Source organism: Gossypium arboreum, chromosome 4 (assembly GCF_025698485.1).
Source record: "Gossypium arboreum isolate Shixiya-1 chromosome 4, ASM2569848v2, whole genome shotgun sequence".
Classification (NCBI taxonomy): Eukaryota; Viridiplantae; Streptophyta; class Magnoliopsida; order Malvales; family Malvaceae; genus Gossypium; species Gossypium arboreum.
Window position 1 is genome coordinate 78,981,690 of NC_069073.1, and position 72,089 is coordinate 79,053,778.

Here is a 72,089-nt window from a genome sequence, read left to right on the forward strand (position 1 = left end):
CCATTAACGGGCCTACTCACACAAGCTTTCAGTCAAGACGTAGCTATTTGGTGCTGCTCACACAAGCTGTCAAGTAATCGCAACATATGCTGATACACTCAGCCACCGGTAGGATGTATAGGACCAACACCCAGATTACATAACATAAAACCCTAGTGACATGTAACTTGTATCCTAATCTATTCCTAAGGTTCGATTGGGGTTTCTTGCTTGCCAAAATGTCATCTAACGTATTCGTAGAGTCATTTGCACAAGTCATGAAGCATTAAAGCATTTAAAACACAATTGTAATAAAGCTTATTTGACATACGAACTTACCTCGGTTACAATAACGGTTAAAGAGATCTATTTGTCAATTATTTTAGTTTTCCCTTGATCTAGACCCAAACTTCATTTTTCTTGATATATAATACCACATTTAGCTTATTTAATCATCACATTATTTCAATTCAGCCCCAAAAAAACATTATAGCAAAAATTACATTTTTGCCTTTAGCATTTCAACATTTTACAATTTAGTCCCTAGGTTCGTAAAATGAATTTCATTCAATTTCATTACAACCCAAGCCTACCTGAATGTTTTTTGGACTCTTAACAACCCACATTTTTTATTTATTCACACTTTTCTACACATTTTATAGACTTTTACTAATAAGTCCTTATTTAATGTTTTTATCGAAAATCACTTTACAAAAGTTATTTAACAAACAAAAAACACGTATTTTCTACCATAAAACATCAAAATACAAGCATCTTCAACATGGGTAAAATTTTAGACTTTAACTTTCTTTCAAATTAGTCTTTGAAATAGCTAAATCAAGTTACAACGATCTAAAAAATATGAAAATCATTAAAAATGAGATAAGAACGGACTTACAATCAAGCTTGAAAGCTTAGACAGACCCTAGCTATGTCTCCCTTGCAATTTTCGGCTATGGGGGACTAAATTGAAGAAGATGAACACTTTTTTTTTAATTTTGTCTTTATTTTCCAAATTACTAAAATACCCTTAATGCATAACTTTGAAATTTCACCTAACCATGTTTATTTTTGTCCATCCTAGGGTATAATGGCCTAATTTCCATTGAAGGATCTCTAATTAAAAGTTCATAACAATTAGACACTATTAACTTATAGAATTCAAGTTTTGTACCTATTGCAATTTAGTCATTCTAGTCAAATTGGACACTCAATCAATAAAATTTCTTAACAAAATTTTCACACAATTATTCTATCATGTTGTAGTATAACTATTTCTACTTCAGATTTGTGGTCCCGAAACCAATGTTCTAATTTGACCCAAAATTGGGATGTTACATGAATTGCATCAATACATAAATATATGAGATTGACCACATGCTTGATAATGCCTGAAAGATGCTAAATTCCATTTGGATAAATGGAAAACTTGATGGATATGTGATTTCCCAAAATGAATAAGGTCCTGCATTTGTTACGGACGAGATTTAGCTCGGACTAGTAATCCTATTTATCTCATGATAGAAAGGATTTATCCCGGATGGGTAATCTTCATATAAGTACTCTCGAGCATATGTTATAGATTAGATTTAGCCTGGACGAGTAATCCATATCAAGCTCCTTAGAGCATATGTCATAAAAAGTATTTAGCCTAGACTAGTAATCCTGTTGTATACATGTGTGGCTCGAGAGTGTACTCTCTGATATAGTATCTTATGGGTACCATTGGAAATGAATTGACGGATCCTGATTCGTACACCTAGAGTGTATTACCTGTGTATCCATTGGGTGACAATTCCAGACATGAGGAGATATGAATGATAAAATGAGTTATTACACGTATCCATCTGAAATACAAGAAAATGATGATACATGACAAATGATATATGAAAACATGAGATGATGATATTTGCACATGGACTCTATTTGATGAATAAATGTTCATTCTTGATTTGGACTTGTACACCTTGAGTGTACTAATCGTTACCTTGATATTCTGAGTAATATGGGTGAAGTTCTAATACAAAAAGATTTGAACTCTAAATGACTAGTTAAGAAATTTGATTGTTGAATGAATTATGCATGTTGAATGAATGCATGTTGTGGAAAGCATATGTGCATGGAAACTTGATTGTTGTTGAGCCCATATATGTTTGTGATGTTATTATGGATTATATGACTAACAAGGGAAATGAGGATATGTGTAGGGCTTGAGGGAAAATTGATTGAATATGCCTTACACAGTTACCTCAAAATAGAATGAATGGTAAGTTAAGTACCATATTATATGAACTTACTAAGCATTATATGTTTACTTAGTTTTATTTCACTATTTTATAGTGAATCAGAAGCTCGTTGGATTGGAAGCTTAGCGGAGATCACTCACACTATCCATCAGCCCATGTCGGTACAATATGGTAAATCAATTATGGTTGTAATGGCATGTATAGGATATGTTGGCCAGATTGGCATGAAAATTTAAATGATGCTTGTAATCTAGCCATTAGAATGACTAGTAATGGTTTGTTTAAATATACTTGTAATGTTAAACTATGGTAGCTACATATATGTTAAGTAGTTGACCAAATCATGTTTAATACATGGATTGAACTAAGGTAAGATTGTAGACATGTATGCATGAAATGATATGCCATGATGAATGATGGAATTTACGTGATTTGAATGCTTGAAATGGTTGGTATTTGGATGTGTGATTCAAGTGTAGTATGGGTGTGAATTTGGGTGAGAGATGAAGCTAGGCATGGCTTTATTGTATCCACATGAGCAGACACAGGACCGGGTACATGGGCGTGTAGTTAGGCCGTGTGTCCCTTGCACCTTAAATTTGAGAAATAGAATGCTTAGAACTGAGCACACGGGCAGAGACACAGGCGTGTGTCTTAATCGTGTGTGCTATACGGCTTAGAACACGAGCGTGTGTCTTGGCCTTGTGAAACCTATACCTAATTTCAAATTGAATTAATTAACCACACGGCCTAGCACGCGGGTGTGTGGCATAGCCATGTGCACAAGTCAGAGAGTTACACGAGGTCAAACACAGCCTCCAAAACAAGCGTGTACCATGGTTATACGGGCTTGTGAGCCCTGCACCTTGGAAAAATTTGAAATGTCACAAAAAATTCTTAGAGGTTCCAATTAAGTCCCGAGCCAATTCTGATGCTCGTTTTGGACTTCAAGGGTCCATTTAAAGGACATCATGAATGATTCAAGAATTTGAATAGTAACTTGCATGACTTATTTGTAAATGTTTTTGAAAGTTTCAGTAATGCTCTGAAACCCTGTTCCAACGACGGATACAAGTAAGGGGTGTTACAATGTTATTGGGTAATGAATCAATTTTTAAAATTGAAGCTAGATTTTTTTAGAAGGATTACACATAACTTGGGATAAGGGTTTTAGACGAATAGAACCGGAATGTGACAATGCGTTGTTGGTTGAATCTTTTTTGGCTGGTAGGGCTACTGGAAATACAATGGTAGAATTACGGTTGATTCATGAAGTGATGCACCAAGAATTGGAAATCCAATTACAACATGTGCTGAGATCTCAAAATGAAGTTACGGATTACTTGGCTAAAATAGCCACTCGCCTTGATAGTTTACAATTATTCGTTGCTCCTCCAAATGTAGTGAATGACATTTTGTTAGAGGATCGTAATAAAGCCTTGGTATTGTAATGAAACCACTGGTTGTAATCGTATAAGTTGTTGTTTATTTTCTACCAAAAAAATATATTTATATCTAGGTAACAATTAAAAATTGATAATGTCAAAAGAAATCTTGATAGAATAAATTTTTATTAATTGAATTTTATTGTGAAGGAAGTAATGAATGTAGTAGAGCATAATTGGAAAATTTTATTGTAAGGACTAAATAAAAAATTAGTATGGTATGAATAACTTAAGTGCAAATTTCTATAAAGTACCTAAAGACTGAAATGCAATTAATTCATAAGGTTGCGGCCTAACTAAACGGTGAAAATAATGAAGAGTTGAGAAGCACATAGGTGAAAGGTGGAAAATTGTGATTTAAAGTAAGGTGATTAACCTAGCTTATTCACCTCTTTTCTTGGTGTTAATCGACCACTTTTGGGAGTAAATGAATCGAGCAAAGTTGCCACATTTGGTTACTGAAAAGAGAGAGTGAAGCTAGTAGGTTCAAGGTGTTGAATGGGGATTAAAAGAGTCGTGATTAGTAATGTGCTACCTTAATTCAATGTAACTTTCACTTCTTTGTTTGATAAAAACTGATCCATGAAGAAAGCTAAAGAATGGCTAAAACTAACTTCATTCGGTGGTGAAAGAGAGGAAAAAACAAAGTGGACATATTTTCTAACGCCCCAAATAATTTATTTATACTTCTGTAAAATTTGACACAAATATGTATCTGCTTCAGTGGTTAAGTGTTCTGGGTGTGTGTAAGAGGTCTGGGGTTCAAGTCTCATCTTTGCCAAATTTTTGTTCTTTTGGAATTAAGCCCTATCCTTGTTCTGTGGGCTTATATTTAATTCTCCCCTGTTGCAGGGATCGACTACACTGACCTTCGTGCGTTACGAATTGGATAACTCCCTGTACAGGGCTTCAATACTGATGCCGTTTGTTTCTATAGAAACTAGACTCAAAGAGGAATCTATAAATATATGGCATGACTCCAAATTATCTCTGGATAATTTACAATGAATTTCCAAAGTCGGAACAGGGAATCCAGAAACTGTTCTGGCCCTGTCTCACGAAAACTTAAATATCTCTTAACATACTGTTCATATGATTGTTTCGCTACTTTCCTACGAAAATAGATTCATCAAGGTTCGACTACATAATTTCTTCACTATTTAATTCCCTTTCTACTATTTTTAGTGATTTTTCACATTCACGTCACTGCTGCTACCAGCATCTATTTTTAAGGTAAACTTTACCTATTTCATGATCCTCCATGGATCAACTAGAGTTTGTCATACATATACCAAAAGTGATCATGAATGACCATTCCCATGGCTAACCGTTACCAACATTTCCATACCTCTTGACAAACAACATACAACGATTATAATGCTATGATCAAAGTATATCTAAGCCATTTTCGCATGGCTATCCGAATTTACACAAAACCGAAGGGTACATGACCTACACCAAAAGGGTAGTCCTATACATTAACCAAGATATCCTCTCACTACTAGTCTATTCTATACATGCCATAAGATATTCCAAAACATAGCAGTACCAAGCAAAGGATAGTGATAGTGTGACTAGTTGCTGACGATCCCCGAGCTTGTAGCTTCCAAATGAGATCTATAAAACAGAGGAAACAAAGTACACGGAGTAAGCATTACAATGCTTAGTAAGTTTCAAGCGGTGTCAACAGATAACAATCAAGTTATAACATAGTTGTTCGTATTTTATTTCACTCTTCCTTCGGGCATACCACCCCTTTATCCAAATATGCACATCTCATCATAATCATAGGAATAGTCTCATAGATTGCTCTCGATACATCACATAACTACCTTATGGTTTAGTTTAAATCAAGCTCACATATAAGCTTGGAGTACATACTGTTTAACCTTTCACATTGCGTATTTTTTATAAGCAATTCTTATAAAAGAAGTCTTACCGGACATAATCTCCACACGTAGTCATCGGGTCTTACCGGTCATAATCTCCACACGTAGTCATCGGTCTCACCGGAACATATTCCAAGTTTCATGTACATTTAATCACATGTTACAACATTCACATTAGCCATTCGGCTTTACCACATATGCATATCACACATATATTTTACATTAGCCATTAGGCCTTATCACATATACATACACTTTCACATTCACCACATCGGCCATTAGGCCTTATCACATAAACATACACTTTCACATTCACCACATCGGCCACATCGGCCATTAGGCCTCATCACATATACATACACTTTCACATTCACCACATCGGCCATTAGGCCTCATCACATATACATACACTTTCACATTCATCACATCGGCCTTTAGGCCTTATCACATATACATACACTTTCACATTCATCGCATTGGCCATTCGGCCTTATCACACATATATGTATATCATACATATTTCATATTTTTCTTGTACATCAATTTCAGCAATAGCTTATAAGCAACTCAAATAGTTTCATTAAAGTTTACAACAAAATCACATATTCACTACAAGCAGTTTTTCTGACCAACAGTCACTAAGTTGTTTATAACTGAGCTACAAAACTCAAAATCAATTGCCGTTAATTTTCCCGAATGTAGACTCATGTATCTTCCACCCATAAAATTTTCAGAATTTTAGGTTTGGCCAATCAATACCAGATTTTTCTTAAAGTTTCCCTGTTTCACTGTTTGACTAATCTGACCACTCTTTATTACGAATCAAATTTTTCATTGTACAGAATTCATAATGTGTTCTATTTGACTCCATTTGAAACTAGACTCATTAAGGAGTCTAAGCATATAAATCTTATCTCATAACCATTTTGTACGAATTTTAATGATTTTCCAAAAACAGAACAGGGATTTCGAGTCATTCCGACACTGTCCCTTACAACATTAAATATCTCTTTATAGGAAATTTCTTTGCTTCCACGGTCTCTTTTATAAGAAACTAGACCAACTAAGCTTTGATTACATATTTTATTCAGCCTATAATTCCACACCAACAATTTATAGTGATTTTCTAAAATCACCTTACTGCTGCTGTCCAAGCAATTTATTACAATTTGCTCTTAAATTTCCAAGTCCAAACACTTATGAACTTACCATTTGGGTTTAAGACATATCATGGCCACATCATATCTTATCAAATCAACTCATTATGCCCTATTATGATTGAATTTACTCAATGATTTATCGCTTAAAACTTACCTCGAAAGTGGTCGACGACTAGATATCCACGGCTATTCGTTTACTTCCTCTTTTCCCTTATCCGACTTTGATCCTCTAGGCTCTTGAGCTAAATCAAACAATTTACTTCCCAATCAAACACCATCACACGGCATCCATATACATTTTAGAACCATTCTTAACATATTTACTACTCAAGCATGTAACTTAACAACTTAACCATTAGTTGCCGAACCACAAACAAAACATATTCATACGTCAATATCTCAAACCTTACCATAACAACCAATATGCAAGATATCACATATACATAACTTAGCTTATGAGAACATATGTATTACATCATAAACACATCTTTTACCAATTACCTCACTTAAGCCAAATTTTTTATAATCAATCACAAAGAAAATATACCACAATCACACTTCCAAAATGAGCTACCTCCATGGCCGATTATACTTCATCATTGACATATCTCATTTTCGAATCATATAATCAACATTTGTTCAAGACATCAAACCTCTTTAATTTGGCTATTACTAATATAAACATTCACAAATATATTCTTAGGAAGACCGATTTCTTTCCATAACACATTCATCATCAATACACCATCACATGCACCATTACAAAGCTTCACTTTTAGCATGCAAATGATATCAACACAATCTTACCTTAGCCGAATATCATCTCCATGACATAGTAAGGATTGGAACCATGGCTAGTTAGAACTCAAGCTAACTACTAAAATATACATGAATCTCATGGCAAAACATCAAACTTATCTTAATAGTGACCTAGGATAGCCGAATGCTTCACTCCCTTCTTCCTTTTTCCTTCAAATTTTCGGCCAAAAGATGAATCAAAGGATGAACATTTTTTTTCTTTTTGTTTTCTTTTTCCATTCACGGCAAGGGAGGGGGAGCATGGATGAGACCATTTTTTTTTTCTTTCTTTGCCCATGCTCTTTAATTTATTTTTCCACCCATGATGCACCAACAAAACATGTCTATGACATGTTTTGCCCATCATCCTTTGTCATGGCCAGCCACTAGCAATTAAAAAGGGGGAATTTGACATGCAAGTCCTCCTTTTTGTTTACATGCACTATTAGATCCTTGTAGATTAGCCTATCACATTTCAAAAGTGTCACACAAGTCCTTTTGACTAAATTCACATGCAATTTACTAAATCGAAGCTTAAGATTTTCGCACATTCATATTCACATATTTTATACCATAAATATCACATCCAAATAATTTGGTGACTCGGTTTAGCGGTCCCGAAACCACTTTCCGACTAGGGTCACTTTAGGGCTGTCACAACTCTCCCCCACTTAAGAAATTTTCGTCCCCGAAAATTTCTACCAATGCATAGTTTAGAATAACGTCCTCTTATTGAATTATATTCATATAAACATTAGCTCATCGATAGCAATTGTAATTCATTATTGATTTCACATCGATCTATAAAATCATTTTCTTATCTCAAAATAAATACATAAACATTTCTACAAGTATGCACATATATCTCATTTCCTTGATTTCACAAGCAATAATCACTTAATTTAATTCACAATTGCATTTCAAACACATATCAAGCACATACTAACATGTATAATTCACATCATCAACCCACATATTTGTAACCCACATTTTCATCCATGTATAAGCTGTAACCTGGCCGAAAATACACATATACTCAAACATCCCAATAAATATCCTTTATAACTCCGCCGTATCTCAATATTCAACTTCCACACACCTGAACATTTAATTCATTCAGCACATACGAACATACCTCATTGCTGGAATTTTTGCAAGCGTATTAATTGAAATTTTTACAGCAAGATTGCTCATTTCTGAATCACGTCCCTCCGGGATTTAACCGGATATAGCGACTCGCTCGATTGTCCTCGGGACATAGCCCGGTTATAGTTATTCGCACAATTGCCTTCGGGAATTAGCCCGGATTTAGTAACTTAGCACAAAAGCCTTCGGGACTTAGCCCGGATACCATTCGAATAACCAAGCACATATATCAACAAATCAATACACATTCTTATTACATTCTCATTACCAAAGCTCCAACACAAGACACTCATCATATTTACAATTTCGCTCAATAGCCACACACCAAGAGCGTGATTTCGATTTGCTTAAAACATGATCTAATCAAATCATAATTTAAGCTCTATTCACTCAAGAACTTACTTCACATTACCAACCCTTATGTTCATACACAAAAGATCAATTTAGCCAAAGGCCGGTAGCTCGTTTATCAACTGAGCGAATACTTACTTGTAAGGGCTCAACTAATTCAAGCACATATAGCTCTTACAATGCCATATCCTAGATATGGTCTTACATATTCTCACATCTCGAGCCGATGCCATGTCCTGCATGGTCTTACACATTATCTCAAATCAATGCCTTCGTCCCAGCACGAGGTCTTACATGAGTCTCATTTCACACACTTAGTGCTCTGTTGAAAACTCGCACACACAAGGCCTCAATTCTCGATCTCGCACACATAGTGCCTCGATTCGATCTCGCACACATAGTGCCTCGATTCATCGATCTCGCACACATAGTGCCTCGATTCATGATCTCGCATTACGTAATGCCCATATTCATTCGTTACTACCCATTGAAAGGACTTAACCAAGTCTATAAAACATCATATATGTACACTTTTAAACATATCATCTCATTTAAGTTTGAATTAGTATAGAAATGAACACTTAAACTTTGCTCAAATTACCGCACAAAGCCTACTAGGCACGAAGGCTAATACACGTCACTAGTATGATTGCTCTTCGGAACTTAGTCCGGATACATCACTCTCAATTCTCATGTACATATACACATATAGCAATACACATTTGTATATCATTTACATTACTTGAATACAAACACAACATGCTTATCGACCACTCAACTTCCGGTTCCATAGCCACATACAAAAATCACATTTATAGTCATAAAACTCTTTCAACATTGCATCGCTTATACCCTTAGTTCAATCCAAATCGAAATTCAAATACGAGTACATGATACGTACACTGATCAACTTAATAATTTAGGCGTATCTAAGTGAAGTTATATCACAAATTCTCATAGTCGAAGCTTGCTACTACTCGATCGGGATCAAGATTCATTACAATACAAACAACCACATTTTAATAGTCAAAATCATCACACTATCATTTTATCACTTTATGGCATGTATAAATAGACTCACGCGTGCTAAGTTAGTCCTAGAATCGACTAAACCGTAGCTCGATACGAATAAATTGTAACACCCGCACAGAGTCCGCTGCGGAATCGGACACAAGGGGTTAACGACTTAAACCATTCACTTTCACATCCATTTTAAAATTTTCCAGGCAGTTAGCTAACTGCGTCACTATCACTTTAAAATCATATCTTGAGTTCCAAAACTCGAAAACCAGTTTCGTAATTTTTCCCTGAAACTAGACTCATATATGCATCTAAAAATTTTTTTCTAGAATTATTGGTCAGGCCAATTAGTACAGTTTATTAGTTAAATTCTCCCCTGTTGCAGGGATCGACTACACTGACCTTCGTGCGTTACGAATTGGATAACTCCCTGTACAGGGCTTCAATATTGATGCCGTTTGTTTCTATAGAAACTAGACTCAAAGTGGAATCTATAAATATATGGAATTACTCCTAATTATCTCTGGATAATTTACAATGAATTTCCAAAGTCGGAACAGGGAATCCAGAAACCGTTCTGGCCCTGTCTCACGAAAACTTAAATATCTCTTAACATACTGTTCATATGATTGTTTCATGACTTTCCTAAGAAAATAGATTCATCAAGGTTCAACTACATAATTTCTTCACTATTTAATTCCTTTCTACTATTTTTAGTGATTTTTCATATTCACGTCACTGCTGCTACCAGCATCTATTTTAAGGTAAACTTTACCTATTTCATGATCCTCCATGGATCAACTAGAGTTTGTCATACATATACCAAAAGTGATCATGAATGACCATTCCCATGGCTAACCGTTACCAACATTTCCATACCTCTTGACAAACAACATACAACGATTATAATGCTATGATCAAAGTATATCTAAGCCATTTTCGCATGGCTATCCGAATTTACACAAACTGAAGGGTACATGACCTACACCAAAAGGGTAGTCCTATACATTAACCAAGATATCCTCTCACTACTAGTCTATTCTATACATGCCATAAGATATTCCAAAACATAGCAGTACCAAACAAAGGATAGTGATAGTGTGACTAGTTGCTTGACGATCCCCGAGCACAGTAGCTTCCAAATGAGATCTATAAAACAGAGGAAACAAAGTACACGGAGTAAGCATTACAATGCTTAGTAAGTTTCAAGCAGTGTCAACGAAAACAATCAAGTTATAACATAGTTGTTCAGTATTTTATTTCACTCTTCCTTCGGGCATACCACCCCTTTATCCAAATATGCACATCTCATCATAATCATAGGAATAGTCTCATAGATTGCTCTCGTATACATCACATAAATACCTTATGGTTTAGTTTAAATCAAGCTCACATATAAGCTTGGAGTACATACTGTTTAACCTTTCGCTGCGTATTTTTATAAGCAATTCTTATAAAAGAAGTCTTACCGGACATAATCTCCACACGTAGTCATCGGGTCTTACCGGTCATAATCTCCACACGTAGTCATCGGTCTCACCGGAACATATTCCAAGTTTCATGTACATTTAATCACATGTTACAACATTCACATTAGCCATTCGGCTTTACCACATATGCATATCACACATATATTTTACATTAGCCATTAGGCCTTATCACATATACATACACTTTCACATTCACCACATCGGCCATTAGGCCTTATCACATATACATACACTTTCACATTCACCACATCGGCCATTAGGCCTCATCACATATACATACACTTTCACATTCACCACATCGCCATTAGGCCTCATCACATATACATACACTTTCACATTCATCACATCGGCCTTTAGGCCTTATCACATATACATACACTTTCACATTCATCGCATTGGCCATTCGGCCTTATCACACATATATGTATATCATACATATTTCATATTTTTCTTGTACATCAATTTCAGCAATAGCTTATAAGCAACTCAAATAGTTTCATTAAAGTTTACAACAAAATCACATATTCACTACAAGCAGTTTTTCTGACCAACAGTCACTAAGTTGTTTATAACTGGAGCTACAAAACTCAAAATCAATTGCCGTTAATTTTCCCCGAATGTAGACTCATGTATCTTCCACCCATAAAATTTTCAGAATTTTAGGTTTGGCCAATCAATACCAGATTTTTCTTAAAATTTCCCCTGTTTCACTGTTTGACTAATTTGACCACTCTTTATTACGAATCAAATTTTTCATTGTACAGAATTCATAATGTGTTCTATTTGACTCCATTTGAAACTAGACTCATTAAGGAGTCTAAGCATATAAATCTTATCTCATAACCATTTTTGTACGAATTTTAATGATTTTCCAAAAACAGAACAGGGATTTCGGAGTGATTCCGACACTGTCCCGCACAACATTAAATATCTCTTTATAGGAAATTTCTTTGCTTCCACGGTCTCTTTTATAAGAAACTAGACCAACTAAGCTTTGATTACATATTTTATTCAGCCTATAATTCCACACCAACAATTTATAGTGATTTTCTAAAATCACCTTACTGCTGCTGTCCAAGCAATTTATTACAATTTGCTCTTAAATTTCCAAGTCCAAACACTTATGAACTTACCATTTGGGTTTAAGACATATCATGGCCACATCATATCTTATCAAATCAACTCATTATGCCCTATTATGATTGAATTTACTCAACGATTTATCGCTAAAACTTACCTCGAAAGTGGTCGACGACTAGATATCCACGGCTATTCGTTTACTTTCTCTTTTCCTTATCCGACTTTGATCCTCTAGGCTCTTGAGCTAAATCAAACAATTTACTTCCCAATCAAACACCATCACACGGCATCCATATACATTTTAGAACCATTCTTAACATATTTACTACTCAAGCATGTAACTTAACAACTTAACCATTAGTTGCCGAACCACAAACAAAACATATTCATACGTCAATATCTCAAACCTTACCATAACAACCAATATGCAAGATATCACATATACATAACTTAGCTTATGAGAACATATGTATTACATCATAAACACATCTTTTACCAATTACCTCACTTAAGCCAAATTTTTTATAATCAATCACAAAGAAAATATACCACAATCACACTTCCAAAATGAGCTACCTCCATGGCCGATTATACTTCATCATTGACATATCTCATTTTGAATCATATAATCAACATTTGTTCAAGACATCAAACCTCTTTAATTTCGCTATTACTAATATAAACATTCACAAATATATTCTTAGGAAGACCGATTTCTTTCCATAACACATTCATCATCAATACACCATCACATGCACCATTACAAAGCTTCACTTTTAGCATGCAAATGATATCAACACAATCTTACCTTAGCTGAATATCATCTCCATGACATAGTAAGGATTGGAACCATGGCTAGTTAGAACTCAAGCTAACTACTAAAATATACATGAATCTCATGGCAAAACATCAAACTTACCTTAATAGTGACCTAGGATAGCCGAATGCTTCACTCCCTTCTTCCCTTTTTCCTTCAAATTTTTGGCCAAAAGATGAATCAAAGGATGAACATTTTTTTTTGTTTTGTTTTTTTTCCATTCACGGCAAGGGGAGGGGGGAGCATGGATGAGACCATTTTTTTTTCTTTCTTTGCCCATGCTCTTTAATTTATTTTTCCACCCATGATGCACCAACAAAACATGTCTATGACATGTTTTGCCCATCATCCTTTGTCATGGCCAGCCACTAGCAATTAAAAAGGGGGAATTTGACATGCAAGTCCTCCTTTTGTTTACATGCACTATTAGATCCTTGTAGATTAGCCTATCACATTTCAAAAGTGTCACACAAGTCCTTTTGACTAAATTCACATGCAATTTACTAAATCGAAGCTTAAGATTTTCGCACATTCATATTCACATATTTTATACCATAAATATCACATCCAAATAATTTGGTGACTCGGTTTAGCGGTCCCGAAACCACTTTCCGACTAGGGTCACCATTAGGCCTCATCACATATACATACACTTTCACATTCACCACATCGGCCATTAGGCCTCATCACATATACATACACTTTCACATTCATCACATCGGCCTTTAGGCCTTATCACATATACATACACTTTCACATTCATCGCATTGGCCATTCGGCCTTATCACACATATATGTATATCATACATATTTCATATTTTTCTTGTACATCAATTTCAGCAATAGCTTATAAGCAACTCAAATAGTTTCATTAAAGTTTACAACAAAATCACATATTCACTACAAGCAGTTTTCTGACCAACAGTCACTAAGTTGTTTATAACTGGAGCTACAAAACTCAAAATCAATTGCCGTTAATTTTCCCCGAATGTAGACTCATGTATCTTCCACCCATAAAATTTTCAGAATTTTAGGTTTGGCCAATCAATACCAGATTTTTCTTAAAATTTCCCCTGTTTCACTGTTTGACTAATTTGACCACTCTTTATTACGAATCAAATTTTTCATTGTACAGAATTCATAATGTGTTCTATTTGACTCCATTTGAAACTAGACTCATTAAGGAGTCTAAGCATATAAATCTTATCTCATAACCATTTTTGTACGAATTTTAATGATTTTCCAAAAACAGAACAGGGATTTCGGAGTGATTCCGACACTGTCCCGCACAACATTAAATATCTCTTTATAGGAAATTTCTTTGCTTCCACGGTCTCTTTTATAAGAAACTAGACCAACTAAGCTTTGATTACATATTTTATTCAGCCTATAATTCCACACCAACAATTTATAGTGATTTTCTAAAATCACCTTACTGCTGCTGTCCAAGCAATTTATTACAATTTGCTCTTAAATTTCCAAGTCCAAACACTTATGAACTTACCATTTGGGTTTAAGACATATCATGGCCACATCATATCTTATCAAATCAACTCATTATGCCCTATTATGATTGAATTTACTCAACGATTTATCGCTTAAAACTTACCTCGAAAGTGGTCGACGACTAGATATCCACGGCTATTCGTTTACTTTCTCTTTTCCTTATCCGACTTTGATCCTCTAGGCTCTTGAGCTAAATCAAACAATTTACTTCCCAATCAAACACCATCACACGGCATCCATATACATTTTAGAACCATTCTTAACATATTTACTACTCAAGCATGTAACTTAACAACTTAACCATTAGTTGCCGAACCACAAACAAAACATATTCATACGTCAATATCTCAAACCTTACCATAACAACCAATATGCAAGATATCACATATACATAACTTAGCTTATGAGAACATATGTATTACATCATAAACACATCTTTTACCAATTACCTCACTTAAGCCAAATTTTTTATAATCAATCACAAAGAAAATATACCACAATCACACTTCCAAAATGAGCTACCTCCATGGCGATTATACTTCATCATTGACATATCTCATTTTCGAATCATATAATCAACATTTGTTCAAGACATCAAACCTCTTTAATTTGGCTATTACTAATATAAACATTCACAAATATATTCTTAGGAAGACCGATTTCTTTCCATAACACATTCATCATCAATACACCATCACATGCACCATTACAAAGCTTCACTTTTAGCATGCAAATGATATCAACACAATCTTACCTTAGCGAATATCATCTCCATGACATAGTAAGGATTGGAACCATGGCTAGTTAGAACTCAAGCTAACTACTAAAATATACATGAATCTCATGGCAAAACATCAAACTTATCTTAATAGTGACCTAGGATAGCCGAATGCTTCACTCCCTTCTTCCCTTTTCCTTCAAATTTTCGGCCAAAAGATGAATCAAAGGATGAACATTTTTTTTCTTTTTTTGTTTTCTTTTTCCATTCACGGCAAGGGGAGGGGGGGAGCATGGATGAGACCATTTTTTTTTTCTTTCTTTGCCCATGCTCTTTAATTTATTTTTCCACCCATGATGCACCAACAAAACATGTCTATGACATGTTTTGCCCATCATCCTTTGTCATGGCCAGCCACTAGCAATTAAAAAGGGGGAATTTGACATGCAAGTCCTCCTTTTTGTTTACATGCACTATTAGATCCTTGTAGATTAGCCTATCACATTTCAAAAGTGTCACACAAGTCCTTTTGACTAAATTCACATGCAATTTACTAAATCGAAGCTTAAGATTTTCGCACATTCATATTCACATATTTTATACCATAAATATCACATCCAAATAATTTGGTGACTCGGTTTAGCGGTCCCGAAACCACTTTCCGACTAGGGTCACTTTAGGGCTGTCACAACTCTCCCCACTTAAGAAATTTTCGTCCCAAAATTTCTACCAATCATAGTTTAGAATAACGTCCTCTTATTGAATTATATTCATATAAACATTAGCTCATCGATAGCAATTGTAATTCATTATTGATTTCACATCGATCTATAAAATCATTTTCTTATCTCAAAATAAATACATAAACATTTCTACAAGTATGCACATATATCTCATTTCCTTGATTTCACAAGCAATAATCACTTAATTTAATTCACAATTGCATTTCAAACACATATCAAGCACATACTAACATGTATAATTCACATCATCAACCCACATATTTGTAACCCACATTTTCATCCATGTATAAGCTGTAACCTGGCCGAAAATACACATATACTCAAACATCCCAATAAATATCCTTTATAACTCATGGTATCTCAATATTCAACTTCCACACACTGAACATTTAATTCATTCAAGACATACTGAACATACCTCATTGCTGGAATTTTTGCAAGCGTATTAATTGAAATTTTTACAGCAAGATTGCTCATTTCGAATCACGTCCCTCAAGGATTTAACCGGATATAGCGATTACTCGATTGTCCTCGGGACATAGCCCGGTTATAGTTATTCGCACAATTGCCTTGAGAATTAGCCGGATTTAGTAACTTAGCACAAAAGCCTTGGGACTTAGCCGGATACCATTCGAATAACCAAGCACATATATCAACAAATCAATACACATTCTTATTACATTCTCATTACCAAAGCTCCAACACAAGACACTCATCATATTTACAATTTCGGCTCAATAGCCACACACCAAGAGCGTGATTTCGATTTGCTTAAAACATGATCTAATCAAATCATAATTTAAGCTCTATTCACTCAAGAACTTACTTCACATTACCAACCCTTATGTTCATACACAAAAGATCAATTTAGCCAAAGGCCGGTAGCTCGTTTATCAACTGAGCGAATACTTACTTGTAAGGGCTCAACTAATTCAAGCACATATAGCTCTTACAATGCCATATCCTAGATATGGTCTTACATATTCTCACATCTCGAGCCGATGCCATGTCCCAGGCATGGTCTTACACATTATCTCAAATCAATGCCTTCGTCCCAGACGAGGTCTTACATGAGTCTCATTTCACACACTTAGTGCTCTGTTGAAAAACTCGTACACACAGTGCCTCAATTACTGATCTCGCACACATAGTGCCTCGATTACTGATCTCGCACACATAGTGCCTCGATTACTGATCTCGCACACATAGTGCCTCGATTACTGATCTCGCACACGTAATGCCCATATTCATTCGTTACTACCCATTGAAAGGACTTAACCAAGTCTATAAAACATCATATATGTACACTTTTAAACATATCATCTCATTTAAGTTTGAATTCGTATAGAAATGAACACTTAAACTTTGCTCAAATTACCGGCACAAAGCCTACTAGGCACGAAGGCCCGAATACACGTCACTAGTATGATTGCTCTTCGGAACTTAGTCCGGATACATCACTCTCAATTCTCATGTACATATACACATATAGCAATACACATTTGTATATCATTTACATTACTTGAATACAAACACAACATGCTTATCGACCACTCAACTTCCAGTTCCATAGCCACATACAAAAATCACATTTATAGTCATAAAACTCTTTCAACATTGCATCGCTTATACCCTTAGTTCAATCCAAATCGAAATTCAAATACGAGTACATGATCGTACCTGATCAACTTAATAATTTAGGCGTATCTAAGTGAAGTTATATCACAAATTCTCATAGTCGAAGCTTGCTACATTTCGATCGGGATCAAGATTCATTACAATACAGCAACCACATTTTAATAGTCAAAAATCATCACACTATCATTTTATCACTTTATGGCATGTATAAATAGACTCACGCGTGCTAAGTTAGTCTTAGAATCGACTAAACCGTAGCTCTGATACCAATAAAATTGTAACACCCCGTACCCGAGTCCGCTGCCGGAATCAGACACAAGGGGTTAACAGCTTAAACCATTCACTTTCACAGTCCATTTTAAAAATTTTCCAGGCAGTTAGCTAACTGCGTCACTATCACTTTAAAAATCATATCTTGAGTTCCAAAACTCGAAAACCAGTTTCGTAATTTTTCCCTGAAACTAGACTCATATATGCATCTAAAATTTTTTTTCTAGAATTATTGGTCAGGCCAATTAGTACAGTTTATTAGTTAAATTCTCCCCTGTTGCAGGGATCGACTACACTGACCTTCGTGCGTTACGAATTGGATAACTCCCTGTACAGGGCTTCAATACTGATGCCGTTTGTTTCTATAGAAACTAGACTCAAAGTGGAATCTATAAATATATGGAATTACTCCTAATTATCTCTAGATAATTTACAATGAATTTCCAAAGTCGGAACAGGGAATCCAGAAACCGTTCTGGCCCTGTCTCACGAAAACTTAAATATCTCTTAACATACTGTTCATATGATTGTTTCATGACTTTCCTAAGAAAATAGATTCATCAAGGTTCAACTACATAATTTCTTCACTATTTAATTCCCTTTCTACTATTTTTAGTGATTTTTCATATTCACGTCACTGCTGCTACCAGCATCTATTTTTAAGGTAAACTTTACCTATTTCATGATCCTCCATGGATCAACTAGAGTTTGTCATACATATACCAAAAGTGATCATGAATGACCATTCCCATGGCTAACCGTTACCAACATTTCCATACCTCTTGACAAACAACATACAACGATTATAATGCTATGATCAAAGTATATCTAAGCCATTTTCGCATGGCTATCCGAATTTACACAAAACTGAAGGGTACATGACCTACACCAAAAGGGTAGTCCTATACATTAACCAAGATATCCTCTCACTACTAGTCTATTCTATACATGCCATAAGATATTCCAAAACATAGCAGTACCAAACAGTGGATAGTGATAGTGTGACTAGTTCTTGACGATCCCCGAGCCTGTAGCTTCCAAATGAGATCTATAAAACAGAGGAAACAAAGTACACGGAGTAAGCATTACAATGCTTAGTAAGTTTCAAGCAGTGTCAACAGAAAACAATCAAGTTATAACATAGTTGTTCGTATTTTTATTTCACTCTTCCTTCGGGCATACCACCCCCTTTATCCAAATATGCACATCTCATCATAATCATAGGAATAGTCTCATAGATTGCTCTCGTATACATCACATAAATACCTTATGGTTTAGTTTAAATCAAGCTCACATATAAGCTTGGAGTACATACCTGTTTAACCTTTCGCACTGCGTATTTTTTATAAGCAATTCTTATAAAAGAAGTCTTACCCGGACATAATCTCCACACGTAGTCATCGGGTCTTACCCGGTCATAATCTCCACACGTAGTCATCGGTCTCACCCGGAACATATTCCAAGTTTCATGTACATTTAATCACATGTTACAACATTCACATTAGCCATTCGGCTTTACCACATATGCATATCACACATATATTTTACATTAGCCATTAGGCCTTATCACATATACATACACTTTCACATTCACCACATCGGCCATTAGGCCTTATCACATATACATACACTTTCACATTCACCACATCGGCCATTAGGCCTCATCACATATACATACACTTTCACATTCACCACATCGGCCTTTAGGCCTCATCACATATACATACACTTTCACATTCATCACATCGGCCTTTAGGCCTTATCACATATACATACACTTTCACATTCATCGCATTGGCCATTCGGCCTTATCACACATATATGTATATCATACATATTTCATATTTTCTTGTACATCAATTTCAGCAATAGCTTATAAGCAACTCAAATAGTTTCATTAAAGTTTACAACAAAATCACATATTCACTACAAGCAGTTTTTCTGACCAACAGTCACTAAGTTGTTTATAACTGGAGCTACAAAACTCAAAATCAATTGCCGTTAATTTTCCCCGAATGTAGACTCATGTATCTTCCACCCATAAAATTTTCAGAATTTTAGGTTTGGCCAATCAATACCAGATTTTTCTTAAAGTTTCCCCTGTTTCACTGTTTGACTAATCTGACCACTCTTTATTACGAATCAAATTTTTCATTGTACAGAATTCATAATGTGTTCTATTTGACTCCATTTGAAACTAGACTCATTAAGGAGTCTAAGCATATAAATCTTATCTCATAACCATTTTTGTACGAATTTTAATGATTTTCCAAAAACAGAACAGGGGATTTCGGAGTGATTCCGACACTGTCCCGCACAACATTAAATATCTCTTTATAGGAAATTTCTTTGCTTCCACGGTCTCTTTTATAAGAAACTAGACCAACTAAGCTTTGATTACATATTTTATTCAGCCTATAATTCCACACCAACAATTTATAGTGATTTTCTAAAATCACCTTACTGCTGCTGTCCAAGCAATTTATTACAATTTGCTCTTAAATTTCCAAGTCCAAACACTTATGAACTTACCATTTGGGTTTAAGACATATCATGGCCACATCATATCTTATCAAATCAACTCATTATGCCCTATTATGATTGAATTTACTCAACGATTTATCGCTTAAAACTTACCTCGAAAGTGGTCGACGACTAGATATCCACGGCTATTCGTTTACTTCCTCTTTTCCCTTATCCGACTTTGATCCTCTAGGCTCTTGAGCTAAATCAAACAATTTACTTCCCAATCAAACACCATCACACGGCATCCATATACATTTTAGAACCATTCTTAACATATTTACTACTCAAGCATGTAACTTAACAACTTAACCATTAGTTGCGAACCACAAACAAAACATATTCATCGTCAATATCTCAAACCTTACCATAACAACCAATATGCAAGATATCACATATACATAACTTAGCTTATGAGAACATATGTATTACATCATAAACACATCTTTTACCAATTACCTCACTTAAGCCAAATTTTTTATAATCAATCACAAAGAAAATATACCACAATCACACTTCCAAAATGAGCTACCTCCATGGCCGATTATACTTCATTATTGACATATCTCATTTTCGAATCATATAATCAACATTTGTTCAAGACATCAAACCTCTTTAATTTCGCTATTACTAATATAAACATTCACAAATATATTCTTAGGAAGACCGATTTCTTTCCATAACACATTCATCATCAATACACCATCACATGCACCATTACAAAGCTTCACTTTTAGCATGCAAATGATATCAACACAATCTTACCTTAGCGAATATCATCTCCATGACATAGTAAGGATTGGAACCATGGCTAGTTAGAACTCAAGCTAACTACTAAAATATACATGAATCTCATGGCAAAACATCAAACTTACCTTAATAGTGACCTAGGATAGCCGAATGCTTCACTCCTTCTTCCTTTTTCCTTCAAATTTTCGCCAAAAGATGAATCAAAGGATGAACATTTTTTTTCTTCTTTGTTTTCTTTTTTCCATTCACGGCAAGGGAGGGGGAGCATGGATGAGACCATTTTTTTCTTTCTTTGCCCATGCTCTTTAATTTATTTTTCCACCCATGATGCACCAACAAAACATGTCTATGACATGTTTTGCCCATCATCCTTTGTCATGGCCAGCCACTAGCAATTAAAAGGGGAATTTGACATGCAAGTCCTCCTTTTGTTTACATGCACTATTAGATCCTTGTAGATTAGCCTATCACATTTCAAAAGTGTCACACAAGTCCTTTTGACTAAATTCACATGCAATTTACTAAATCGAAGCTTAAGATTTTCACACATTCATATTCACATATTTTATACCATAAATATCACATCCAAATAATTTGGTGACTCGGTTTAGCGGTCCCGAAACCGCTTTCCGACTAGGGTCACTTTAGGGCTGTCACATCATTATTGTGACCATAATTTTTTTTGTCATTATAAATTGCATTACAAGTAAAGTCCTTAATAATTCGTCATTAATGAAATGCTAAAAACTGATGACAAGTTCTTTTTTCCTAGAAAATGATGTAATAGTGACAACATATTTAGTAGTAACTATTAATAATAATTATTGTGACCATAAAATTTGATAGCATAATATTTTTATAATAATGTCATTGTGATGTTTAATGTGCCAACAAGACAAGGTAGAGTTGAAGACTCCGGTCGGATTATTGTAGCCTTTGTCCCTTTTGGAACACCCATGGGAGAGTGTATCCATGGAGTTTATTATTAGTTTGCCTAAATCTGATAGGTTTGTGAGTATTATTGTTGTGGTTGGTCAGTATGGAACCTTTTATTCCAGTAACCAAGGAGTGCCCTACTGAGGAGGCAACTCGTTTGTTCCTTAGACATTTGGTAAAATATTGGGGAGTGTTGCTAGATCTAATGCCCTAAGTGTAGTATTTTTGTCTATGTACACTTGTAATTTTTCGAACAAATTGGTTAATAAGATCATTTATGAATTACATTACTACCCTTTGTATAATGTCCTCATGTGGCTTTTGCATTCAAAGCAAAATAGAAAAAAAATATTGGCTCACTAGTTGTCTAAAGTTTAAACTAATACTAAGTAGTATTACATGGTCAGATTGAGCTTTTGTTGAGCTAGCAGAGGGACCAATCATACATATAAAATTAGGCTTGAGTAATTGAAATTATGTCCAGAAGTATCATTCTGATAAATCTCAATATACTTAATCATGGAGTCAATCCATAATACGTGTCATGATTGAAAACTCCTTATTGTATACTTTTTATGAAAAATTCATCCAACTTTTTATCTAATGACATTTGTAGCACCCTATACCCGTATCCTACACCAAGAAGGAATACAAGGCGTTACCTAACTTAAACTGGTACTTACGACCAATTTCGAGTCTCCAAGACTTGGACAAGTTTAAATATTTCTCAAACGTATCAATACGTCCTTAATATGGGCCTGTGAGGCCCAAAATGCACATAAAAAATCATTTGGAACCAACTTGGGTTCATTAATCAACTTTAGAAGAATGACTCTTGACACAGGGGCACACGCCCGTGTGGGAAGGGCAACACGCCCGTGTGACCAAACAACATAGTCATGCTGATGGCCTGTGTGTCTCATATGACCTAAGCAATACAGGGACACGCCTGTGTCCTTCGCCGTGTGGAATTAATTCTAAATGACACCAACAGGGATTTTCACATGGACTGGTACACGCCCATGTACCTGGCCTGTGTCTTTCACACGACCATGAGACGCCCGTGTTCTAGCCTGTGTGAAAAAACCTGGACATTCTATTTCTAACGTTAGCATGCTCAAAATGTCACACAGCCAAGGGACACACCCGTGTGCTAGGTCGTTTCCCTCACACGGCTGAGACACACAGCCATGTCTCTGTCTGTGTGTTTACTATCAGGCATACTGACTTAAATTTTTACGCGCAGGGGATACATGACTGGACAACTCGCCCATAAGGCTAGCTGTGTGTCACACACGGCCTAGACACACGTCTATGTGTCTACCCATGTAGACAATATAAGGCTATTTACCAAGCCTCTTTGCCACCCTTACTTACACAACTTACACAATAACCACCAAATTCAATATAATATAATCTCGAGCAACCAAATCATCCACAATAGACAACATTCCATTTACCCATTTTACTCAACCATGAAAATAACTTCATTTGTGTATATCAAAATGAATATTTGTTATCGTTCAGAGCTTAATACAAAATGAAGGGTTTCCAACCCAAGCCAACACATTTGGCCAAATTGGTAATAACACAAAACACAAGTCTAGTTCCCTATACATGCCATATTCAAAAATATAAATCAAACTATATCGAATGCTTCAGTTGATAGTGTGATCAATATCTCTAACTTCCGTTGATCCTTGAGCTAGATAGGCGACACTATAAGAAAAAGGAAATGAGAGGGAGTAAGCATAAGGCTTAGTAAGTTGCATATAAATAAATTTACAATAACAATTTTTCCATTCATTAACATGCTCATAACACAAAAGTAGGCGCAAGCATAACTTACTCATCACTATCCATATAAATCTCATAGTGTATATCGAGCTTATATCTCATACATCTCAAATAGGTACCTGTACCATTCACAACACGGTTATACCATGCTCATTAACTTAAAGTCATAATACTCACAGTTGAACCATTCAAAGAGCTACCTGATATTCATTAAGCCTCAAACGTGGGTAAGGTGCCGATGCCATGCCCCAGGCATGGTCTTACACTAGCACACGTCTCGTGTCAATGCCATGTCCCAGACATGGTCTTACACAGACTATCATCTTGTAGCCGATGCATGTCCCAGACATGTCTTACACTGGCTTACGTCTCGAGACCGATTCATGTCCCAAACATGCCTCACACTAGCCCTCGCCTCGATGCTGATTCCATGTCCCATACATGGTCTTACACTGGCTCTCATAATATGGCTGATGCATGTCCCAAACATGTCTTACACTAGCCCTAATAACCCATATGTCATGGCATGAATATCCGATATATTTCCTAGGTTCGAACTGAAACTCTACTATCTCTAATATCATCATACTTTCTCAATTTCAAAATCAAGCAATTTATGCTATATTAATTTGAATACAATTCAACACATGTACATTTGTGATGTAGTTGTATTATTTACATACAACTTACTGCGAATTTCAAAATGTAGTGACTAGACGGTTTAGTCAATTTACTTGGCTTTCCCCTGGTCTAGGTTTAGACTTGGTAATTCCTGATCTATAATATCAAAATGTACTTATTCAGTCACTAAATAGAATTAAGCAATTGACAATTCACATCTTTTGTAAAATGACCATTTTGCCCCTAGATTTTGACAAAGTAATCATTTTACCCTTAGGGCTGAAAATAATTTTTTATCGAATTTCTTCGCATCTTAAGCCTAGCCAAACCATTTTTACTCTTATAGAAACTCAAAATCCTACTATTTCACACATTTATCATCTATTTTATAACTTATGCAAAATGGTCCCTTTTTAGTGTTTTCATGCAACACCTTTCACAAAAGTTGTTTATATCACACCCAAGACTCATATTCTTCCATAAAATTTTAGAAAAAAACCCTAGATGCTCTCATGGAAAAACCCTAGCTTTCAACCGTTTTGCAAAATAGTACCCTCATTTGAAAGCTCATGCTTCAAGAGGTCCAAAAATGCAAAAATCTTCAAAAAACTCATTAAAATCACTTACTTGTGAGTGCTTCAAGTTGCTGAAAAATTTCAAGCTTTCAAATCCCTAATTTTTCTAAAAATTCAGTGGATAATAAGATGGAAAAAGAAGAGATGATATCTTTTCCCTTTATTTTATTTTTAATCTAGTCAAAATTAGTCATCAACCTACCTAGTTTTAACAAGTTTGTCTCCTCTTTGATTCTATGGCTGGATATGCCTTCTTCCAAGGGTCTATTTGACTTTTAAAGACCCCAAGTTTGGTTCTCTAACTATTTAACACCTTTAGCTATCAATTCAAGACTTTTGCACTTTATGCGATTTAGTCCTTTTTCATAATTGGGCTCATAAACGCTAAAATTTCTCCACCAAAATTTTCATGCACTCTTAAAAATATGCTATAACGTCTAAATAATAATAAAATAATTTATCTGACTTCAGATTCCTGGTCTTGAAATCACTATTTTAACTAGGCCCTAAATCGGGCTGTTATGTTTCACCCTTTAGGGATTTTCATCCCCGAAAGTCTTACTGGTGAATAGTTCCCATGTGGCTTCCTCGACTCCATGTCTATGCCAAAAAACCTTCATAAGTGCTACACTCTTTTTCCTCAACTGTTTGACTTCACGAGCCAATATCTTGACCGGCTCTTCACCATAAGTCATGTCTGGATGAATCTCAACTTCCGTTAACACAATCACATGCGAAGGGTCTAATCTATTCAGCGTAGCATGGACATATGAAACACATCGTGAATCTTTTCCAATTCTGGTAGCAAAGCCAATCTGTAACAGCCCGATTTAGGGCCAAAACAGAACTGTGGTTTCAAAACCACGAATCTGAGAATTTATTATTTTGATTAAGTTTTAGTGTTTATATTATGCTTGCATAATCATGTGAAAATTTCATTGCGAAATTTTATCGATTAGGTGTTTAATTTGACGTTTAGGACTAAATTGAAATAGGTGAAAAATGTGTGTGTTCTAGTTCATAAAGTACATGATAGAAATGGGGGTTTTAATTAGAGGTCCTTAAATGGCAATTAGACCATTATACTTTATATGGGAAAGAATTTGGACATGGATGGAATTTTTAGAAAGTTTAGTAGTGACGGCATTTTGGTCATTTGCATAATAAATGAAATAAAATGGGAAAAATAACACAAAACTGTGTTCATCCTCATTTAACTTGTTCGAAACTTGCATGTTCTCCATAGCTAGGGTTTGTTTCAAGCTTTCAAGCTCAATAGTAAGTGCATTCAAGCCCCATTTTTAATGTTCTTTACATTTTTGAAATCCTCGTAGCTCGGTTTACCTATTTCTACCATTATTTTGAGTTAGGGTTTATGTTTAAAAATTTACTCATGAATGATATGCATGTATTTTGATGTTAGGAGAACGATCTTTTCTAAGTGGTTTTTAGCGAAAACGAGCAAAACGGTATAATCGGTAAAAATACCTAATGCTCATAAGTACATGTTAGAGTGAGAATTTGATGTTGTTATAGAATAGAAAAATGTTCATCATGTCATAAAAAATAAGAATAAGGACTGAAATTAAATTTCCTAGCCTAGAGGTAAAATCATAATTTTGTAAAAGTTAGGGGGCAAAAATGTAATTTTTACATAATGTGATTTTTGGATTGAAATAAATAGTATGAGTGTTAAATGAGCTAAATGTGTTGTTATAGATCAAGAAAGGCGTGGAATCGACCTCGAACGGGGGAAGGAAAAGGTTTTGGACTAAATTGCAAAATTTCCATATTTTGCACCGAGGTAAGTTTGTATGTAAATAATACATTAACTTCATTTACATTTTTGTATTTCAGTCTATTTTATATATTTTAGTTAATTTTGAATCATAAATCGACTATTGGAAGAATAGAAATAAGTAATAGTGAGAGAAATCCCGGTTGAACTTTCGGAAAGATTGAATAATATAGATGAAATGTAGCTAGGTCACATGTATGGTGCTAAGTGCACATCATGTGTACAAGAGAGCTACGAGATACTACGTAGTAGCTAGGTCACATGTGTGATACGGGATGTATCCCATGTAGGCAAGAGAGCTACGGGAGAGGATAAATGTAGCTAGGTCGCATGTGTGATTCCAAGTGAAGGATACCATGTAGACAAGAGAGCTACGAGATAAATTGGCTAGGTCACATGGGTGGTACTAAGTGTTCACCATGTGTACAAGAGAGCCGAATTATATGAAATATGATGGTGGAGTTGTGTGTTGAAACCACTAAGTATTGAGGATCGATCCGAATTGTTCAACGGGATGATTTTATAATGACATTGTAATCATGAACCTACACTTGTGATGTATGAAATGTGGTGAAAGTGAATTGTGATATGTAGGCTAAATGAGGTAAATACAAAGAAAGTGTGAAAGAGTGAATTAGCAATAATACTGTTTTGGACAGTTGCAGTGACGTGAATTTGAAAAATCACCAAAAATAGTATGAATTTAATTAGAGGGTGAATGAGAGATGAATTTAAAGCTTAATGAGTCTATTTTCATGTAAAAGAAACAGAACAAGTAAAGGAACTCTATAATTTGAGATATTTATAATTGTGTGTGACTTGCTCAGAATGACTATGTTATCCCCTGTTCTAAATTTGAAAAATAATTAAACATTGTACACAATTAATTAAGGAATATAGTTTATATGTATAGATTCCTTATTGAGTCTAGTTTTAAATGAAATAGATTTCATGGCTATTTGAATTGTGTACTAGGAGCAATTCAATTCGTAGTAAATAGAGGGCAGATCAGTCAAGCTATATAACAGGGGAAACTTCAACTAATAAAATGTACTAATTGGCTGGACCAAAAATTCTATAAAAAAATTAGTAAAACTTAATATGAATCTATTCTCAGGAAAATTTTACGGATTTGAATTTCGAGTTTTGTAACTCGAGTTATGATTTATTTAGTGAGTATGATGCAGTAGAGACAGCTTGACCAAAGTGGAGTAAATGGTGAAATTAAAAGTAGATACACTTGAGTTATTATGTAAACATATTTGATTCTTTATTCATTATTTACATACTTGCTTACTAAGCTATAAGCTTACCCTCTTTTCTCTCTTTTGTCTTATAGTGTCGTCCAAACTGCACAGAGTCAAGGATCGTTGAAGATCTGCTGCACTATCAATATTTTGGGTATTTGAACTAAACATTTTGAATTATGGCATGTATAGCAGACTTAGTTATTTTGTTACGTGTCATAATTGTCTAGGTTTTAAAATATTAAGTATAGTATTTGACCGATTATTTTGTATGAAGCCTTTGAAATTGGCTAATATTATTAAAGGCATATGTTATAATGATTCATGATCTAATTGTATGCCATATTTTTGTTTTGGTTTTATTTAATGGTATGTACTATGATTCGGTAATACCTCGTACCCTGTTCCGGCAACGGATACGGGTAAGGGGTGTTACATTTAGTGGTATCAGAGCTATGGTTTAGTCGGTTCTCGGACTAATAAAGTGTGTGTAAAAGTCTAGCTATACATACCATAAATATACTGTGATAGTGTGGTGACTCCTGATTATTCTAAACTGTGTTTTATTTTAATATAGTAATGGATCTGGCGAATCTGCGGTGATGATCTTTTAGTAATGCGCCGGCTCCCGCACAAGGGACCGCGCCTATAGAAAGTAGACCTGAGACATTGAGACAGGGAGATGAGGCTTGGGATGCCTTTCTCCAAATGATGAACAATTGGTATACTGAGTTTATTCGAGCAAACCCAAATGCTCAACCTCCTCCACCCCCTCCCATACCTCAGACGGTTCCTGTAGCTGCTCAAGGCATAGATTTGGTAAGAATGAACAAGCCTCAGTTGACAAGATTCGAAAATAAGGGGTTGAAGAGTTTAGAGCAAAGATCGATGATGATCCCGAGAAGGCAGAGTTCTAGCTTGAAAATTCTATCCGTGTATTTGATAAGCTTTCATGTACACCCGAGGAGTGCTTAAAGTGTGTTGTATCACTTTTGAGGGATTCGGCCTACCATTGGTGGAAGACTTTGGTAGCAGTGGTGCCAAAAGAAATGGTTACTGGGGATTTATTCCAGGAAGAATTCAGAAAGAAATACATAAGTCAACGATTTATTGATCAAAAACGGAAGGAGTTCCTTGAATTGAAGCAGGGCAAGATGTCTGTGGTAAAGTATGAACGCGAATTTGTAAGACTCAGCAAGTATGCCCAGGAATGTGTGTCCACCGAAGCTATTATGTGCAAGAGATTTGAGGATGGGCTAAATGAGGACATTAAAGTGCTTGTAGGAATTTTGGAGCTGAAAGAATTTGTAGTATTGGTTGACCGAGCTCTTAAAGCTAAAGAATTGAACAAAGAAAGAAGAAAAGCTACTATTGAGGCTCGAGATGCCAGAAAGAGGCTGATAAGCAAGTCATTTCAATCTCAATCAAAGAGGTCCAAAAAGACAAACCCTCGAATGACAGTTTCAGCTGGGGATTCACACAGAGATCGTGGCAGGGCATATTCGGGGTCTAAAGCTCAAGCTACTTCAGTGGCAAGTGTGGGAAATGTGCGGCCTAGAAAGCCCGAATGTCAACAATGTGGCAGGCAATATTATGGTGAGTGTTGGGGAAACGAGCGAGCTTGTTTCAGATGCGGTTCTCGTGAGCATTTTATTAGAGGCTGTCCGAAGAAAGGTAAAGAAGAAAAATTTTAGAGTGCTAGACAGAGTACTACCGCTAGCAGAGGTAGACCACCGAGAAATACTGGAAGTAGAGCTAGCAGTAAAACTGTAATGAAAGATTCAGTGCCGAGATCAGAAGCTAGAGCGCCTGCTAGAGCTTATGCCATACGTGCCCAAGAGGATGCATCATCTCCCGATGTCATTACTGGTACATTTTCTCTCTATGATACTATTGTTATTGCATTGATTGATCCCAGGTCTACTCATTCCTATATTTGTGTGAATTTAATATCTAATAAGAAGTTTCCTGTTGAATATACTGAGTTTACGATTAAAGTGTTGAACCCCTTAGGCCAATATGTTCTAGTTGATAAGGTTTGTAAGAATTGCCCATTAATGATTCAAGGTCACTGTTTTCCGGCTAATCTGATGTTGTTACCATTTGATGAGTTTGACGTTATCTTGGGAATGGACTGGTTGACATTGTATGATGCCAAGGTAAATTGTAAACAGAAAACACTAGAGTTGAAATGTGAAAATGGTGAAATTCTGTGGGTTGAAACAGATGAATCAAATAAATTGCCTATGGTGATTTCGTGCATGTCTGCTCAGAAATACATGAGGAAAGGGTATGAAGCTTATCTTGCCTATGTAATGAATACTGAGATGTCTGAATTGAAGCTTGAATCTGTCCCGATAGTCTGTGAATTTCTAGATGTATTCCCAGAGGAATTGCCAGGGTTGCCTCCAGACAGAGAGATAGAGTTTGCCATTGATTTATTGCCGGGGACTGTACCGATCTCGATTACTCCATATAGAATGGCTCCGACTGAATTAAAAGAATTGAAGGCTCAATTGCAAGAGTTAACAGATAAGGGATTCGTGAGACCGAGTTTCTCTCCCTGGGGTGCTCCTGTATTGTTTGTAAAGAAGAAGGATGGCTCAATGAGACTTTGCATTGATTACCGTCAGCTCAATAAGGTGACTATAAAGAACAAGTACCTGTTACCGAGGATTGATGATTTATTCGATCAGTTAAAGGGGGAAACAATGTTTTCAAAGATCAATTTGAGGTCTAGTTACTACCAGTTGAGAGTTAAGGAGTCGGATGTGCCGAAAACTGCCTTTAGGACAAGGTATGGACATTATGAGTTTCTTGTGATGCCTTTTGGCTTAACAAATGCTCCAGCTATATTTATGGACTTGATGAATCGAATCTTTCGGCCATATTTGGATAAGTTTGTAGTAGTGTTCATAGATGACATTCTAATTTATTCTCGGGACGAGTCTGAGCATGCCGAACACTTGAGAACCATATTGCAGATCTTGAGAGAAAAGAAACTGTTTGCTAAGTTTAGTAAAAGTGAGTTCTGGCTTCGTGAAGTCGGATTTTTGGGGCATATAGTCTCAATTGATGGTATTCGGGTGGATCCGAGCAAAATTTTCGCGATCGTTGACTGGAAACCGCCAAAGAATGTATCCGAGGTTAGAAGCTTTTTAGGCTTAGGCGGGTATTATAGACGTTTTGTCGAGGGATTTTCAATGATTGCCTCTCTTATGACTAAATTGCTACAAAAGAATGTTAAGCTTGAATGGACTGATAAATGTCAGTAGAGTTTTGAAAAGCTGAAAGCACGATTGACTGAAACACAAATTTTAGTACAGCCCGAGCCAGGGAAAGAGTTCGTAATTTATAGTGATGCATCATTGACAGGCCTTGGATGTGTACTGATGCAAGAGGGTAAAGTGGTAGCTTATGCCTCGAGACAGTTAAAGTCGCATGAGAAGAACTATCCTACACAAGATTTGGAATTAGCTGCTATTGTCTTTGCCTTGAAGATTTGGCGACATTATTTGTATGGTGAAAAATGCCAAATTTTTACTGATCACAAAAGTTTGAAGTATTTGATGAATCAAAAGGATTTGAATCTGTGACAACGAAGATAGCTTGAATTATTGAAGGATTATGAGCTAGTGATTGATTATCATCCGAGAAAAGCAAATGTAGTTGCTAATGCCTTGAGCAGGAAATCTCTTTTTACTTTGAGAGCCATGAATACGGGGTTAGCATTTTCTGATGATGGGTCAATCTTAACAGAGATGAGGGCTAAACCGTTATTTCTCTAGTTGATTTGTGATGCTCAAAAGAACGATAGTGAGTTGTGAACCAAGATAACTCAGTGCGGATCAGGTTACGACTCAGATTTTCGAGTTGGACCAGATGACTGTTTGATGTTTCGAGACAGATATGTGTACCGAAAAATGATGAATTGATTCAGAAAATATTACATGAGGCGCATAGTGGCTGTTTGTCAGTTCACCCTGGTAGTACAAAAATGTATAATGATTTAAAGAAGTTATATTGGTGGCCAGGCATGAAAAGGGACATTTCTGAATTTGTAACTAAGTGTTTGATCTGTCAACAAGTAAAAGCTGAGCATCAAGTGCCTTCAGGATTTCTCCAACCGGTAATGGTGCCTGAGTGGAAATGGGATAGGATTACCATGGATTTTGTAACCGGTTTTCCACTGACTCCTAGAAAGAAGGATGCTGTCTGGGTAGTAGTTGATAGGTTAACAAAGTCGGCTCACTTTATACCGCATGCGTCTGATTACTCACTTGATAAATTAGCTGAATTATATATTGCTGAACTTGTGAGGTTGCACGGGGTACCTATGTCTATAATATCAGATAGTGATCCGAGGTTTACCTCGAGATTCTGGAAAAGTTACAAGAAGCTTTGGGCAAAAAATTAAACTTTAGTACCGCGTTTCATCCACAAACAGATGGTCAGCTGGAAAGAGTAATCCAAGTGCTCGAAGATATGCTTAGATGCTGTGTTTTAGAATTTGAAGGCAGTTGGGAGAAATATCTACCATTGGTTGAATTTGCCTACAATAACAGCCAATCGAGTATCTGAGATGGCACCATCTGAAGCCTTGTATGGTCGCAAGTGTCGGACTCCTTTATATTGGACCGACCTTAGTGAGAAACAGATTCACGGAGTTGATCTAGTTAAAGAAACCGAAGAGAAAGTAAAAGTAATTTGGGATTGCTTGAAAGCTACTTCAAATCGACAAAAGTCATATGCAGATTTAAAAAGGAAAGAGATTGAATTTCAAGTGGGTGATAAAGTGTTCTTGAAGGTGTCACCATGGAAAAAGATTCTGAGATTTGGCCGAAAAGGCAAGTTGAGTTCGCATTTTATTGGGCCGTACGAGATTATTGAGAGGATTGGACCAGTGGCATATCGGTTGGCATTACCGGCAGAATTAGAAAGAATTCATAACGTGTTTCATGTATAAATGTTGCGACGTTATCGTTCTGATCATTCACATGTGATTTCTCCAACAGAAATTGAGATTCGTTCGGACTTGACCTATGATGAGGAACCGAATAAGATTTTGGCTGGAGAAGTAAAACATTTGAGAAAGAAAAGTATAGCTTTAGTGAAAGTGTTATGGAAAAGACATGGAGTAGAAGAAGCTACGTTGGAACCGGAGGAAGCCATGAGAAAATAGTACCCTAACCTTTTTACCGGTAAGATTTTCAGGGACGAAAATCCCTAAAGGGGGAGAATTGTAACAGCCCGATTTAGGGCCAAAATGGAATAGTGGTTTCGAAACCACGAATCTGAGAATTTATTATTTTGATTAAGTTTTAGTGTTTATATTATGATTGCATAATCGTGTTAAAATTTCGTTGCGAAATTTTATTGATTGGGTGTTTAATTTAACGTTTAGGACTAAATTGAAATAGGTGAAAAATGTGTGTGTTCTAGTTCATAAAGTACTTGATTTAAATGGGGGTTTTAATTAGAGGTCCTTAAATGGAAATTAGACCATTATACTTTATATGGACAAAAATTTGGACATGGATGGAATTTTTAGAAAGTTTAGTAGTAAGGGCATTTTGGTCATTTGCATAATAAATGAAATAAAATGGGAAAAATAACACAAAAATGTGTTCATCCTCATTTAACTTGGTCGAAACTTGCATGTTCTCCATAGCTAGGGTTTGTTTCAAGCTTTCAAGATCAATAGTAAGTGCATTCAAGCCCCGTTTTTAATGTTCTTTACATTTTTGAAATCCTCGTAGCTCGGTTTACCTATTTCTACCATTATTTCGAGTTAGGGTTTATGTTTAAAAATTTACCCATGAATTATATGCATGTATTTTGATGTTTTATGGTAGAATATGAATGTTTTAGGTTAGGAGAACGATCTTTTCTAAGCGATTTTTAGCGAAAACGAGCAAAACGGTATAATCGATAAAAATACCTAACGCTCAGAAGTACATGTTAGAGTGAGAATTTGATGTTGTTATAGAAGAGAAAAATGTTCAGCATGTCATAAAACATAAGAATAAGGGCTGAAATTAAATTTCCGAGCCTAGGGGTAAAATCGTAATTTTGTAAAAGTTAGGGGGCAAAAATGTAATTTTTACATAATGTGATTTTTGGATTGAAATAAATAGTATGAGTGTTAAATGAGCTAAATGTGTTGTTATAGATCAAGAAAGGCGTGGAATCGACCTCAAACGGGGGAAGGAAAAGGTTTTGGACTAAATTGCAAAATTTCCATATTTTGCATCGAGGTAAGTTTGTATGTAAATAATACATTAACTTCATTTACATTTTTGTATTTCAACCTATTTTATATATTTTAATTAATTTTGAATCATAAATCGACTATTAGAAGAATGGAAATAAGTAATAGTGAGAGAAATCCCGATTGAACTTTCGGAAAGATTGAATAATATAGATGAAATGTAGCTGGGTCACATGTATGGTGCTAAGTGCACATCATGTGTACAAGAGAGCTACGAGATACTATGTAGTAGTTAGGTCACATGTGTGATACGGGATGTATCCCATGTAGACAAGAGAGCTACGGGAGAGGATAAATGTAGCTAGGTCGCATGTGTGATTCCAAGTGAAGGATACCATGTAGACAAGAGAGCTATGAGATAAATTGGCTAGGTCACATGGGTGGTACTAAGTGTTCACCATGTGTACAAGAGAGCCGAATTATATGAAATATGATGGTGGAGCTATGTACTGAAACCACTAAGTATTGAGGATCGATCCGAATTGTTCAACGGGATGATTTTATAGTGACATTGTAATCATGAACCTACACTTGTGATGTATGAAATGTGGTGAAAGTGAATTGTGATATGTAGGCTAAATGAGGTAAATACAAAGAAAGTGTGAAAGAGTGAATTAGCAATAATACTGTTTTGGACAGTTGCAGTGACGTGAATTTGAAAAATCACAAAAAATAGTAGGAATTTAATTAGAGGCTGAATGAGATATGAATGTAAAGCCTAATGAGTCTATTTTCATGTAAAAGAAATAGAGCAAGTAAAGGAACTCTATAATTTGAGATATTTATAATTGTGTGTGACTTGCTCAGAATGACTATGTGATCCCTTATTCTAACTTTGAAAAATCATTAAAAATTGTATAAAACTAATTAAGAAATATAGTTTATATGTATAGATTTCTTATTGAGTATAGTTTTAAATGAAACAGATTTCATGGCTATTTGAATTGTGTACTAGGAGAAATTAAATTCGAAGTGAACAGAGGTCAGATTAGTCGAGCTGTATAACAGGGGAAACTTTAACTAATAAACTGTCCTAATTGGCTGGACCAAAAATTCTAGAAAAAAATTAGTAAACATTAATTAGAAAAAAAATTAGAAAAAAAAATTTTACGGATTTGAATTTCGAGTTTTTTAACTCGAGTTATGATTTATTTAGTGAGTATGATGCAGTAGAGATAGCTTGACCAAAGTGGAGTAAATGGTGAAATTAAAAGTAGATACACTTGAGTTATTGTGTAAACATATTAGATTCTTTATTCATTATTTACATGTTTGCTTACTAAGCTATAAGCTTACCCTCTTTTCTCTCTTTTGTCTTATAGTGTCGTCCAGCTTGCACAAGAGTCAAGGATCGTTGAAGATCTGCCTGCACTATCAATATTTCTGGGTATTTGAACTAAACATTTTGAATTATGGCATGTATAGCAGACTTAGTTATTTTGTTACGTGTCATAATTGTCTAGGTTTTAAAATATTAAGTATAGTATTTGATTGATTATTTTGTACAAAGCCTTTGAAATTGGCTAATATTATTAAAGGCATATGTTATAATGATTCATGATCTAATTGTATGCCATATTTTTGTTTTGGTTTTATTTAATGGTATGTGCTATGATTCGGTAATACCTCGTACCCTGTTCCGGCAACGGATACGGGTAAGGGGTGTTACACAATTGGTAAGCAACTGGCCCTACTCTCTCAGTAACCTCATAAGGTCCTATGAAACGAGGACTCAACTTGCCTCTTCTACCAAATCTGAGAACTTTCCTCCACGGAGATGCTTTCAAAAATACTCGATCACCGACTTGGAATTCGGTCTCTTTCCAATTTAAATCCGCATAGGATTTCTGCCTATCCGAGGTGAACTTCAAATGTTAGCGAATTACTTTAACTTTCTCTTTAGTCTCTTTGACTAAATTGACCCCATGAATCTGACTCTCACTGAGCTCAGTCCAATATAAGGGCGTTCGACTCTTTCCCCCATACAAAGCCTCATAAGGCGCCATTTTCAAACTTGTTTGATAACTGTTGTTGTAGGCGAATTCAACCAATGGCAAGTACCTTTCCCAATTGCCCTGAAACTCAAGAACACAAAACCATACAAGTCCTCTAAAATCTATATTACTCTTTTTGACTGACCGTTGGTTTACAGTGAAAAGGCGTGCTAAAGCTCAACTTTGTTCCCAATGCCTCTTGTAACTTTTTCCAAAACCTTAAGGTAAATCTTGGATCCCTATCTGAAACAATCGACAAAGGCACCTCGTGTAGTCTCACAATCTCGAAAACATACAAGTCAGCCAATCTCTCAAGGGAGTAGTCAGTAGCACTGGTATAAAATACGCCTACTTTGTTAGTCTATCCACAATGACCCAAACGACATCCTTTTTCTTCGAGGTTAAAGGCAAACCTGTCACGAAATCCATAGTAATCCGATCCGACTTCCACTTGGGGACCATAATAGGCTGAAGTAGACCCAAAGGTATTTGATGTTCACCCTTCACTTGCTGACACACAAGAAACTTGGAAACGAACTCTGAAATGTCTCTTTTCATTCTTGACCACTAGTACATTTTCTTCAGGTCGTTGTACATTTTCACGTTACCCAGGTGGACGGACAAACAACCATTATGCGCTTCTCATAGAATTTTCTGAATAAGCTCATTGTCCTTGGGTACACAAACTCTATCTTTGAACATTAGGCATCCATCGGTGCCAATCCGAAAGTCTGATTCAATTCCCAATTCACATTGAGTTCTCTTGGCTTGCAAATCACTGTTGCTATTCTAAGCTTCTCGAATTTCTTGTAGAAACATCGGTCTAGCTCTCGACTCTGCTAGAATCGAACCATCATAAGACCAAGCCAAATTGGAATTCAATGCTCTCAACGTAAATAACGATTTTCTACTCAATGCATCCGTGACCACGTTCACCTTTCCCGGGTGGTAGTCGATAATCAACTCATAATCCTTTATTAGCTCTAACCATCGTCGTTGCCATAGGTTCAACTCCTTTTGAGTCATCAAGTACTTGTGACTCTTATGATCAGTAAACACTCGACATTTCTCACCATACAGATGGTGTCTCCAACTTTTCAACGTGAACATGATGGCAGCCAGCTCTAAATCATGCGTCAAGTAGTTTTTCTCATGTGGCTTTAATTGTCTTGAGGCGTAGGCTATAACCTTGCCTTCTTGCATAAGCATGCACCCCAAACCATTCAAGGAGGCATCACTATATATCACAAATTCTTTGCCCTACTCTGGTTGCATTAACACTAGGGCTTCGATCAACAAAGCCTTTAATTTCTCGAAACTTTGTTGGCACTTTTCTGACCATTCAAGTTTGACATCTTATTGCAGCAGCCTTGTCATTTGTGTAGTTATCATAGAGAATCCGTTTACAAACCGTCTATAATATCCGGCAAATCCCAAAAAGCTTTGAACCTCAATTACATTCCTCGGTAGTTTCCACTCAATAATAACCGAGATCTTGCTTGGGTCAACTCTGATCCCATCTCCCGACACAATGTGCCCTAGAAATCTGACCTTTTTATGCCAAAATTCACTCTTACTGAACTTGGCGTAAAGCTACTTATCTCTCAAAGTTTGTAGAACTGTTCTCAAATGCTCCGTGTGCTCACCCTCATCACTTGAGTAAATCAGTATGTCGTCAATAAAAACCACTACGAACTTATCCAAATACGGTCGAAAAATGCAGTTTATCAAATCCATAAACACTATCGGGGCATTAGTCAAACCAAAGGGCATGACGAGGAACTCATAATGCTTGTATCTCATCTGAAACGCAGTCTTCGGTACATCTTGCTCCTTAACCCTTAACTGGTAATACCCTGACCTCAGGTCAATCTTGGAGAACACCGTGGCTCCCTTCAACTGATCAAATAAATCATCAATCCTTGGTAAAGGATACTTGTTCTTCATAATTACCTTATTAAGCTGTCTATAGTCGATACATAACCTCATCGATCCATCTTTCTTTTTCACAAACAACACTCGTGTGCCCCACGGTAAATAACTAGGTCTCACAAAACCTTTATCCGTTAACTCTTGTAACTGTACTTTCGACTTTTTGAACTCTGTTGGGGCCATTCTATATGGAGCGATTGAGATAGGTGCCGTACCAGACCAACTCAATACCAAATTCAACTTCTCTAGCTGGTGGTAATTCGGGTAACTCTTTCGGTAATACATCTATAAACTCATAAACCACTGGTACCGATTCAATCTTCGACTCAGGCACTTGGGTATTCAACACAAAAGTGAGATAAGCCTCATATCCTTTTCTCAAATATTTCTCAACAGTCAATGACGACATTATCTCCGAAAAGTTACCCAATTCATTTGGTCCAACCCGAAGGACTTTTCCATCTTCACATTTCAACTTAATAACTTTCCTCCCACAGTCCACTACAACACTATGAGAAGTCAACCAATCCATCCCAAGGATTACATCAAATTCATTAAATGGCAAGAACATCAAGTTAGCCAAAAAATATTGACCCCTAATTTTCAAAGGACAATTTCTACACACTTGGTCTATTAGCACATGCTTACCTAAGGAGTTAGACACTTTTATCAAAAATTATGTGGACTCTACTAACATGTTCATATGAGGTATCAATTCCATACAAATATAAGAGTGGGTAGACCATGGGTCAATTAAAGCAACAACAGATACATCATGAATAGAAAAGGTATCCGTGAGCACGTTGGGAGACTTTGCCTCTTCACGTGCACGAATAGCATAAGTCCTCGCGGCACTTTGCCCTCGGACCTCACTGCAACATCTCTTGGTGCACCCTGCTACTAGCCCCATATCCAGGGTTCTTTTGCTGTCTACCTCTCAATGGAGCACTACTCGCCTTCACTTCTTGCTTTTTCTCCCCTTCTTCTAAATCAGGATAGTCTCGGATGAAATGGTCCAATGAACCACATTTAAAACACCCTCTTTCTTTACCTCGGCACTTGCCGAAATGGCGTCTACCATATTGCAAACATTCTGGCCTATTTGGCCGAACACTACTGACACTCGCGACAGAAATGGTCTGAGATGAAGTATATTGCGTTCTGCCAGTTCTTGTTTCTATTAGAAAACCCCACTGAAGCATTAGATCAAGTAGTGAATTCCTTTGATCTCATAGATGAGGATTGATATGACTTCCTTATCTGTCTCTTATTTGAATCTCGTGACTCAAAAGCCTCATTCCTCCTTTCTTTAATAAGCTCTTCAGTTGTACAGGCTCATTCAACAAGTGCTACAAATTTCCACAGCTCTAAGATGCCAAAAAACACTCAGATATCTTCATTGAGGCCGTCCTCAAACCTTTTACACATTGTGGATTCTGTAAATATGCACTCCCGCGCATACTTGCTAAGCCTCACAAACTCACGTTCACATTCTGCTACTGTCGTACGACTTTGCTTTAACTCTAGAAATTCCTTCCTCTTTTGGTCTATAAACCTCTGACTAATATACTTCTTTCGAAACTCTTCCTGAAAGAATTCCCAAGTTAATCTCTCTCTCAGTATCACAGACACGAGAGTGCTCCACCACTAGTAGGCCAAATCTTGCAAGAGTGATACTGCACACTTCACACACTCCTCAGGCGTGCATAACAGTTCATCAAACACTCTGATGGTATTCTCTAACCAAAACTCTGCTTTCTCTGGGTCGTCATCTATGTTAGCTCGAAATTCCTTAGCCCCTTATTTCCGGATCCTGTCTATCGGAGGCTTCTCTCTCCTAATCATGTTCGCACCTTGCGGAGCTCTGAGGAATCGGAGGAGGTGGGAGAGGTGGAGTGTTTAGATTCAAACGAACGAACTCCGTATACCAAGCGTCCATCATTCAAAGATAGGCTTCCCTAGCCTTTCCGCCTTGGCCCATAGTTACGGGCTCACTCTCAACTGGCGCTGTCCCTTCAGTGGGAGCCAGCGCGTTACTTTCTACATCATCTGCCATGGCTCTATCAGGATCCATTTACTATATGAAAATACAAATTTATAATCGTTAAAAATTATCACACTATCAATATACAGTTATGGCATGTATAACTAGACTCGTACTCATACTAGGTTAGTCCTAGAACTGACTAAACTATAGCTCTGATACCACTAAATGTAGCACCTCATACCTGTATCCTACATTGAGACAGAATACGAGGTGTTTCCTAACTTAAACTCATACTTACGACCAATTTCGAGTCTCCAAGACTTGGCCAATTTTAAAAATTTTTCAAACGTATCAACATGTCCTTAATATGGGATTACGAGGCCCAAAACACATATCGCAAATCATTCAGAACCAACTCGAGTTCTTTAATCAACTTTAGAAGAATGACACTTGACACAAGGGGTACACGCCCGCGTGGGAAGGACAACACGCTTGTGTGACCAATCAACATGGTCGTGCTGATGGCCCATGTGATTCACACGGCCTAAGCAATACAAGCACACACCTGTGTCTTCTGCCCATGTGGAATTAATTCTAAATGCACACCTACAGGGATTTTCACATGGCCTAGTACACGCCTGTGTACCTGGCCCGTGTCATTCCAACAGCCATGACACGCCCATATTCTAGCCCGTGTGAAAAACCCTGGACATTTTGTTTCTGAGGTCAGCATGCTCAAAATGTTAAACGGCCAAGGCACAGGCCAGTATGCTAGGCCGTGTCCCTCACACGGTTGAGACACACGGCCGTGTCTCTGTCCGTGTGTTTACTATCATGTATAATGACTTAAAATATTTACTTGCAGGGGACACACGGCTGGACAACACGCCCGTTGACACACAGCCTAGACACACACCAATGTGTCTATCCATGTGGACAATATAAGGCTATTTACCAAGCCTCTTTGCCACCTTTACTTACACAACCTACACAATAACCACCAAATTCAATATAAGACTATCTCGAGCAACCAAATCATCCACAATGGAAAACATTTCTTTTACCCATTTTACTCAACCATTAAAATAACTTCATTTGCGTATATCAAAATGAATATTTGTTATCATTCAGAGCTTAATACAAAATGAAGGGTTTCCAACCCAAGCCAACACATTTGGCCAAATTGGTAATAACACAAAACACAAGTCTAGTTCCCTATACATGCCATATTCAAAAATATAAATCAAACTATACCGAATTCTTCGATTGATAATGTGATCAATACCTCTAACTTCTGTTGATCCTTGAGCTAGATAGGCGGCACTATAAGAAAAAGGAAAGGAAAGGGAGTAAGTATAAGGCTTAATAAGTTGCATATAAATAAATATACAACAACAATTTTACCATTCATTAACATGCCCATAACACAAAAGTAGGCGCAAGCATAACTTACTCATCACTATCCATAAAAATCTCATAGCATATATCAAGATTATATCTCATACATTTCAATTAGGTACCTGTACCACTCACAACATGGTTATACCATGCTCATTAACTTAAAGTCATAATACTCACAGTTGAACCTTTTAAGACGCTACCTGATATTCATTAAGCCTCAAACGTGGGTAAGGGGCTGATGCCATATCCCAGACAAGGTCTTACACTAGCACTCATCTCGTGTCGATGCCATGTCCCAGACATTGTCTTACATAGACTATCATCTCGTAGCCGATGCATATCCTAGACATGTCTTACACTGGCTTACATTTTGAGGCTAATGCATGTCCCGAGCATGTCTTACACTAGCCCTCGTCTTGATGCCGATGCCATGTCCCAGACATGGTCTTACACTGGCTCTCATAATATAGCTGATGCATGTCCCAGGCATGTATTACACTAGCCCTCAATAACCCATATGTCATGGCATGAATATCCGATATATTTCCTAGGTTCGAACAGAAACTCTACTATCTCTATTATCATCATACTTTCTCAATTTCAAAATCAAGCAATTTATGCTATATTAATTCGAATACAATTCAACACATATACATTTGTGATGTAGTTGTATTATTTACATACAACATACCTCGAATTTCAAAATGTAGCGACTAGACGGTTTAGTCGATTTGCTTGGCTTTCCCCCGGTCTAGGTTTGAACTTGGTAATTATTGATCTATAATAGAAAAATGTGCTTATTTAGTCACTAAATATAATTAAGCAATCGAAAATTCACATCTTTGGTTAAATGACCATTTTACCCCTAAGCCCGAAAATCGATTTTTATCGAATTTCTTCACATCTTAAATCTAGACCAACCACTTTTACTCGTATAGCAACTCCAAAATCCTACTATTTCACACATTTATCATCTATTTTAAAACTTATGCAAAATGGTCCCTTTTTAGTGTTTTCATGCTAACACCTTTTACAAAAGTTGTTTATATCACACCCAAGACTCATATTCTTCCATAAAATTTCAAAAAACACCCTAGATGCTCTCATGGAAAAACCCTAGACTTTCAACCGTTATGCAAAATAGTACCCTCATTTGAAAGCTCATGCTTCAAGGGGTCCAAAAATGTAAAAATCTTCAAGAGACTCATTAAAATCACTTACTTGTGAGTCCTTCAAGTTGATGAAAAATTTTAAGCTTTCAAACCCATAATTTTACTAAAAATTCGATGGAGAAGATGATGGAAAAAAAAGATGATATCTTTTCCCTTTGTTTTATTTTTAATCTAGTTAAAATTGGTCACCAACCCACTTAATTTTGACAAGTTTGTCTCCTCTTTGAATCGATGGTCGGCTATGCCTTCTTCCAAGGGTATATTTTCCTTTTAAAGACCCCTAATTTTGGTTCTCTAACTATTTAACACCTTTAGCTATCAATGCAAGACTTTTGCACTTTATGCGATTAGTCCTTTTTCACAATTGGGCTCATAAACACTAAAATTTCTTCACCAGATTTTTCATGCAGTCTTAAAAACATGCTGTAACATCTAAATAATAATAAAATAATTTCTCTAACTTTAGATTCGTGGTCCTGAAACCACTATTCTGATTAGGACCTAAATCGAGCTGTTACAACATCGTTATGCATGTGTTACCCTCATATGATATCCTTATTCCTTTGAGTTAAATTCATTCACTCAATACAATAATATTTTATGTCATTATCACTATAACATCCTAGGAAAATCCCACATTGGCAAAGTATGGGAGAGACTTAGACTATCTAAAGGGGTAGCAATACTTAATTTGTAAGAGACCTTTTGGGGGTGCATGGGCATTCCAAGAACAAAGCCATGAGGGTCATGTGTGCCCAAAGTGGAAAATAACTTACTGAGCTGGGTGTTGGCTATGACATTTATTGGTATCAGAGCCACTCATTGTGCCTCTTGAACGATGGTGGGGCAAACCTCAGCAAGGACGCTGAGCCCCTAAGGGGGTAAATGGCGAATCCCACATTGACAAAACATGGGAGAGACCTGGGCTGTATAAAGGGAAAGACACTTAAGTGATAAGAGGTGTTCTGAGGGTGTATGGGGGCTTCTAAGAACAAAACCGTGAGGGTCATGCGCACCGAAAACGGACAATATCTTACTGGGCTAGGTGTTGGCTATGAAAATCACTAAATGTAACCCCCCAAACTTGACCCAGTAGTTATGGCCAAATTCGGAAAGCTACATTGGCCACCAGAATGACCCAGAGAAACTTTTCTTGATTTCAAACATACTTTTTTTAAATTGGTTGTGCAGTTCATTTAAAACTAGTAAAATCGAATGTTCAACTTTATTTTCAATATCATTTCAAAAACCATTTGTCCACGAAAATGGCCGAGATAAAATTTTAGAATTTTTAAAAGATATTTTAAAACTATCGGCTTATCAATTCAAAACAAATGAAAAAAGTGTTTATTTTAATTTAATAAAAACTGTGCAAATTTTAGGAACCAAAATAAATAATATCTCAATTGTAAACATTCAATCATTTATTCAAAACTATTTTAGATTTTCAATCATACTTTTAAATCATTTGTCTTTTTATTCAAAATTGGAGAACTTGGTTATTTGTCATTACTTAGGAAATAAAATCATATTAACTTCATAAATCAAATGTCTTTAGAAAACGCATTAGTAAATATTAATAAATTTGAAAATTAAGTCTAATTTTATTAAAAACTCATTTTTCAGAAATGCAGCGAAAAATGTGTTTTTGACAGATTCTATTTTAAAAACTGAGTTTCAAGCGGAATCTTACAAATACTAATATGTGAATTTTTTTTAAAACTTAATGTCATGCAAGCAATTTATGCAAATCAAAATGAAAAATAGCCAAAATAAAGTCCTATGCCACAGTCTATACTTAAACTTATTACAAACCCAAAATATCAAAATATCAAAATAAAATTTAATTATGTTATGAATATCTTATTAAGTGGATGTCCATCAAGATCAAGATAAGTTTTGATGTACTTTAAATTCTACTAGTCATTAGAAGTAGATCTCTACTTCATTTATACTTCTTATGCCTATAAATAGAGACTTTAGAGAAGCTTTGTAGATATTCTCATGGGATCAATAAAATACGTTCTTTCTTTTGCTCTCTTATTTTCTTTGTTCTTTACTTTTTGTCTTTGTAGTTTCTAAGACGTTATCAGCACGATTATCTTTTAATAGTTTTTCTCCATAAGTTTTATTTAACAAGATCACACATATAAAAATATCCCAAAATCACGTAGAGACTTATCCTTAGCTACAGGCCACTTGAATAAGGGTCCTTAACCATTACTTTTCATATTTTTTCCCTTTCACCATACCTTACCCCTTTCAAGCAACAACCAATACAATAGCCAGTCACTCAAATCTACTACTCAAGTTGTTATTGATTACCTTCTCTAGCTATTTCTATTTCAATCTTTAATTGAGGCATGTGCATTATGGGTAATCATTATGGAAAGAAATTTATATAATCCTTACATGGTGTAATAACCTGTTTTTAGTGAAATTGGAACAGTGGTTTCGGGACCAGAAATTTTATGTGAGAATTTATTATTATTATTATTTTAATGTCTACAGAATTTTAGCAAGGTCGTATAAATATTTCGTTAAGAAATTTTATCGTTTGCATGTTTAATTTGGTGAAAAGAACTAAATCGTAAAGGATACAAAATTAGAGTTCTATAAGTTAAAGATACTAAATGGCTATGGAATTAAATGATTAAAGGATTTATCTTGTAATTATACCATTGTTAGTATGAGGGGACAAATATGGACACTAAATAGTTGTTTTTAAAGGTTAAATTATAAGGTTATTTAAGTACAATGATAAATAAGTTATGTTAAAAAAATAAAAGAGAGATGTATCATCTTCTTTAATGAACTACTCCATAGAATTTCAGAAGAAAGAAACTTCCATGGGAGCTTGTTAAGTTCGACTAGACATTCCTCTTACATGTAAGTGAATTTTGATCCCATTTTTAATGATTTTTATGTTTTTGAAGTCGTAGCTTAATCTAGCTAGCCCATGGACTAATTTGCAAAACTATTAAAATGTTAGGGTTTTGTCGTGAATATGTTCATATGATTTTGATGTTTGGTGGAAGAAAATGCATATTTGTTGATTGATAAACAACTTTTATAAAGTGAATTTTGTTGAAAATGTCAAATAGGGATTTATTTGTAAAATGTGTAAAATAGATGGTGAAAATTGTGAAATCATGAATTGTATGAGTTTCTGTGGACCTATATTAAATTCAACTAGCTTGGGTAGGGATGAAATTGCATGAATTTCAATTTACGAGCTTAAGGATTAAATCGTAAAGAAATAAAAACAATAGGGGCAAAAGCATAATTTTGCGAAAATATGAAATTTGGATTGAATTGGATGGAATGGATATTGAATAGATTAAATTTATTTATTTAGATCAAGATAGACCTTGTACGACTTTAGATCAGGGTAAAGATAAAGCTTCAGATTTGTTGACTCCATTTTTACGCCTTTATTTTCGAGGTAAGTTCGTGTAATTTTATAATGTTTTTAATGTTATCATTTGAGCTATACGTAACTTGTGGTTGTCCTGTAAATAATTAAAGCAAATCTAATGATGTTTCGACGACTATCGAGCCCCGTTTGAACCTTAGGAATTTGTAGGATATAAATGACATGTCATTAGGGTTTCCATGCTTCTAGTAGTCTTGAATGTGCTACTGATGGCTGAAGTCTGGCATATGTTACGGATACTCCACAGCTCGTGTAAGCAGCATCGTGTAGCTTACATTCTGACCTACAACTCATGTGAGCAGGCCCATTTCACAGCTCGCGTGAGCAAACTCATTTCATAGCTTGTGTGAGCAACGATGTAAGAGAAAAGAAAGGTTATGATTAAATGTTTAGCACACTTCGTGTGAGCTATCTTGCATATCTGATAATATTCTAAACGGTTCAATGGGCATGAATTTTAAAGGAAATGGTAAGTGTTCGATATGAACCAAGACATGTATGTATGAAATACATTGAAATGGTGAGCTGCATGGAAAACATGTTATGTTATGATGGATGATAAATCCAGTTGAATCATGTTCAAGTATAATGCTTATCCATGTTAAATTCACATGAATTATTTTCAAGTATGCTAACATGTATTTGTGCTAGTGCTTAGGCTTGTGCCAAGCTAAAGGTTGGATTATATCATGTTAAATTTTTAATGTTATGAAATGAAATGGTAAGTTGTGTTTTATGTTATACGAACTTACTAAGCATTATATGCTTACATAGTTTTCTTTCTCATGTTTTATAGATAATCAGAAGCTCGTTTGGTTTGGAAGCTCATCGAAGACTTATCACACTATCCCATAACTATATCGGTAGCTTTTAATGTTTTTGGTTATGGTTATAAATGGGATGTATAGGTGAATTGTTCTTGATGAGATAGTCATTATGTTTGGCTTGTAAATGTGGTATTATGGTTAATGAACTTTTGGCATTTTGATGCTTTGACGGCTAATGTTAAAATGGTCAACTGATGGTATATTTTGAATGAACAATTTGGTATGTTTGAATGTGGTTTGGCATATGGTTCTTGTGGTATGAGTTGCTATAGAAATAGGTAGATATGAATGGTTGATTCATGGATAAGTATGTTTATGTTTAGGTTGATTTGATGATTTGTGATTGAGGTGCCTTTTGGCATATTGGTTGTATTGATTGATACCATATTGAACTAGTCCTATAACGTATGTTTTAGGTATGTTTTAAATCTTGATTTTATGTGCAAATGGCTTGTAGGTGTAAGCTTGATTTGGATGAAAGAAATGGCTTGAAAATGGCCTATTTCTAGTCCATACAGCCTAAGACACAGGCGTGTGTGACACACGGCCATGTTTCCCCTGAGGTTTTAAAGGTTAGTTTTTGAAAGTTACACAGCCTGGCACACGAGCATGTGAGGCCATTTCGAAAGTTACATAGCTGGAAACACAAAAATTTATATACTTTTTCATACCCATTTTTACTTAAATTCATGCAAATCCGGTTAAATTCTTGTCGAAAAATAATTAAATATTATACAATAATTAAAATGTGTTAAAAATATAAACATGATGAATTTAGTTAATTCTATACTTAATTTTGACTATTTTCGACAGATTCACGCAAAGGGCGACAATTGGCTTGGCTGACATTGTTGAAAGCACAAAACTGAGAAGCAATTTGAAGTTTTGAGGCACATTAATTTCCAGCCTAAGACGGTCCAAAAATGTGTATTAATTCATAATTTAATTAATTTCAATTTATTCTCCATTTAATTTGGGTTAAATAAATTATTTTTAATTAATTATGGAGAAAGGGTTTAGTTGAACCGCACTGGTCGAACCATATTGAGTGAACTGAACTAGCCACTAAATGGGTAGCCCAGAACTGTCCATATGCTGACCCAAATCAGCATTTTAGCTGATTAAATATTCTTGCAAAAAGGGTCTTGAAGAACTTTCAAAATGCATTCAAACCCCTCCTTTAATTGTGGCTTTATGAAACGGCTGATTATTTTTTCTATTTTTAGCTTCCATATTCAGCTATAAAATCCACCCCTTGCTGATCATTCAAAGCAGCCCTCATCCATCCCTCATTCCACAACATTCTCTCATTCCCTCTCTCACTTTTCTCTCAATTTTTCTTCTTCTAGGAAAGAGGCTCTCATCAGCCATTTTGGAGCTGCAATTAAATGTTCATAAGCCACCTTGATAGCCGAGGGCAACGAAGAACGAAGAATGGAGTAACTAGTCAAGCCAAGGAGAAACACCGAATTTGCTTCTTGTTCCCTATCTATTTAAGTTTTTTTGTTGTTTTGATGAACATGCTTATGAATATTTATGCTATCGAAATGGTTATTTTAATCAATTTAGCTTAAATTAAGTTTGTGTTGGGTTGATTATATTCTGCCTACTTGAATTGTTAAAATGATGTTTATGCTATTATAAGCCTCGGTAAATTGCTTGGTTAAGTAAAATCATGCCTAAGTTATTCTTGCGTTACGACTGTGAGGTAGCTAATGAATTAATTATTTAAATGGATTGCAATTGTAATTAATTGACACAGTACTTAATCAGTGCATATTTATTCTTCTAAGGTAGCTGAAGGTTAAAATAGCAATGTATTTTGCGATATTATTGCTTTGCATAACTTGCAAGATTTTTGTGATTAAACTATTTCAAGGTAGGGATGCCTTGTTACCTCACATAGTCTTTTATATGCTAATTAGATTTAATTAATTGTTTGAATTGACATAAGGATATGCAAGAGATTAGCTCAGTTTAATGAGTATGTATGTGCAATAACATGTTTGCTTACTAGAATCTGTTTAGTCGGTTGAATTGACATAGGAATATGTCAAGAGATGAATGGATTTTTGTATGTAAGTTTGTTCATAAGTTAGCAAATTACCGGGTTGCTATGAATTTATTAGTAACAGTGTAAACATGAGTTTAATAATTCTGAGTTCAAGAAATATAATTAATCCAACACAAGTATGTTACCTTGATTAAATCTTATTTGAAATCGTGCATTAGAACTCCTTTGTTTTATTTTTAATTATTTACTTAGTTTTTTTTAAACAGTTTTTGACCACCTTTTTAAAACCAAATTATTTTTACCTCACCAAAGTGTTTTACAATTAATTTCATAAATAATTCTTTTTACAGTCCTTGTGGGTATTATAACTCGACATTTACTTGTCACTTTATTACTTGTTGCGATTGTGTACACTTGCACATTTCCGTCGTTCCAACGGCCTGGCACACGGGTGTGCGGCTTGGCCGTGTGACCCAAGTTAGAGAGTTACGCCGGCACGGGCACGGGCACGGGCATGGGTTGGGACATAGCCGCGTGTCTCTATTTCGAATGTCCACACGGCTTCAGACATGGGCATGTGTCTTAGCCGTGTGAGTCACACAGCCTGGCCATACGGCTGTGTGATCCCTGCCATGTGAAATTTTCTATCTTTTTCCATAAAGTTCTAAATGTTTCTGATTTAGTCCTGAGTCATTTCTAAAGTGTTTCTAAGGCCTCAACGGCTCGAATAAGGGATGTTATGCATGATTTTGGATGAATTATACTATGATTTATGAAATGTTTGAAATTGAATGTTTTAAGTTATGATTTTATGTTAATGTTCTATGACCCTATTCCGGCGACGAATACGGGTTAGGGTTGTTATATTGTTAATTGATTTTTGGTAAAATTATTTTATGCAAAATATTATTACTTTAAGGTTATTTTATGCCAAATATTATTACTTTAAGGTTTCTTTTAAACTAAGATTCCTTTATTAAATTATTGTATGTATAATATTTGGATCATTAAAATTTTTGATGATTAATTTATTGTTATTAAATATGCTTAAAATTATTGTATTATACCTTTTAAATTGAATTTATAAATATTTGATTAAAGCATCATAAGATCTTATAACATATATGTGGTATTGAAATTTGGTACAATATGTATCGAATAACCTGTCAAGCATCATACACGAAAATTTTGATTTTTTTCTATTAAATGTTTTTTACTATTAGATTATAAATGTTATTATAAAACAAATTTGTTTTACAACTTTTAATAGTGCTCGTGATAATAACCATGGCGATAATGATGATGTTAAAGAATCTCGGTATATTTTACTATGATTTATTTTTTATATCATGTTTATTATAATTAAAGGCTAACCATGACAACATGAATAGATAGATTTTGATTTAAAATCCACGTATGTTTGCGATGGTGATTATGAAATAAAGAATTTTTTGGGACATTTATAAGTTTGTCTTAGTAAATCTATTATATTCCTGAGGTGAACGCAAAAGAAAATATACACCAATGTTATTTCAACATTTGGTAGTACAAAATTAGTCGAAAGCTCTAGAAGAGCTAGTATATTAATACCTTGTGATGGTTAATCCATTGGTTTTAAAAGATATTCATTATAATGGATATTGTATTGAGATTATGAATGAAGAAAAGATTATATTTCATAAGAATCACTATTGCTATAAATATCTATTTTGAAAGGATGAAAAAGAAAAAGGAGAATTGAGTTATTAATTACTCTTGTTATTAAATTGAATTGTCTATAACTATCTTTGTGATATTCTTTTGTCATCATCCCTATTAAGGGGTTGAAAGTAAAATATTTGACTGTGACACATCTAATTATGAGTAATTGAATATGGTAATTCTATCTAAAGCTTGTTATGGTAGGATGCACCTGAAGTTGTAAGTTTTTTTTTTTTAAAATTACATGGAAAATATTACTGATGAAAACTTTCAAGAGAGAAAACTTATGTATGAAAACTCATTGGTTATATACTTGTTGTACACCTGGAAAATAAGATCCACTCTCAAAGTTTGCTATTAATAGATTTTGATAGGATTTAAAGTTTACTACTGGAGTTCAATAAGAAAATTACTTACTTCTTGATAAAATCGTCGAGACTCAACGTAGAAAAAAAAGTTACATATTTAAATATTAAATCAACTTTATTTATGGTTTAAATTTTTGAGATGATCTTCTTTTAAGTTTTAATTACATGGGTTACATATTGTTTTAAGCATATCATTTGTTCATGAAAATGAATATTAATTGATTTATTTATGTTGCTATAGTAGGTTTTATAATAAAATAATATATTTGATTAAAACATATCTAGTATGCAAATTTGTCTTAATAAACCAATGAATTTTATGGTTATTCGGATTTGATTTAGTTCAAAGAATTGTTAAAGGAGTAGTTCATATGTTTTATATGATTCCATTTTGTTAATTATTTAGAGAAATGACTTGACCAGTATGAATAGTTGGATTTTGAATAAATTTCATGCATATTATGATGATGGTTATGAAAGAAAAAAATTGCTAGTTTTTCATTATGTCATATTTTTATATTTGAGACGTGACTTTTATTTATATATTTAATTTAGGCTTGTTTCTAAACATGACCTAGCCAGGTATTCTTGGTAGTTAATTGATTATGCAAAAATCTTGTTAAAAGGGCTTTAAAATTATTTTGAATTGATCTCATATCTCATTATGGCTAAAACAAAATAACAACTTATTCATTCCACCCGTTTTGCTCCATTTCCTGAAGTGAATGTAGCAATTCATAACAATTATGAAAATTTAACTTATTGTCATTATTGGCAAATAGATAAAAATAAGATGAGTGATTCAAATTGTTACCAAATGTTTATTTTTAGTACAAAATTTTCAAAGATTTATATTAATTTGTCATTCTTTGCCGTAGATGATATGTATAGAATCTTATTGATAAAAAAGATGATATATGCTTACATTATCGTGTGAATTACTTTTTGCACATTTCTTGAAGTGAGTGTGTAACAGCCCATTTCAATGAAATCAGAATACTGGTTTCGAGACCACAAATTCGAGTCGAAAAGAAAATTTATTTTAAAATTATTACATGGTCTGCATCATGATAGGAAAGATGTATGAAAATTTTGATAAGAAAATTTTACCGATTTCATGTTTAATTATGGAAAGGACCAAATTACATAAAATGCAAAAGTTGAGTTCAAGTAGCTATAAGTATCAAATAGCTATGGAATTCAAAATTCGACGTCCTTATATGGTAATTAGACCATTAAGAAAAGTTAGTAGATATTTTTGATGATTCAAATATGGAAATTTAGAAAAAGAAAAGGACTAAATTGGAATTTGGAATAAATAAAGAAGATAGTAGCCTAATATCATCTTAGTTCATCATATTCCCCAAATTTTCTATGGAAACCCTAGGAAAGAGAAAGAAAATCAAGCAAGCTTAACTAGGTAAGTAATCATGTCCTATTTTTAGTAATTTCTATATTTTTGAGATTGGGATAACCTAATCTATCTATTTTGGGAATCAATTTGAAAAGATATGAAAGTATTGAAATTTGTTCATGGATGAATATGCTGAAAATTTGAAATTTATGGTAGAAAATGAAAGGTTGTTGATAGATAAACAACTTTTGTAAAGTGAATTTTCATGAAATTGTGAGTTAGGGATTAAATTATAAAAATGTACAATTCATGGAATTTTTTTTATTTTTTATGAAATATATGTGCTGTAAATGTTATAATTAAAAATTAGTTAGGCTTGGAATAAGGATTAAATTGCATGAATTTCATTTTCCGAGCTAGGGGCGAAATCGTCATTTATGAAAAGTATAGGGGCAAAATGGTAATTTTTCCTAGGATGTGAATTGAATTAAATTGAATATAAAATGGATTAAATTGATGTTAAATTCATTTATATTGATCAGGATAACTCAAATATGAAGTTAGATCGAGGAAAACAAAAAAGTGTTGGATTAGTAGATTTTCGTATACGAACAAGTGACGAGGTAAGTTCATGTAACTAAATTGTGTATTTATATGTTTTAAATTGAATAATATGTATGTGAATTGTATCATTGTCATGAATATTAAATAAATCTTATATCCGATAAAACCCGATACATGATAAGTCCCGTTTGAATAATGGAATTCGATGGATACAGGATCTCCCGATTGGTTGTGGTCTTGCATTTGTTGTGGACACACCATAGCTCTTATGAGCATCCTGTTATAAGCCTTCTCAAGATTACTGATACATGGTTTGTGCGAGCATCCTGATCAGTAGTGATCTTGCATGTGTTATGAACTACCGCAGCTCTTTGTGAGCATCCTGTTATATGATCGGTTGTGATCCTGCATATCTTGTAGATGCAAACGCAGCTCTTTATGAGTGTCCTGATATAGGCTCTTTGTGAGCTTCCTGACATGGCTTGCTTGAACATCCTGTCATATGGTTATCTAGAGCTCCCTGATAATAACTCTTTGGAGTTACCTATTAAGCTCAATGAGCTTCTTGTTCTAAACTCTTATGAGTTTCCTGATTTAGCCCGGATAAGCTTCCTGTTACATGGCTCACATGAGCATCCTGTTATATGGCTCGAGAGAGTGCTTCCTGATTGTATGCCCTAATTAAGTACCTTTGATTATGAGTTGACGGGTTACAGATTTGTACACTTCAAGTGTACTATATGTGTATCCATCGATATTTCAAATAAATTCAACGGGAATACTTTTGACATTGTTGAATTGAACTTTCGGTCATTCAAAACATACCATATAATTGCATATTGGCATCACATATCATATACCATTATCAAACTATAAGCTCAAATACAAATTAGCCATATCACATGACTAAATATATACACCACAAAACATAATCCAACCATTTCTAGCCTATACATGCCATACTTCAATATATATACATTATCAAAAGTACCAAAATAAGGTTCAATAGTGTGGTGACGATCCTCGAGCTCACAATAGCTTCGATATCTAAAAAAATAATGCAAACATACACAGAGTAAGCTTTCAAAAGCTTAGTAAGCCATATACAAATAAACTTGTCAACATAAGCTTATAAACATCAAGAATACATGTACTTTATGACCAAGATACTAACATATATCACATGGTTCACCTATAATTCATATGTTCTCAAAGATACATGTACTTACCTTTCATTCTCAACATAATGTACAATTCAAACGTACCTGAATCGAATATGCATTTCACAAAATCATTCATTTCTCAGAATGCCCGTTTGAACCATTCAGAAATGTAAGGATACACGGAAAGCTCAGAAAGCATATACAATGCCAACGTCCCAGACGTGATCTTATATGTAATCAAACATTGATGCCACTGTCCCAGACAGGGTCTTACACGAAATCAGATACGATGCTGATGTCCCAGACATGGTCTTACACATAAAATAGAAGTCGATGCCAACATCCCAGATGTGGTCTTACACGGTAACACATATCGGAATCCTATGTCATGACATATGTATCCTAACTATTCCTAAGGTTCGTACGGGGCTTTTCGGAAGTTAGAACTTTGTCGATACTTTCTTGGATGGCATATATGTATAATTCGAATATTCATTCATCACAATTCAATATCATATGAATAATAATAATTCAATTCAACCACGTTTATTTGTATATCGACTTCTTTCGTATGGATTAGGATGAATGAAATCAGTTACTTGACAACTTTTGACTTTCCCTGATCTAACTCCGTTTTCTTTAATTCTTGATCTAAATAAATTCAAATATAACTTATTCAATAACAAATTCATTCAAAACAATCCATAAATACATATTTAAGGCAACTTGCAAACTAGTCCTCACATTTTTACATTTTGACACTTTAGTCCCTAATTCACAAAATCACAAAATACACATAATCTGCATATACTCATGCTTGGCTGAATATTCATAGCACTCATACAAGTCTACACATTTCATTTGTTTCACATTTTAGTCCCTCAATTTACAAATTTCACAATTTAGCCCATTTTACTCAAAATCATCAAAAATCCAAAGACAAAACATATAAACCTAACATCAAACTTTCATATTTCATCATTTAACAACTTAAAGCTCATGAATTCATCCATGGAAAATTTCAAAATCATCATCAAAATAAAAAATTGAGGTATGGGCTTGATAGTATACGAAGCAACGTTTACAAAAATGTAGAAATTATCAAAAATCGAATAAAATTCATACCTTAATCAATGAATTCAATGGCCGAACCGTAGGAAGCTTTTCTCTTTTATTTTCATTTTATCTTCGGCAATAATAAGCATGAATGAACTAAATTTCATGCATTTGTTTTATTAATTAAACATAATTTATCAAATACCATTTTTAACCTTAATGAAATAATAATAAAAGCTTATAATGGTTGTACATAAAAGTCTATTAACCATGTTAATGGTCCAATTGCCACATAAGGACCTCTCATAAACAAAGACAAATCAAATAGGAACTTTAACATATAGCAGGCAACTTTTACATTTTACGCAATTAAGTCCTTTTTTAAAATTAAGCACACAAACATTCAAATTTTCATACGAAACTTTCACACATGCTCATTCACATATCATAAACACGGAAAATAATATTTGAACATTTTTCTAACTCGGATATGTGGTCTCAAAACCACTATTCCGACTATGGTCTAAACCAGACTATTACATAGAGAACCTCTTTCCTGTGAGTTAGTTTTGTTATTAACCAAGTATAGGTTAATCGTTTTAATGGTTATTTTGTTAGGAGAATTTTAAGAAAAGTTTAACTTATTGATGAGTGAAGATTTGAGAGCATTGTTAGTTTAAAGGTAAGCAATTCTGTGAATCGGGAACTGTAGTAATTATGTGGTGTGGGTAAGGGTTTTGATTGATATTCTTGTTGGGAAAATTGGGGACTTTATCTTTTAAATTGTTTGATTACATTATTAATTTAGTGTTTCAATCGGTGCTTTTAGGTTTTAGTTATCTCGTAGGAGTGGTCGTATCAAATATTGACTAGGTGTGTAACGAGAAACCTGGAAAATAGCAAACGATGAAAGCAAAAATAGGACTCTATCGATGCCACACAGTCGTGTACAACGGTTGTGTGATAGACCATGTGCTGGGCTGTGTGAGACACACGGTTTAACTATTTTGGGCCGTGTGGACCGTGTGCCAGGCCGTGTATGCTATACGGGTGTGTGGGCCCAAAGTTCAAGATTTTTCCCTAGGGCTGTACACGTCGTCCCGATTGACTGTGGGCCTTCCGTGGGGTCAGTATGTGATTAAATTCACTTTGAAACACGAAATTGGGTCATCTGATTAGTATAAATTCTGATATCTGCAAGTGTGTCTGAGATGTCATATGATAGTTTAAATTGATAGTAATGTTAAATACGTACATGATTTGTGTTTGAAATGTCATGCATGATTTTTGTTCTATTTATATCTGTTTTTGGGTTAGGATATATATTATGTGGAGGAATTTTTCTATAAGAGTCGATATCTAGCCCATTATACTGGTAGCACAACTTCAAATATTCTAAAAAGTGTTATACAGACACTGTAACAGTCCGATTTTGGGGCTAATCATAATAGTGATTTCAGAACCACTAAACCGTTATCAAGGAAATTATTTTAAATATAATTTTATGTATTTTAGCATGATTAGATAAGTACATGAAAATTTTGGTGAATTAATTTTAGCGACTGATTTCCTAATTGTGAAAAATGCTAAATGGCTTAAAGTGCAAAAGTCCTATTTTGTTAGATAAGAGCGTCAATTAGCTAAAGAACCTAGATTGGGGGCCTTAAAGAGAAATTAGACCCTTAGAGAATAGGGTGGCCGGCCATAGGGGACAAATTGATGGGAAAGTCAAAATTAGGTAGTGTTTTGGTCACCAATTTTGACTAGTTTTAAATAAAATAAAACAAAAAAGGCTTCATCTTTTTATTTCTTCTTCTTCAACCGATTTTCATCTTCAAAAGGGGGGATTGAGAGCTTAAAATATCATCCATTAACATCTCTTAAAATTAAGCCATTTATAAGGTTATTCTTGATGATTTTTGTATTTTTGGACTCCTTATAACATAAAGCTTTCTATGAAGGGGATTACTTTGCAAAATGGTTGAGAGATTAGGGTTTTTCCATGAAGGCATATATGTAGTTTTCTGAAATTTTATGGAAGAATATGAGTATTAGATGTGTAATAAACATTTTTTAAGAAGGGATTTTCATGAAAACCCTAATAGGGACTATTTTGCATAAGTTGGAAATTTGTTCCTGAATGTGAGAAATAATGGAAATTTTGGATTGCTTCTAGTATAAAAAGTAATCAGGTAGGCTTATAATATGAAGAAATTTGATAAATCAATTTTTGAGCATAGGGGTAAAATGGTTATTTTGTGAAAGTCTAGGGGCAAAATAGTCATTTTACCCAATTATGAACTTTCGGGCGTCAAAATTAATATGCTGATGAAATAAATGAATTTTATTAATTTAGATCAAGAGAAACATGGTTCGAGTCTTGATAAGGGTAAGAACAAAGTTTACGAGGATTAAGCTAGTCTTCATCATTTTGTATCGAGGTAAGTATGTGACAGCCCAAAATTGACCCTAGTCGGGAAGTGGTTTCGGGACCGCTAAACCGAGTCACCGAAATGTTTGAACGTAATATTTATTGTCTAGAATATGTAATTATGAATGTATGGAAATTTCAAGCTTCGATTTAGTCGATTGCATGTGAATTCAGTTAGTAGGACTTGTGTGACACTTTTGAAAAGTGATAGGCTAATCTATAAGGACCTAATAGTGCATGTAGTCAAAAGGGAGGACTTGCATGTCAAATTTCCCCCCCCCAAGTGCTAGTGGCCGGCCATGACAAAGAGTGATGGGCAAAAACATGTCATAAAACATGTTTTGACAATGGTGTATGTAAGAAAAAAATAAAATAATGAGCATGGGAATTGAATAATGAAAGGGAAGAAAAAAAAAAAGAATGGTGTGAGTGTCCCCCCCTTTACCGTGAGTTGAAGAAAAAGAAAAGAAAATTTTGTTCATCTTTTTTCCTTTCTTTGAGCTGAAAATTCTAAGGAAGAAGAAAGGAGTTCTTGCTCATGGTTGGTTTGGAAGAGGATTAGGAAGAGGTTTGGCCATCCTTGTATCTAGATTAAGGTATGTTTGATGTTGTGCCATGAGATTCATACATGTTTTTAGTTGCTAGCTTTAGTTCTAATTAACCATGGTTCAAATCTTTGCTAAGTCATGGGGATGATATTCGGCCAAGGTGGATTTTGTGTTAATGTCATTGCATGCTAAATGTGAAGCTTGTTAATGATACTTGTGATGGTGGATTGATGACTCTTAAATCTTCTTTTTAGCATTTTTGAGTGAGGCATTAAGTTCCTTGCTAAACCGTGACCAAAATTGAAATGGTATGGGGTTGTAAGGCATTCAGCCATGGTAGGAAGTAAAAGAAAACTATGGTCGTTGTTCATGTTATTTGGATGAGAAATGGTAGAAAGGTGAAGTACAAATGCTAGTGTTTGATTTACTAATGTATATGTGCGTATTAGCCTAGTTTTGAACTTGAAACGAAATGGTGTTTAGTCGATACAAGCGACCATACTTGTGGAATGTATCAAGTGTTGAAATCGGCCTCAACATAGATGTGTATGTTCGGCCACATGAATGAGTACATATGTTGATGTGTATGTTCGGCCTTAGGTAGCCTATTGATGGCTTTAGCTTGACTTAGAAAATTCGGCTCTAGCATATATATATATATATATATATATATATATATATGTTTGCACATGATGTATTGGTATGACATATATACTATCTCAAGGTATATATTTTCATATGATGATGTTTCGGTTATGAAGTAAATGATTGATGCGTATTGATTTACAATATGGAATGTGTTAGTTAGTAAAATGTATGCCGTTTATGTGTGGTATTAAGTGTATAATTGGCCTCAACATGGACATGCATATTCGGCCACATGAGGGGGATTGGTGTGCATGCATTCGGTTAGAGGCAAGCATATTGATGCCTATTCTTGGCTTGGAAAATTTGGCTAAGGAGAGTACTAACTAATGTGTTGAGTTTGATTCATGATTTCCGTACATATGTGACTTTAATATCTAATGAAAATATGTGGGCTAAGTACCTTGAATTCCTCTTCGATGCTCAAATGATTAAATCAATTTATTTGTTAAATTAAGCTCAAGAGAAAGGGAGCTAAATCCGATAAAGGGAAGGAAAAAGTGGTCGAATAGCCATCGGAATCATTCGACAACATCCGAGGTAAGTTCTTGAGTAATGAGCTTAAAGTATGATTTGATTAGATCATGTCTCAAGTAAATCAAATCATGCTCTTTGTGTGTGGATATTGAACCGAAATGTGCAAGAGTGATAAGTGTATTGTATTTGAGTTTTGCTAATGAAAATGAAATACGAATGTGTCATGATTTAGTGTTAAATGTGCATGTTTATTCGAATGGTGCCCGGGCTAAGTCCCGAAGGCTTTTGTGCTAAGTGACTAAATCCGAGTCAACTCCCGAAGGCATTTGTGCGAGTTACCAAAACCGGGTTAAGTCCCAAAGGCATTTGTGCGAGTTACCAAAACTGGGTTAGGTCCCGAAGGCATTCGTGCGAGTTACTAAATTCGGGCTAATTCCCAAAGGCAATTGTGCGAATCACTATAACCGGGCTATGTCCCGAAGACAATCGAGCGAGTCGCTATATCCGGTTAAATTCTGAAGGTACGTGATTCGGGAATGAGCAATCTTGCTGTAAAAATTTCAGTTAATACGCTTGCAAAAATTCCAGCAATGGGGTATGTTCGTATGTGCTTGAATTAGTGGAGCCCTTACAAGTAAGTATTCGCTCAGTTGATAAACGAGCTACCGCCTTTGGCTAAGTTGATCTTTTGTGTATGAACATAAGGGTTGGTAATGTGAAGTAAGTATGATATTGAGAATGTGTGCATATGAAATTATCCGTTTAGCTATATGAATGTTATGCTTTTGTTATGCTGGAATCCCTTGCTCAAAACTTACTAAGCATAAATTGCTTACTCCGTTTCTTTGTTCTCTGTTTTATAGATTTTGGCTCGTCAGCTATCGGACTCGGGATGTTTGGAAGTCGAAGTCTCCCACTATGCTTACTCCGTTTCTTTGTTCTCTGTTTTATAGATTTTGGCTCGTCAGCTATCGGACTCGGGATTTTTGGAAGTCGAAGTCTCCCACACTATCAAAGCCCCCTTTTGGTACAAATTTTGGTTGAGCTTTGAAATGGCATGTATAGGACTACCCTTTGCTGTTTTTTTCGAGTACTTTTTGTGATGTATGTGTGTACAGCCATGCGAAAATGGCGCATAGAAGTGGAGTATGGCATTAGACCATTTGTGTTTATGTATATATATATGGTTTCATGATGTGACTATGGACTGGAATGGAAGTGTTGGGCAATGATCAGCCCTTGGAATGGCTAAATATGATCATATGTGGACCTATGTATGACAAAACTCTAGTTGGTCCATGGAAACCACGAAATAGGTAAAGTTTACCTTGAAAACAGATGCTGACAGCAGCAGTGGTGTGGATGTGAAAAATTACTAAAAATAGCAAGAATGGAATTAAATAGTGAATAAATTATGTAAATGAGCCTTGAGGAATCTACTTTTATATGGAAGAAACGAAACGGTCATATGAGTTGTATGTTAAGAGATATTTAGGTATTCGTGAAACAGGGCCAGAACGGTTTCTGGATTCCCTGTTCCGACTTTGGAAATTAATTGTAAATACACCAGAGATAATTAGGAGTCATTCCATATATGTATAGATTTCTCTTTGAGTTTAGTTTCTATAGAAACAAACGGCATCAGTATTGATGCCCTGTACAGGGAGATATTCAAGTTGTAACGCGCGAAGGTCAGTGTAGTCGACCCCTGTAACATGGAAGACTTTAACTAATAAACTGTACTAATTGGCTCGACCAAAAATTCTATAAAAAAATCTGTAGATGGACATATGAGTCTAGTTTCAGGGAAAAATTATGAAACTGATTTTCGAGTTTTGAAACTCAAGATATGATTTTTAAGGCGACAGTGATGCAGTACCCAGCTTGTTTGGAAATTTTTTTTATGGACTGTGAAAACAATTAAGTCAAGTCTGTGTGCACCTTGTGTTCGACTCGAATGCGGACTCGGCACGGGTGTTACAATTTTATTGGTATCAGAGCTACGGTTTAGTCGATTCTAGGACTACCGTAATGCGTTTGGGTCTAGCTATACATGCCATTTTATGTGATTATTTGATAGTGTGGTGATTTCTGACAATTTCAACTGTGTTTATTTATAGTAATGGATTCCGATCCCGACCGAGCGGTAGCTGATGATCTTGAGAGTGTAGCGCCTGCTCCCGCACAAGGGACAGCGCCGGCGGACTCTCAACCTAATGCTAGAAATCCAAATGATGAAGCTAGACAAGCTTTCTATAGCGTGATGAATGATTGGTTCAACCAATACATTCGAACTAATACGACTGCTCCACAACCTCCATTCCCAACAAACACATTTCAAGACCTACAATGCCTCCGATGAATCGACCAAATAAGGTCGAATAAGCCCCAGTTGATGAATCCAAAAACATGGGGCTACTGAATTTAAAGCTACGGATAGCGACGATGCCGAGCAAGCTGAATTTTGGTTGGACAACACTATCCGCATCGATGAGCTATCTTGTACACCGATGAATGCCTAAAGTGTACTATCTCCTTGCTACGCGATTACGCCTACTATTGGTGGAGTACTCGACTTCACAGTGCCCGAGAGCAAGTGACTTGGGAGTTTTCCAAACCGAGTTTGAAAAAGGTATATCGATCGAGATTTGTTGATAAAAACGGAAGGAATTTCTTGAGCTTAAGCAAGGTTCTATGTCGATTATCGATTCGAGCGAAAATTTGTTAGACTTAGTAGATACGCCAGAATGTATTTCGTCCGAGGCTATCATGTAAACGCTTCGAGGATGGGCTGAATGAAGATATAAAATGTTCGTTGGCATTCTTGAAATACGAGAGTTCGTAGTACTTGTCGAAGCGAGCTTGTAAAGTCAAGAGCTTAGAAAAGAAAAACAAAAAGTTGATGTGGGAACCGGAGAGTTTCGTAAAAGATCCTCGGAAAGTCTCTTCAACAGCATCGAAGAAATTTCGTGATGATGTGGGCGGTCTAGAAGCACTTCGGCCTTTTAGACGAGATCGTGATCGACCCACAATGGTACACAAGGCACTTGATCGCCAGGTTGGGAATGAACGTCGAGACGAATCGAGTGTCGACATTGTGGCAAATGGCATTCGGAAGTTGTAGATTCCATGACCGCTCTGTTGCAAGTGCGGATCAGTTGACCACTTCATTAAAGATTGCCCGAGGTTGCTTGAACAGAATGTAAATCAGAGTGGGAAACTGGGCGCTACCACTGCTCGAGGTAGACCGTCTAGAAACATGGGCAATCCTAGTGGCGGTCAGAGAGGATCTAGAGATGCTACAACCAGATCTGAGGCTCGTGCGCCTGCTAGAGCTTATGCTATACGTGCCCGCGAGGATGCTTCTTCGCCTGATGTTATTACCGGTACTTTTTCTCTCTTTGAGACTAATGTAATTGCTTTGATTGACCCTGGTTCCACTCATTCTTTTATATGCGAAACCTTAGCATCCAGTAAGACTTTACCTATTGAGTCTACTGAGTTCGTAATTCGGGTGTCAAGTCGACAAAGTGTGTAAGAAATGTCCCCTAGTGAATCGAGGTTCCTATTTTTCGGCGGACTTGATATTTTTGCCGTTTGATGAATTTGACGTTATCCTCGGTTTAGATTGGTTGACCGTGCATGATGTGGTTGTGAATTGCAAAAGCAAGACTATTGATCTGAGGTGCGCAAATAACGAGATAATCCGAGTTGAGTCTACGGACTTAAAGGGGTTGCCAGCTGTAATATCAGCAATGTTGGCCCAGAAATATGTAAGGAAGGGGTGCGAAACATACCTTGCGTATGTACTTGATGATAAGGAGTTAGAAATAAAACCCGAGTCATGCTGGGTGGTTTGCGAATACCGGATGTTTTTCCGAAGAATTACGGGTTTGCCACCTGTTCGGGAGATAGAGTTTGGCATTGAGCTTATACCTGGGACTACGCCGATTTCGATAGCTCCGTATCGTATGGCACCAACCGAGTTAAAAGAATTAAAAGCCAAACCATTATTGATTCATCAAATTCGTGAAGCTCAGAAAGTCGATGATGAATTGGTTGCAAAACGGGCTGAGTGTGTTCCGAACAAGGAATCGGAGTTTCAAATTGATGATGATGATTGTTTGAGGTTCAAAAGTCGTTTGTGTGCTCCAAGGAATTCAAAACTCATTTCGATGATTCTGAACGAAGCCCATTGTAGCCGAATGTCAATTCACCCAGGGAGTACGAAGATGTACAACGATTTGAAACGTCGGTTTTGGTGGCATGGTATGAAACAAGACATCTCTGACTTTGTTTCGAGATGTTTAATATGTCAAAAGTGAAAGCGGAACATCAAGTGCCCTCAGGATTACTTCAGCCGATCAAGATACCCGAATGGAAATAGGATCGAGTCACAATGGACTTTGTGGCCGGACTGCCATTGTCCGCAAGTAAGAAGGATGCGATTTGGGTTGTTGTTGATAGACTGACTAAGTCGGCTCACTTTATCCCCGTATGCGCGGATTTTTCAATGGATAAACTAGCTGAATTGTATGTTTCTCAGATTGTGAGATTACACGGGGTACCTATTTCTATCGTGTCGGATAGAGATCCGAGATTCACCTCGCGATTTTGGAAGAAATTGCAAGAAGCTTTGGGTACCAAGCTGCATTTTAGCACCGCTTTTCATCCACAAATCGATGGTCAATCCGAGCGGATAATTCAGATACTTGAGGATATGTTGAGATGTTGCATCCTCGAGTTCGATGGTTCATGGGAGCGGTATTTACCTTTGATTGAATTCGCCACAACAATAGTTTTCAGTCAAGTATTAAGATGGCACCTTACGAGGCTTTATGCGGTCGAAAATGCCGTCGCCATTGTTTTGGACCGAACTCGGTGAAAGTAAAATTTTGAGTGGACTTGATTAAAGATGCTGAACAGAAAGTAAAAGTAATCCGTGAAAGTCTAAAGACAGCCGCAGATCGTCAGAAATCGTACGCGGATTTGAAACGAAAAGACATTGAGTATCAGGTGGGAGATAAAGTGTTTCTTAAAGTTTCGCCTTGGAAAAAGATACTCAGATTTGGCCGTAAAGGCAAATTGAGCCCGAGGTTCATCGGGCCACATGAAGTATCCGAACGAGTTGGATCAGTTGCATATCGATTGATTTTGCCTCCTGAACTTGAGAAGATTCACAACGTCTTTCGTGTTTCGATGCTTCGAGGCTATAGATCTGATCCATCGCACATGATTAGTCCATCAGAGGTCGAAATTCAAGCCGATATGAGTTATGAAGAAGAACCGATTCGTATCCTAGCTCGTGAAGTGAAGGAGTTGCGAAACAAAAGGGTTCCATCAGTAAAGGTGTTATGGCTCAAACACGGGATGGAAGAAGCTCCTTGGGAACCCGAGAACTCTATGAAAGAGCGATACCCAAACCTATTTACCGGTAAGATTTTCGGGGACGAAAATTTCTTAGGTGGGGGAGAATTGTGACAGCCCAAAATTGACCCTAGTCGAGAAGTGGTTTCGGGACTGCTAAACCGAGTCACCGAAATGTTTGAACGTAATATTTATTGTCTAGAATATGTAATTATGAATGTGTGAAAATTTCAAGCTTCGATTTAGTTGATTGCATGTGAATTCAGTTAGTAGGACTTGTGTGACACTTTTGAAAAGTGATAGGCTAATCTATAAGGACCTAATAGTGCATGTAGTCAAAAGGGAGGACTTGCATGTCAAATTTCCCCCCCCCCCAAGTGCTAGTTGCCGGCTATGACAAAGAGTGATGGGCAAAAACATGTCATAAAACATGTTTTGACAATGGTGTATGTAAGAAAAAAATAAAATATTGAGCATGGGAATTGAATAATGAAAGGGAAGAAAAAAAAAAAGAATGGTGTGAGTGTCCCCCCCCCCTTGCCGTGAGTTGAAGAAAAAGAAAAGAAAATTTTGCTCATCCTTTTTCCTTTCTTTGAGCTGAAAATTCTAAGGAAGAAGAAAGGAGTTCTTGCTCATGGTTGGTTTGGAAGAGGATTAGGAAGAGGTTTGGCCATCCTTGTATCTAGATTAAGGTATGTTTGATGTTGTGCCATGAGATTCATGCATGTTTTAGTTGCTAGCTTTAGTTCTAATTAACCATGGTTCAAATCTTTGCTAAGTCATGGGGATGATATTCGCCAAGGTGGATTTTGTGTTAATGTCATTGCATGCTAAATGTGAAGCTTGTTAATGATACTTGTGATGGTGGATTGATGACTCTTAAATCTTCTTTTTAGCATTTTTGAGTGAGGCATTAAGTTCCTTGCTAAACCGTGACCAAAATTGAAATGGTATGGGGTTGTAAGGCATTCGGCCATGGTAGGAAGTAAAAGAAAACTATGGTCGTTGTTCATGTTATTTGGATGAGAAATGGTAGTAAGGTGAAGTACAAATGCTAGTGTTTGATTTACTAGTGTATATGTGCGTATTAGCCTAATTTTGAACTTGAAACGAAATGGTGTTTAGTCGATACAAGCGACCATACTTGTGGAATGTATCAAGTGTTGAAATCGGCCTCAACATAGATGTGTATGTTCGGCCACATGAATGAGTACATATGTTGATGTGTATGTTCGGCCTTAGGTAGCCTATTGATGGCTTTAGCTTGACTTAGAAAATTCGGCTCTAGCATATATATATATATATATATGTTTGCACATAATGTATTGGTATGACATATATACTATCTCAAGGTATATATTTTCATATGATGATGTTTCGGTTATGAAGTAAATGATTGATGCGTATTGATTTACAATATGGAATGTGTTAGTTAGTAAAATGTATGCCGCTTTATGTGTGGTATTAAGTGTATAATTGGCCTCAACATGGACATGCATATTCGGCCACATGAGGGGATTGGTGTGCATGCATTCGGTTAGAGGCAAGCATATTAATGCCTATTCTTGGCTTGGAAAATTGCTAAGGAGAGTACTAACTAATGTGTTGAGTTTGATTCATGATTTCCGTACATATGTGACTTTAATATCTAATGAAAATATGTGGGCTAAGTACCTTGAATTCCTCTTCGATGCTCAAATGATTAAATCAATTTATTTGTTAAATTAAGCTCAAGAGCAAAGGGAGCTAAATCCGATAAAGGGAAGGAAAAAGTGGTCGAATAGCCATCGAAATCATTCGACAACATCCGAGGTAAGTTCTTGAGTAATGAGCTTAAAGTATGATTTGATTAGATCATGTCTCAAGTAAATCAAATCATGCTCTTTGTGTGTGGATATTGAACCGAAATGTGCAAGAGTGATAAGTGTATTGTATTTGAGTTTTGCTAATGAAAATGAAATACGAATGTGTCATGATTTAGTGTTAAATGTGCATGTTTATTCGAATGGTGTCCGGGCTAAGTCCCGAAGGCTTTTGTGCTAAGTGACTAAATCCGGGTCAACTCCCGAAGGCATTTGTGCGAGTTACCAAAACCGGGTTAAGTCCCGAAGGCATTTGTGCGAGTTACCAAAACCGGGTTAAGTCCCGAAGGCATTCGTGCGAGTTACTAAATCCGGGCTAATTCCCGAAGGCAATTGTGCGAATCACTATAACCGGGCTATGTCCCAAAGACAATCGAGCGAGTCGTTATATCCGGTTAAATTCCAAAGGTACGTGATTCGGGAATGAGCAATCTTGCTGTAAAAATTTCAGTTAATACGCTTGCAAAAATTCCAGCAATGAGGTATGTTCGTATGTGCTTGAATTAGTGGAGCCCTTACAAGTAAGTATTCGCTCAGTTGATAAACGAGCTACCGGCCTTTGGCTAAGTTGATCTTTTGTGTATGAACATAAGGGTTAGTAATGTGAAGTAAGTATGATATTGAGAATGTGTGCATATGAAATTATCCGTTTAGCTATATGAATGCTATGCTTTTGTTATGCTGGAATCCCTTGCTCAAAACTTACTAAGCATAAATTGCTTACTCCGTTTCTTTGTTCTCTGTTTTATAGATTTTGGCTCGTTAGCTATCGGACTCGGGATTTTTGGAAGTCGAAGTCTCCCACACTATCAAAGCCCCCTTTTGGTACAAATTTTGGTTGAGCTTTGAAATGGCATGTATAGGACTACCCTTTGTTGTTTTTTTTGAGTACTTTTTGTGATGTATGTGTGTACAGCCATGCGAAAATGGCACATAGAAGTGGAGTATGGCATTAGACCATTTGTGTTTATGTATATATATATATGGTTTCATGATGTGACTATGGACTGGAATGGAAGTGTTGGGCAATGATCAGCCCTTGGAATGGCTAAATATGATCATATGTGGACCTATGTATGACAAAACTCTAGTTGGTCCATGGAAACCATGAAATAGGTAAAGTTTACCTTGAAAACAGATGCTGACAGCAGCAGTGGTGTGGATGTGAAAAATCACGAAAAATAGCAGGAATGGAATTAAATAGTGAATAAATTATATAAATGAGCCTTGATGAATCTACTTTTATATGGAAGAAATGAAACGGTCATATGAGTTGTATGTTAAGAGATATTTAGGTGTTCGTGAAACAGGGCAAGAACGGTTTCTGGATTCCCTGTTCTGACTTTGGAAATTAATTGTAAATTAACCAGAGATAATTAGGAGTCATTCCATATATGTATAGATTCCTATTTGAGTGTAGTTTCTATAGAAACAAACGGCATCAGTATTGAAGCCCTGTACAGTGAGATATTCAAGTTGTAACGCGCGAAGGTCAGTGTAGTCAACCCCTGTAACATGGGAGACTTTAACTAATAAACTGTACTAATTGGCTCGACCAAAAATTCTAGAAAAAAATCTGTAGATGGACATATGAGTCTAGTTTCAGGGAAAAATTATGAAACTGATTTTCGAGTTTTGAAACTCAAGATATGATTTTTAAGGCGACAGTGATGCAGTACCCAGCTTGTCTGGAAATTTTTTTTATGGACTGTGAAAACAATTAAGTTAAGTCTGTGTGCACCTTGTGTTCGACTCCAGTAACGGACTCAGGTACGGGGTGTTACAAAGTACATATGTAAGTAATGTGTTATTGAAGCTTACTTTGGTATATTTTAATAATATACATGTGTAATTAGCTTATTGTTGTTATGTATCTAAATTCTAATTGTTGCCATGAATGTTTAAATGACATGCTATGCGAGTAAATTACAATGTGAGCAAATGCGATGCTATTCAATTAGATATGAAGCCCCGTTGAAGCTTAGACATAGCATAGGATACAAAGGGGCATGTTATGAAAATTATGTGGTCTGAACTCATGAGTTGAGTGAGATAAATGTTATAGGTAACGTGGGTCCGGGTACTGACTTTGTGTATAGACCCGTGAGTGGCTCAATGAGCATATGTTACATGATAGCTATGGGGTCTGGGTCCTGACTTGATGAAAAGGCTTGTGAGTAGCTCAAATGTGAGTGTTTCATAGCACGAGGTAGCCTTGATTTCTTATATGGCATTTAGACGCAAATTCTTCACGTATCCATATGTATTTCGAGAGTTCAACGGGTAAGTCGAAGATTTAGTTGGTGAATACTTTGATGAGGTATGTATACCGAACTCATGGTTAGGACCTGAGTAAAGAACTAGGTGTATTAAGTATACATGAATGAAAAGAAGAGTAAGATAGAGATGTTAAGTGATTTATATCTTTTAAGCATGACAAGCTACCGTTGGATGAATATGAGTTTCTCATTATTACACTTTATTTGCATATATGTACTTACTAAGCTCCCACGGTTACCCTCCTTTCTCTTCTTTCCTTATAATGCTGCTAAGCTAGCATCGGGGATCCAGTGACATCAAAAGCTTTGATCACACTATCACTTAAGACCTTGGTATAGCTAGTTTCATTGTTTTGTTTTCTGGTATGTATAGGGACTCGAGTCTTTGTTTAGTGTTTTGTTAGTTAGCCATAATGTGTTGGCTCATATGATGAATATGATACTCATTTTGAATAAGGCCATGGATGATGGTCAATACTCATTTTGATTTATAAATAGAAGATGATATTTTTATAGATGAGTAAATTGCATAAATGAAATGTTGTCCATCGTGGTTATTTTGGCTATATGATGTGCCCCTATATTAGTATAGAGTGATCTTTGTGCAGGTTACATAAGTAAGGGTGACAAAAAGGCTTGGTAAACAGCCTTATTTTGTCTACATGGGTAGGCACATGAGCTTGTGTCTAGGCCGTGTGTGACATACGGTTCACCATATGAGCGTGTGATTTGGCCGTGTGTCCCCTGCACGTAAGAATTGTATGTCAGTGTGCATGGTAGTAAACACACGGGCAGAGACATGGTCGTGTGTCTCAGTTGTGTAAAGGGCACGGCCTAGCACACGAGCATGTGCCTTAGCCGTGTGGCACTTAAGGATTGCTGACGTCATAAACTGAATGTCCAAGTTTTTGCACACGGGCTAGGACACGGACGTGTCATGGCCGTATGAAGGACACAGGCCAGAGACACGGGTGTGTTCCAGGCCATGTGAAAACCCCTGTAGGTGTACATTTAGAATTAATTCCAAACGGGTATAAGATACGGGCGTGTTCCTGTATTGCTTAGGCCGTGAGCCACATGGGCCAATAGCACGACCATGTTGCAATGTCACATGGGCGTGTTTTCCCTTCCACACGGGCGTTTGCCCCTGCGTTAAGATTTATTTTTAGAGTTCTTTAAAGGACTTGGATTGTTTACGAATGGGTTCTAAAGGATGTTTTGGGCTTAGTAGGCTCTTATTAAGTAGTTTATAAATAAAATTGAAAAAGTTTTAATTTGACCGTGTTTTGGTATTATCAAAATGTCTATATGCATAAGTTTAAGTTACGTAATGCCTCATATTTCGACCCGGTCTAGGGCACGGGCGTGGGGTGTTACAGACTCTTAGTGGTGTGTAGGGCTGGATAAGTTTTTAATACCCTTTATAGTGTGTTGGGCTGGTCAGAGTTGGTGTGTAGCGGTTCGAAGGTAGGATTGTAATTTGCATATGATTTTGATTTTGTATATGACATTCGTCTGTATCTATTTTGCTATATAGTTAATCTAAAATTAAATTTTTGATTTTGTTTTCTTTTAAGTTACACATTGAGTTCGAAACTCACTCTCGTTTTAACTGAAATTTTTAGGTAATCCTCAGACTTAGGCGGGTTGGTGAGGTGGGAGCTCAATTACATTCGTATTTCATTTCTTTAATTATTTTAAATTGGATTAAGCATTTTGTAAAATTTGGACTGTTTGGATATTTTGGGACTATCTCGGTTATGGGTTTTATTCTGAATTTTTTGCACGATGTTGATAAAACAATTTACTAAAAATGATTATTTTTCCGCAACCAACTATTTTTGAAAAAACAAACTTGATTTTTCAAAATATAATGATCTAAGAATTTTCGATCCAAGGTATTCATTTCATTTGGGAAATGTAAACAAACAACATTTTTAGTTAAATAATTATAACCAATACGTATTTTAATAAAACGAGTTTTCAAGTAAAAAACGTTCACGATGTTCTTTAAATAAATGAAAGCTAGATTTCAAACCATTTTATGTAATCGCTCTAGATTCAACCATAATGTCTAAACCAGGTTTGGGGTGTTACATTTAGTAGTATCAGAGTCAGGTAGCAAAACTCGGGCTGTGGAAATTTTGGATTCAAAAATGTATTTGTAAAAACTATTTTTTCGAGTAAATTTATTTCTAAAGGAATCTGAAAAGTAAGTTTGTGGAATACCGAGTCTCCAGCATCGATCCTGTAAGTACTTCTGACTTAGAAATATTTTAGCTTATAAAACTCTGAAACGATTAAAACTATATTAAGATAATTAGAGACTGAAACAATTCTAAGATTTCTGAAATTTTATCTGATAACTATTTTGAAGCATAAAATATCAGTTAATAAATATTGGAATTGATTCATAAATTTCATAATGTAAAGAATACATACAATGAGCACTCATGGTCGCGGTACCCGTTGGCACAGCAGGCGCCGTAGACGGGCATGAACTGAGTCGTCTTTGATGGGTAGAATGCCTAATCGGATTTGAATGAGACACCGGCTACACCTACTACTATGATCGGGTCTCAGAGTCGTTCGAATGAGGATGATGCATTGTCTCAAGCCATGCTTAGAGTGTTGGGAGGGTCGCTCGGCCTTATTCCTGTTTTGAGAGTCGTGAGTCGGTAATTGAATGACTGTGGT